Source organism: Embiotoca jacksoni, unplaced genomic scaffold (genome assembly GCF_022577435.1).
Source record: "Embiotoca jacksoni isolate LCO1_2020_lvr unplaced genomic scaffold, fEmbJac1.0.p SCAF_9, whole genome shotgun sequence".
Lineage (NCBI taxonomy): Eukaryota > Metazoa > Chordata > Actinopteri > Embiotocidae > Embiotoca > Embiotoca jacksoni.
The window spans coordinates 10370978-10427181 of NW_027185447.1; the positions used below are offsets into that span (position 1 = coordinate 10370978).

Sequence of the window (56204 nt, forward strand, 5' to 3'; positions counted from 1 at the left end):
AACATTTTTATTAATGCACAAATCTGGAATTTTGATTACGATGGACATATATAGTATGTACTCGCGTTTTGTTTATTCATGCATTTATTTACTATCGTTTATCTATCTAGGCTAATTAAAAAACAACAACAACAACAACAAAAAAACATGTTTACAAGAAATATGTTATCTGTGCAACTTTTACTGATTTATTTGGCTTCTTCACCTTTGTTGTTGCATTAACGCTCCGCTTTGTTTTTGTTTTTTTTTCTTTTTTTTTGTTTCTTTCATGCAACTCCACATTTGACTGGCTGCAACTTTATTGTCCCCTCAACGGCCGACAACGATGAACAACGGTCTGACGTTACTGTCTTTGAAATGGCGTTGATGCTGTTTAATACGCCGTTATTTGTAGTTCTTGAGCTCGTTTAGGTCGCTTCAGGTTTCAGTTGTCTCGTCCAGTGTGCACTCCTGGACCAGGCCTTTCCTTTTTGGGCTTAACAGAGTTGATAAACAAAAAAAATGTGGTAAAGCAAATTGTTTATTAATTGACGTTGCATAATAAGGCCTCAGCCGCCACCGGGCTCGCGTAGGGATTACAGCGGCTTTTCGATGCTTGGCCCTGCCGCGGCGACATTCCGGTGAGTTTGCTCGCGTGAAATGTCAGTTTGGGCGCGTCCTTTGGCTGAAATTATCCTGCTGTGTTAGATTTATTTAAACGTCTCGTTGAAGCTCGGAAACTGAAATAATTGCACGAACTGTTGTACGAGTTAACTTGCTTGCAAATATTTCGATTCTCCAGCTAGCACGTCGTCGGCTAACGCGGCTAACGCCCGCTCGCTAGCTAAACGCGTCTCCGCTAAACAACATCCAAAGCGTGTTTACAAACAAGAGTTACGACTGCAAGTTTGCAAACGTTACTGTTAATAGCAGAAGCAAAAAAAAATATTTACACTTTATCAAGTCTGCGAAGGGCGCGATATTGCTGTCCTTCTCTCAGAATTTATTTTTGAAATATATTAAATTAAACAAAAAGATTAAAAAAAAAAAAAAAAAAAATGTCTTGCCACCAAAACATTATGTTTACAAGTTTGGTTGTCAACAAGTTGACTGAACTTGCTTCTTGCAGGGATAGTTACTTTTAGGGTATAACGTGGTCAAGTTTTAAATCATTTAACTTATCAGCATGCAGTGCGGTCGCACTGTTGTCATCGTGTCTTATGGCCAGCGACTAAATCACGTTGTCTTCTGTGTTCTGCAGGTTCTCGAGTGAATCCCAGCGGACATGTGGGATCTGGAAGTGAAGTGACTGATTCAGAGTTTAGTGCCACAGTAACATTACCAATAATTAAATAAGCATTCAGTATATAGTCTCTCCCATCGGAATTAGATTTGTACTGATTTTACGGTGATAGCTTCTTGTTGTCCTCACACACACACACACACACACACACACTCTGAATATGGCATCAGTGCCGGTATACTGCTTGTGTCGCCTGCCATACGATGTGACACGCTTTATGATCGAGTGTGACATTTGTCAAGACTGGTTCCATGGAAGGTAGGATACTAGATTTCACATTTTGGTGATCATACTGTGCTGCGAGATTCACATATGTTGTGGCATTTATACATCTGCTATCTTTATTGTCTGATTCCTGTGTGTATAGTGACTGATCATACTCCATTCAACTCTCCACTTTGCACATTCTTTGTCTGATATAAGTACGTTTTTGTTTAGCTGTGTTGGAGTAGAAGAGGACAAAGCAGCTGAGATTGACCTGTATCACTGCCCTAACTGTCAGGTCACCCATGGGCCTTCTGTCAGTAAGTTACCATTTCTTATTGATACCTCTCTGAGGTGATTATCTTGTTATTGGTTTACTTTTTTCTAAGACTGCTGCAGTTGATAAAACATTTTCTGTCTCCTTGTTCTCAGTGCGCAAACGCCGTGGAGGCAATAAGCAGACAGATGGAGGTGCCGGTGGAGGAAGAGATCCAAGTCGGCCTGTTAAGACTGGCAGTTCACAGTTTGTTAGGGAGCTACGGAGCCGCACCTTCCCAAAGTTAGTCTCGCCAACAGTCCTGCAAAGGCAAAAGTTTATTATTCACAGGTTTTAAGATAGAAAGTTGATTTCTAGTCAAGGATGCAGTGGTTTTAGTGCACATCACACTCTGATTTAACAACTAAAAGTGAGGTACTTTCATACATAAGGTACTTTGTTGCACTGTTACTGCATCTGCGATTGAGTTGCATTCTACTTGTGTTGATCTTGTGTTGATATTGCTCTACTTAGCCCATGTGTAGTTTTTTTGCTCAGCATTCTGCAGCAGCTTTTGCTACTTGGTTGAGAATATGCCTTACTGTCATAAAATCATGAAGCATTCTCTTCATTATCATGATTTTCTTCTTCTGAGTCACAACATGTGCATATATCTGTCTGTCTTACTATGACAGTGCGGATGAAGTCTTGTTGAAGCCATCAGGCGCCCAGCTGACAGTTGAGTTTCTGGAGGAGCATTCATTCAGTGTTCCTGTCATGGTGCTGAGGCGGGATGGCCTAGGCATGACCCTTCCTCCATCATCATTCAGCGTCAGTGATGTAGAGCACTACATCGGTAAAGTTTTGATACATTTACCACTGAATTTTGATATATATCTCCGTAGTGTTCTCAAATATTTTTAGGGTAAATGTTATCGAAAAATTAAAATCAGTTTCCTTTGTTGTGTCGGACATAGTATCTAAATTATCTGCACTTTTCTAAACCCTTAATTTGGTTTCAATTGCAGGTGCAGATAAAGAGATTGACGTGATTGATGTGTCTCGCCAATGTGATCTGAAGATGCGTCTGGGAGACTTTGTTGAATACTACAACAGCCCCAACAGAGACAGAGTGCTCAATGTCATTAGCCTGGAGTTCTCTGAGACCAGGTATACTAAAAATGTAATTGGATAGAATAATGAAGTGAAACTGCGTCGTTATGGATGTAATGTGTAGAAGACTAAACTCAAGTGTTCAACCTGTCTCTCAAGGCTCTCGAACTTGGTGGAGACTCCCAAGATTGTGAGAAAACTGTCATGGGTGGAAAACCTGTGGCCTGAAGAGTCTGTTTTTGAACGGCCCAATGTGCAGAAGTACTGCCTAATGGGCGTGAAGGATAGCTACACAGACTTCCACATCGACTTTGGAGGCACTTCGGTGTGGTACCATGTGCTGAGGGTGAGAGGAACGATATTTTCAGTCATGTTTAGCAAGTTTGAATTCAGTGTCAGTTTTCCTGTTTTTCTAAATGAAATGGTTTTTATTCTAAAAGCTTCTCTCTCTGTTTATTTAGGGTGAGAAAATCTTCTACCTAATATCCCCCACCACCGCCAACCTGGCACTTTTTGAGCGGTGGAGTTCCTCGTCGAGCCAGAATGAGATGTTCTTCGGGGACCAGGTTGATATGTGTTACAAGTGTTCTGTCAAACAAGGAAACACCCTGTTCATACCAACAGGTAAACTGTACTTTGATTTTGATACTTTTGTCAAAAAAAAAAAAAAAAAAAAAAAAAAAAAACGGTTTTAGAAAAGATGTGACAGTCAAACAGTCTGGGAATACAACAACATCGAACCAGTTAAGTTTTGAAAATGCAAAACTGATGTATTCACACCAGGAGTTTTAGTTTCTCCACATAAAAAAAAATGGGCAACTCTCTCCTTCTACTGGACATGCACAAGAACACACAAGCAAGCCAACCATAGAAAGCCACTGAAGAAGAAACACTATACTACTTTTGTTTCTGTGGTGGATTTATCACATTTCGAACACATTGTTAATTGCAAATATATTACAACCATGTCAGTGAGGGACATTTTTTAGTTATGGCTCCATCACAGAACAAGCAGAAGGTTATTCTGTTTCCTCTTCATGTTTAATTTAAGAAAACAGTGAGAGGCTACAATATGTTTTGTCAGCAATTACAACAGTATTTCTCCACACATTTTCCGTATACACACTGCAATGCCGTGCCATTTTCAGATTAAATCTCTCCCAAGCCCGTTTTGGAATAGCTACGTTTTAGTTTGGACAGATGGCCCAATTGGAGGGGAAAAGACCTGTTTACAAATTTACCCGGCTCAATGCTGACATGGTCTGAAACAAACGATGTTTACACTTTTATTGTTTGTTTGTCTTCCAGGGTGGATTCATGCTGTGCTGACTCCAGTTGACTGCCTGGCCTTTGGAGGAAACTTCTTGCATAGTCTCAACATTGACATGCAGCTGCGGTTAGTTTTCTCAGGACTGTTTATGTGATCTTAATTGGATATTATTGTATCCCTTTTTGACTGAAATGTTCTCGTAAGGTGATTGATATTAAAACGGCACATGACTTTCACACCAGCCAATAAAAACAAGACAAAGTGACAATGAAATGAATATAAACAGTTTTTATTGAATGCTTACAGGCGCTGACATACTACCAGGTGCATTTTACAAGCAAACTATTATTATATAATTAATTTATGTTTTACATATTAAAGTAGTATATTTGTTCTCTCGATGTTGGTGGCGCTCCGTATTAATATATGGCCACTGGTTGAAACTCAACCATGAATGTTTTAAAGAAACTTAGAGTCGCTGCAGTTCCTTTCTTTTTGTTCCCAGGGCCTCCAGTTCTTTGGAAGCTGTTCACCTCCACAGAGGTAATCCTTTGTGATGATAACCAATTCATGTCTGACTTTTCTTGTGTTTTGGTATCATTTTAGGGCATATGAAATAGAGAAGAGATTAAGCACTGCAGACTTGTTTAGATTTCCCAACTTTGAGACTGTGTGCTGGTATGTTGGGAAGCACCTTCTTGATACCTTCAGAGGTGAGGGATTTCAATGAATTTTATATTGTTCATATTGGGTTTTCATGGAACCTTTTTTAGTCACCTGTGTTTACTGTAAATTGTGCTATTCTTTATCCTTGTGTTATGCTGTCTAACAGGTTTAAGAGAAAACCGCAGACACCCTGCCACTTATCTGGTTCATGGAGCAAAGGCCCTGAACAATGCCTTCCGCAGCTGGACCCGTAAAGAGGTCAAATCTTACTCCTTTACTTTGTCTTGGGATAAAATTGTTGTCCTCTCTTCACTCTCTATTTCATGACTTGGTTTATTTCCTTTTCTAGCCAGCTGTGACAATAATGTGCAGGAGTTAGTTTGAGTTTAAACCAGGCACTATTCAAACCTACAATTACCATTTTGAGAAAACATTTGATTTGCTAATACTGCTCGTGTCTGTCAATCAAATATGAATCTACTGCCAACCATTAGTAAGCTTAACCTAGTGCAGAGTATGAAAACCGGGAGGAACAACTAGCCTGACTGTCACATAGCATTTAAAAACTGCCTACCAGCACCTCTGATGACAACTATTTAGTTTGTTTATTCATTATACAAATGACATGCTATGGTTTCACAGGGTATTTGTGTCTTGGCTCTGAGCAGTTGCCAGGTAACCAACAGAGACTTCAGGAAGTTCCTGGTTACTACCAGGAAATAGTGCAGCATGTGTACCTCCGTGTCAAAAAGAATTGTCATGCACTGCAGTTTTTGTACCAATATAACAATTGTAGTAGTAGGTAGGGTACGAGTAGTTTAGTAGAGGTGCTGGTAGGTGGACTTTTTTTTACCATGGTAGCTGTTGCCCCGTTTCCAGTCTCTATGCTAAGCTAAGCTAACCAGCTGCTGGCTGTAGCTTCATAAATGACAGAGCGTATTTATCAATATGTTAAATTATTCCGTTAAATGTGTTGTATTATGTATGTCATAATATTAGTAGTAATAATAATAATAATAATAGTAACTTAATAATGACATAGTATGAGTTGTAACTTTGCGAAATATTTGTCAGACAATTAATAGTTATCTCTCTACACTCAGGCTTTAGCAGACCATGAGGCAGAGATACCAGAAACCATCAATACTCAGACACTAGTGAAGGACCTGGCCAAGGAAATTCGTCTGGTTGAGGTAAAGACTTGAATCACAAAAGAAAAAATGGTTTTAGGCTTGAATTTTAGTCTTTGTTGTAATTATTCAAATGTTTATGTAAAAATATTTACTTTTCCAACTTATTTTCTGTTTAACTGACTAAATGATGCTCTCTTTTGTCAGGACATCTTTCAGCAAAACATTGGCCGCTCTGGACCTCAGTTTCCTGGTTCACCACTGTCCAAAGCTCCCCTGACCACCTCTCAGAATTCAGGACGCCCCCCTGGAAAAAAGAAAGCACCTAAGCCCAAGGAGGTGATAGGGGGTCTTGGGCCCCCAGGAACCAAAAAGAAGAATCAGAAGGGGCTGCTGAAGGCAGAAGCAGGAGAACTTGACCTCATTGAGATCCATACCAAACATACACTCAAGAAATTTCAACCTGGCAAGTCCAAACACAAGAACAAGGTACAAGGTTGCAGACATTTGTGTTGAAAATGGGAACGTTAGTCACCACTTTCTGTGTCTAAATGTTTCATCCTCCTTTCTGTCCTCACAGTTGGAGTTGCCATTAGAGGAGTTTGAAGGGAAGCTAAATAAAAGCAAACTGAAACTTGTGCTGACTAATGGAAAAATCCAAGGGTAAGCTTTGCATCCATTTGGACTGTTCATGTTACTTTTTTGATCTGATGGTCCTGCCAAAGGTTGGTTGTCTTTTTTTACCTGCTGTTTCTCTGGCTTTAGTAAGAAGCACGGCAGCAGTAATGGTGCAGGACGAGCTGGAAACTACAAACATCTTGTCACGGAGGGATCCAGTCTGTCTGACTTGGAATCAGAAGATGAGTTGCAGATTGACGAGACTCCTCCTCCACGACGTAAGCCTGCTGGACCGGGCAAGAAAAAGAAACTAAGCGGTAAGAATTCTACATTTTACAAGAGTATTATGAATGCTTGGATGAATGTAGTAGCCCTTGTCTGGACATCAATTTATTTACCCTCCCAGCAAAGTCTGGTATACATCAGTATAGCTGCTTGAACACCTTGAGTGACCGCTAAATGTAGTAACTAATATAGTTCAGTATTGTGGTTTTAAGTCCACTTTGCTACTGTAAACTAACACTGTTATGCTTTCAGGTCTTCCCAGGAAGCTGCCCAGAGCCAAGCCCTGTTCTGACCCTAATCGCATCAGGGAGCCAGGAGAGGTAGACTTTGACATTGAGGTGAGATTATTATGGATATACCAATGGCTTCCAGTTTAGCTTTATTATTATTATTTATATTATTACTACGGCATTTCTCCAACAGTAACAATGGTGTGTTTGTGCTTGTGACTTCAGGAGGACTACACCACTGATGAAGAGGCACTGGCCGCCCACGGAGTGAAGGGTGGTGCGGGGGGCATTCTGGATTTATTGAAGGCCAGCAAGCAAGTGGCAGGCTTGGACTCTGCAACACTCAGGTCAGATTGCCTTAATCACCAGTGATGCTTATACCTGGTGCTATTGTAAATTATATATATTTAAATAGGTATGTTTAATTGGATTTTTATGGTGTTTGAAGTGATGTATCTGAAACACACTTCCTGATCTTTGGATACCAGTGATGAGAAGGAAAGTTTAGAGTTGGGAGAAAATGGCTCACTGTGTTGGTGCAAGAATCTCATAACCTTTGAAACCTTCATATTTCACATATTTCCAGCGGCTCTCACTCTCTGCTGTGTTTAAGTCTGTTTATTTTTGAGATGATAATTGACTGCTAAACTCTGTCATTTTCTCAGTGAGGAAGCTCCAGCCTCTCCCAGTACTCGTGATGCCATCCAGGGTATGCTCTCCATGGCCAACCCCCCTTCATCGTCCTCCTCCTCCTCCTCCTCCTCATCACCCCTGTCTATCTCTGGAGGCCTGACAGAAGGATTAGGAGTTGTCAAAGAGAAGGGTGGCAGGGCTGTGTGGGTGACTGGAGGGGTCAAAAAGACCGCACATCCCGAGAAGAAACCTGTCATCCAGCGGCCAGGAAAACGGCCAATTAAACGGCCGGCTCGTCACCTTAGTGACGAGGAAAGTCCAGATGAGCAAGAGACGCTGGGAACTTGTTTTAAAGATTCAGACTATGGTGAGCAGTAAAAGATCTGTCATCCGTCATCATGTTAGTCAAAGCATGAAAGTTTATTGCTTTTATTGTTCAAGGCAAAGCATAAGTATGATAATCATTTTTTTTTAGTTTACCCATCCTTGGAGTCTGATGAAGAAGATCATGCAAACAAGACTAAAATGAAGCGGAAGAAAAACTGGGATGATACACCTTGGAGCCCAAAAGGTACCTGGCTTAAACATATCAGCAAGACAGATAAGTCTGTGTTTAACTTTTTGATGGTTGATTTTTCAATAAGTTATTTTCTTTTACAGCCAGGGTGATGCCCACCCTTCCCAAACAGGAGCGACCTGCCAGGGAAGGGGCCAGAGTCGCCTCTGTCGAAACTGGCCTTGCAGCAGCTGCTGCCAAGCTGGCACAACAAGTGAGTTGGGAAACAAAGCATGTTGGTCTTAAAGGTATGTGCACATTAATCATGTGGAGTAAAAAAAAGATAAAGATTCCTGTTTCTTTTTTTGGGTTCTGATTCAGGAGCAGCAAAAGCCAGCTAAAAGGAAGTACACCAAAAAGCAGCGTCCACCTGTTCCTGTAGTCAGTCCTCCCCCCGTTCAGACTGAGCCAGCCCCTCCCTCCCCAACACCTGCTCCAGAGTCTGTAGCAGACTCCAGCCCAGACAGGAGGATGGATTATTACTCTGCCAGTCTGTTGGACCATGAATACACGGCAGGACCAGGACCTTTTGGCCCTGGAGGCCCGAGAGGCAGCGGAGCCATGGCTCCTGGTGTATTTCTCACTTCTCGAAGACCTTCCCTGTCTCCGCAGAATAGCAGTTCTCATCCTGGTACATCCCCTGCAGGTTTAGCCAGCCAAGGCACAACAGGAGTTGGTCAAGGTAAGCATAAAGTTGAATATACTTAAATATTGACAGTATAATATTGTCTGTCTGTGACAGTGTAATTCTCATTCTTCCTTTTTATTTTATTTTAGGGAAACGTCCAAAGAAAGGACTTGCAACTGCAAAACAGAGACTTGGGAAAATTCTGAAAATTCACCGCAATGGCAAACTTCTCTTGTGAAAGATTTTGGGAACGTCGCTGAAGACTTGGTTAGAATGAAGCAAAGACCTTTGTGAAGTAGGTCTGAAGGAAATAGACATAGTGATCTATATTTTGTACTCTAGATAAATTTGTTTACTGTTTTCACTTGTTATCGAACCTCACTCTTGTCCTCCACCAATCACTCTGCCCAGTTCCAGTTACCCATATCTGCATGATGGAATTTTCAGAGACATATCTGTGACTAAAATGTGTTATGTGATTGATTCCCACTGAATGTGTCAAATGACTCTTTAATTATCACATATTTTGGCAATACAAAATTGTGCAACAATTTCCAAAATTACAGGTAGACCTTTATTTAACATGATAAATTGACAAATGGGCTATTACAAGCTATTCTTGGGGGTTGTATTTCTGCAAAGACATCGTACATGCCCATCATACATTTCTAAAAGGGAAAGAAAACAAAAAAAATGTTTGGTCAGGTAAAATGTTGTTTGTAATAACCCCTATTCCCACAAAGACACACATGTGCAAACACTGACACACAAACACACACACGCAGTCTTGCAGTTGTAGTATTGTATTTAGCTGTCTTTTTACCTCATTTTTACCTCATAAAACACATTATTGTGTGGTATGATGATTACAGGACACCAATCTTTACCACAAAAAGCAGTTGTGCAAAAATCCAGACTATGCACAGTCAAATGTTGAAATTTGTCCCTGTTGTTCCTCCATATACTGTAGCTCTATATGGAAAGTGCTTAACTAATGCCAAGACTACCACCATACAATTCTATTTATTCTTTTCATACTTATTTAACAAGGAAGCTTATGCCATCTCTTAGCCTACTTTAATATAGTATGTTTTTACCACCTCATTTTCTTATTAATTATTTTCAACCACTTAACATCTGTACAAAAATACTATCCATTACTTTGTTAAAATATTTTACAGTTTTAAATTGTCATTGTAAATATTTGTAATATTTGTAAGTTATATAGCTACGTTGGAAAAGCAGAAAAATATTATGGGATAAAGAGACTAGTTTCCTGCATGTTGCCATAGTTTGCACCCCAAGTGTTGGCAGCGTTCTTGGGTCAGATGTAGAGATGTGCTTTCTTTCTACAGAATGTACAAGTAACAAAATGTTGGCAGAGGTGTAGATTCAACTGTGTGAAAACATTGTGAAGGTGCAGGATGTGAACTGATATGTACATATGTGTTGTAATTTAAGTTCTTTTATAGTTCAAAAACTTTCAAATCTTTCGTAACATACCTTGTACATGATACGTTGCTGTATTTGGAAAATATCTGAAATAGTTCTTTTTTATATTTGTATGCATTAACTGTCATGCTAAGTTCATGTTGTCTTGTTAGTGTAATATTGGAAGTGTGCTGGAAAATGCCCTCGTTAAATTTCATCCATTTAGTTTTATATTAATTATTGTTGATATTCACTCTTGTGTTGGTGTGTACTGTGTGTTTTAAACATGATGTGTTTAAATACGACCTGGAAAAGATAAAATATACCTTGGGCAAAATTTCTTTTTTCATTGAATTTATTTGAGGACCACCGAATCACCAAGTTTGATTTGCGAGCAAGATAAATGGTTTTCTGTTTAATACAGTCTACTAGAAAACTCAGTTTGTATAACATTCACAAAGGTGGGATTTTGGCAATTTTCTGGATTTCACAAACAAGGAATATTGTGTTGTATTTAACACATCTACACTAGAATTGCATTGCTTGTATTAGAAACGAGACGGTAATAGATATTACTTTTGAATGACAAGTCGTGACTGCAGATTTTCTCAGGGTCTTTTTTGTTGTACGAATTTCTGTATTATTTTTACATCTAAACATTATTCCATTGCTCAATTTTAAAAGCGACTTCCCCGTTCAAGTAGGGGTTAGATGCATTTGTTATATAAATGCCCAGTCTTCATTTCCTAATTGTCAGTGAGTTTGAATACGCTTTCATATTAAACTCTATTTTTCATAAAGCCTGGAGAATTCTGCTGTGCTTTCATGTGCACATTTAATTACAACGTTGAGACTGTAAATACCAATTAGGAAGTGTGTAAATATGTGTCACCAGAAACTGAATTTGATTGATTTATATTTGAATGTGAATTGTCCAACTTGAAAAATTGCAGTAAGAAACTTAATCTGAGGAGAAAAAAACTGAAATTAGATTAATCAGTTTTAAACAGAATTTCAGTAAACTTGAAACTTCATGGAAAGTTCAACTCTTCCACATTCTGTTCTCACAATTGAAATTCCAAAAATTCAATTTCAGTTTGTGCCTCATACATCCTGTCTTTGAGGAATTCTTCAGCTAATCACCACCAAGTGTAGCCCTGAAGGAAAACTTCTCCCGTGTGCCCTACTGTTTGTGTTTTTGACCATTTCCTTCACTACCACTGATCCGCATCAGCGCTGACATCGAAAGTGGCTGATGGCACGCCACTAGTGGTGCAGCGGCATGTGCTGATCCCACAGTTCAATGCAAAATGCTTAATTATTTTTATGTTATGAACTGTCCTCTAGCATTCATGCACCTGATCCTTTTGATCTATTACAAAGACGTGAAAGCCATGTTGTATGTAAATGAGAAATTGTTTAACTAAAGGAATATTATTTTTTTAAAAAGAGGATACTCTCTATTCTTACTTAACGTTCTCATATGCACTTCCGGAGGCATAAAACACAAACAATTGTGAATGAACATTGGTTGAAGATGAATATTTAAGGTTATTGCAGTGATCATTATAAACGTACAACTTTACCGTGGTAAGAATATACAATTAATTGTTATTATGATCATTATTTTTATTTGATACAGTTGTTTTTGAGCACCAAAGAGTTAAGCATTTTGCAGTGAACAGTGAAAAGTAATACTGTAATACAAATAACAGCAGCACAAAAAAATGGCCACTGAAGGGATTGACATATACCACTTCAACCATTAGTGGCATAACATCAGAAACTTTTTGATCTCAATAGTGGTGTGGCTGTGGATCAAAAGGATCTAGCCTAGGATATGCAGTAAAAGTTTCCCTTTAGAGCTACACAAAGTTCTTTTTTTGGTCAAACTATGCTATTGCTCAAATACTGGAATATGTGAGAAACAAACAAATGGAATTTTACAAAGTGAATTTGAATTGAGAGAAATGAAGATGGAAGCAGGCCTATACAGAGAGTTGAACTGTCCGTGTGACTCATTCAGTTTCAGAGCAAATTAATTCAATTTCATAATATTACATTCACTTTCAAACTATATTCAGCTTGAAATGATTGTCTCTCGAGTCAGTTTTTCAATGCAACGACTCAGTTGAGCAATTAAAATAAAAAATAAAAAAATACATGATACAATCCGTCCCCTCTAAATATATAAACATAAATAATCCAATTTATATTTCTATTGCCACATATTTCTTCACATAGCCCTCTTCCAAACGAAAACACACTAACATTGCTCTTTTTTTTGTTTTTTTTTGTTGCAACAATTACAAGGGAGTGCCCCGGGTAAACGAAGGGAGCAGGTATTCTCGCGAGATCCGAACTGCCCTACGACTCGCTAGTGCAAGATGGAGAAGCGAATGTAACACGCATTCGAGGTAGGCAGAAACACTTCTTCCACACTATCGACATGGGGCTTTTAAGCGAACCGGCGGCAGAGGTTTCTCTTCCCTAACAAACTATTATCGACGACTCGCCCCCCTCGCCTCCCCTCCCCACCCCCTCGTCGCGGGATCCGAGACCGCAACACGTTTGTGTTTTTAAGGGTAACGTACAGGTCTTCTGCAGTGTAAAACCGCCATTTTTAATTTAGCCATGATCCCACGGATGGAGCATTGTGCGGAGCTCGCGATGCTAGCTAGGTTAGCTCGCGCGAAACCCCCCCCCCCCCCCTCTCCTCCTCCCCAACACACACACACACACACACACACGCTCATGTTCACTTGTGTATGGGTATGTGTGCGGATCTCTAATACCAAGGACCTGTCCTCGTTGACTGGTTCCTTCCTCTCCCCGGAGATCTCGTATGCGGTGAGAGTAGAAACGTGTCCGGTCTCGGACGTTGACTTCCCGCTCCGCTGATCCGCTTCAAACGTTTTAACCGTTAAAAACGGAATTCAAAGTCGCGTTAGCCTCGAGCTGCTAGCCAACCCGAAGCTAACGTCACCGCAACCGGCTACTAACTTTGCTAACGTTAGCACGGCCGCGCACGCTCAACTGCGTAGAGAGAGAGAGAGAAGAGAGAGAGAGGGGGGGTTTGTCTTAACTTCGACAACACTGGCAGATAATTACGAGCTAATTAAACCGGGGTTTTTTGTTGTTGTTGTTGTTGTTTTTGGTAACTAACCCCTAACCCCTAACCTTGGGGAGTGATACACGAGTATGGGAATGTAGCGGCGCGACTCCCAACCGAGCGGCGTCTTCCAGCCATTAGTGGAGGATGTTTGACGGTCTCGGTCCGTCACAGCTCATGTGGACGTGCAGCGGTGATATTCTCCGTCATATCTTGGATTTGTTTTTTGTACAATTAGTTGGCGTTTGCGAGTCTTTAAAAGCATTATAATGTTAAATTAAGCGGAGTGTTTTGTGTTATCTGTCAGCATCCCGTCGGCTCCTCGTCATCCTGTCAATCAGGGATGCGATGACATGATGGCGAACAGGGGAAGTGGACTTGTAGTCGAGAGTGATGATTACTTTTTTTATTTTTATTATTATTATTGTTTATGTATTCTTTGTTATTCTGTAACAAAACTACGGCTGGGAGTTTTATCAATTCAAGCCGGGACAATAAAGTAACAGCCATCAACAGTGGGCCACATTTAAAAACAGCTAAAAAAAAAAAGTGGACATATGTCTGGAAATGTTTTTGATTTAAGTTACTTGCAATCCCATAAATGTTGTGATATGTTAATTACAAGGATTTAAGTAGCGTCTATTTAAATAAGGATTGTCTTGACATCCGGAGCACGTTTTGAATTTGATGGGGTAGTTGACCTAACAAAAGCTTCGTGGTGGACAAATCACTTAAAGTTCTTATTTAAAATGTTTAATCGGGATGAGTTACTCGTCCCTGCCTTTTACAAAAGAATGAATTGCACCATAAGTATATACCTACCCATAATAAGTTAGCCTGATCTTTACCTTTTGTTAAATATAATAGATGTAACTCTGTCAGCGAGGGTGGTACCAGTAAACTAGCTGCTTGGATTTATGTTTGCTCTGCTATCCATAATGTTTGTTGTCTGTTCAATATTTTCAGACTGTTTACAGAAACTGCGTCGTGAACCAGGGATGAGAATGTTGGAGCTATTGAACCAAAGCAGTTTCTGGTAGGTAATGCTAAACTATTTTCTACATTGACTCAAACTGCTCTGGTGATACACATTAATAAAGGATACTCTTATTTGCCAGCTATATGCCGCTATTATGATCCGGAGTTCACCACTCCTTCGAGTTAAAATCATGAACCACAATTAATAAACCATACTGAGGAGAAGAATATATTTCTGTCGGTGAAATGATGTATATCGGAAATATCTTGTTTAGCAACTCCAAATAGCTTAAGTTATTCTTATTTCTTAATAACATGAACGTTTCACCTCAAACAGTGTCACCTTATTCTTCTCTTTGCTGTGGTTTATCTACCCAATCAGATGGTTTTGGTGAGATTTACAGTGATGTCCATTTATCAGCTGAAGTTGATTCGCCTCAGTAAAGGAATATTTAGCGGCACTGGGTTTCTTCCCTTTCATAGCTGCCACACATTACTTTGGGAAAAGTTGCAAACCCTCACAGGCGGTCCAGTATGATCTTTTTTTTAAGGTTTTGTTTGATAGCTTACAATGATACTATTTTCTCTTTTTTTTTTTTTCTTAAACATTCTAGCAGTTATCCATCCAATTTGCTTATGTTAAAGAGCTGTGACCAAATACAGTTTTATAATAATCTGCAAATATATAACACATTGTCTGTAAAATATCAGCTCATATTGCAGCATCTTTAAAAAAAAAAAATATAAATACAAAAACATGAATATCATTTGTTATGATTATCCAGAGATTTTGTTAAGAGTTTCATGAAGTGACTTCCCACTTGTCTTGGGAACACAAGAATCTGAATTTTCATACAAGTGAATGCAGGAATTAAATAAATGGCAAAACTTAAATATTGATCAAAGAAATACCTGTCGTTTAAAGTTAGGAGATCTGCTATAAGAGAGCTGTCGGACAGATAACCCTGTGCACAAAATGTTTGACAAAGGGAAACATCCTGTATTTTTTATTCCGCCTCTGAGTTTCATTGAATCAAGAAAATTCAGCAAATCTCACCAAAATTACCAAGTTTGGTACACACTGTAGTTTGGGGGTAATCAGGCACTTGCAGTGAGTTCTTGTCTCTGGGTGTGTTAGCGCTTAAGATTTCAATCAAGCACCTGCTCACTTATTGAGATAGGTGAAGTTGGCCTGGCACATATAATGTAAATGTGGCTAACCTAAAAATAAATAAATAAAATAACTTCTGAATATAAACAGCTCATCACCAGAGACATTTAGTCAGCTTGAATAACAGCCAGGATGCTGAATGCCTCTGAGCTTCTTTTTTTTTTTTTAATTATTATCTGTTTTAGCCTTAACATGCTCTCCAGTTCAGTAAATATGCTCTTATATTGCGGTGCTTACTTTTTATTCATCAAACAGCTGCAACTGTCTAAAAGCTGTGTTTCACTACAAAGTAATTTTTGTTCCACTGTTACATATTCAGTAGAATATCTGTGACGCACAGCTAAAATACATACAAATATTGTTACTGCCCACCCCTGGTAGGTTTTTTAAATGAAAAATAATGTGAAGGACTATTTAGTCTTGCTCATTATTATTATTTCAGTGCTTTTGATCGTTTACTGTGGGTGTTGCCACATTTTTATTATTATTTTTTTAGACCTCTGCTGATCCTAAATGTTAAGGACCTGTATAAAACGCGAGGGGTGATGAGTTTCACGGAGGGCCATTGCCCCGTATTAGTACGCACCGCATCGATACAAACAACAGTGGCTACTCATTCCCAGTCGTCGCGTTATTCACTTTTGTGCACACTACCCGGAGTCATAATGACTGTGCCAACAGCTAGTGCCTGTGTGCTATGGAAACAGGCGCGGATACAATAATACACCGGACGGATGAAACACACTTCTTCTTTTTTTTTTTTTTTTTTTTTTTTTTTTTTAAATATATATATATTTCGGACTCGGCCGCCGGTACTCGGTTTGCCAGAAAGAAAAGCAAAAAAACAAACAAACAAAAAATAAAAACTCGCAGTGTCACGTTAGAGCAGCACGAGAATGATTCAGCGGGTTATTACGCGTTTCTGCCCGCTGCTCAACTAACGGCTGCTAAGCGTGCTAGCTAGCGCGTGCCGCGGCTGTTTAGCTGTTTGAAGCGGTGATTCCGAGCCGCGTGAAAGTAACGTTAAACCTTCCCAGGTATGTCTCTCTCTCACACACACACACACACACACACACCTCACCGCCGCGGGGCACCGGGTGCTGTTTACGGTTTCGTTTTTACTCGGGAGAGGGGGACGGCGCAAGGAGTAGGGAGTGCGGGCTTCTTTTGCGGCCTGTGCAGCCCCGACCTAAATTAGTCAAAAGAGTCAGGTCAGGACAGGGTGGTGAATCCGCCGGAGCAGGTTTGACAGCTGTGGCGCAAATGGTCCGAACTTCTCGGGTTTTTTTTTTTGGTGGTTGATTGCATTTTAAACGCTCGTCCCCGGTAACACGGAGGATTTGTTTGTGACTTGGTTGACTTTTATGGGGTTAGGCGAGTTGGTATTTGATGGGAGATCGTTTGCTAACGTTACCGGTAGCTCGCTGTTAGCTGGTCAGGGGTTAACATCATAACCGCAGCAAACGATGCCGATCGATTTCGTCGGTGCGATGATCTTTCCATCGGATCTCGTTTTGTCAGGCTGGTTTCTTGCCCGTCACCGGGCGAACCGGTTTCGTTTTGGGCACGTAACCGGAATCCGGTTTGTGAATTGTGACTTGTTAACATTTGGTAAATAACGTTATGCTGTTAGCAAAGGTGACGTTAGCTTTTTTTTTTTTTTTTTTAGCTGTGTAGCTTTAACTTTAACCTGCCAGCATCAAGTCTCTTGAGTTGACGACGGGCAAACATATAGTTAGGTTATGTACTGTTTTATACTTGATTATTAAAACGTTAGAGAAATGTTTACGGCCAGTAAACGGGGCCTAACCTAATTTAATTAACTTTGTGTCGTATGTTGCTCGCTAGCCACCAGCTAATGCTTTGCCTTGGTCTGCTTTGTGATGATGAGACTTAAAGATAACCGAAGCAAATGTAGTGATTTAGTTATCACCGTCTAACCACTGGTTGTGCCAACTCTTGCATTAGCTACTGCTTTTTTTTATTTTTCTTGGGGAAGATACGGATATCAAATCCATTTGCATTTGCATTGATTGCTATTTACAAATCTTAAATTGTAAACTGTTTGTGTGTATTTTGTTATCTGTACTTAAAGTACATCATGTGCAGTTTTTTATGTCGTTGTGCTAGACTGTTATGAACTGGGTGTCATCCAAAGCATTTATGGCTTCACCTGCAACATTTTTGTACACCATCTGTATCTCATAACTGCATGTACACTGAAAAAGGGGAAGAATAAGTTTGTGTTGTGGCTTTTGTGGACCATCTTTCCTAGTCTGATTTATGCTCTATGTCTTTGCAGGTAACGTGACTGGAACATGCTGTTAAGCGGGATTTGCCAAAAAAAATTCTGTAAGTACATCTCATTCTTCAATCTTTGGAGTAGTCCAGTATCCTTAATTCTATATCTGCAGGACTCATTGGCTTAAAGTATTTGGATGTTTAAGTGCAATATTTGGTTTATTTGCACATTTGAGTGGTTAAGTGGTTCTGCGTCAAAGCACACTGAAATTCAGAAGCACATTGTTTCTTGATGTACATGATCATGTTTCAACAGGAACAGCAAATAGAGATTATCGACAATGAAGGTCGACAGAAGCAAGTTAAAGAAAACTCCTACGGAAGCTGTGAGTATGCATTATGCCTGATGTGTGGTTTTCCTTGTGTCTAGCTTCACTAGTGCCTATGTATGGAAGAAAATATTAATATACTGTCATGTGTCATGATATTAGGTTTTGTGATATTGTGTTGGTTTATAAAAACTTTTTTTTTTTTACTTGCAACGATTTGTGACAGATTTATGCGTGTGCTGTAATCTATCTTCTGAGACAGGAAATAGTGAATAATAAGAGAGTAAATAAAAGATTTGTAATTAGATTTTAGAATCTAAGTGTATTGTCTTGCTTACAGTATTAGTAGTATATTGAATTGTAACCCCTGTGATGTAACACATGTCGTATCCACAGATTCTCACCAATGCACAGACCCACTAGTGCCTAATATTCCTACAGCCAGGATATCCAGTTTACTATGACCAAATGTGGTAGGAGCTTATAGTCAGGACGCAGCCCTATTATTTTAAACAATGGGACAGCTTAGTAAAAGATGTTGCTTACTTTGATGTATTGCCTGAGGTTGCTTGTCACCTAAAGGTGCATAACTAGTTGACTATAGCTGCTTCTTTTACCACTTCTCCCTTACAAAATAATTAGCTGACTCAAAGGGCACAAAAAACAAGGAGAAGCCATCCAGTCGCTAACTTTGGTGGTAATGATTAGGCTGTACTCCCTTTTGGTGATTCACAATAAAAGTAATAGCAGGGGTGAGCAGCAGCGGCATGACAGATTTACTCTACATAGCAGTAAAAATGCAAGTACACCTGTGAGATTATATTGATGGAGAGAAGATCACAAACCTATAAGGCTGTTAAGACACCATTATGCTTCATCAGAGCTTCGTGTGGGATAGTCAACAGTGTTTTGTCATTTTAGTGCAGTGACGCATATCACTTTACAGCAGAGATTGTGATAATTTGGCCTGGCTCATAAGCAAGGTGAAGGTATTGCAGGTCATTGTCTTTACCCCCCTACTGTGATTTCATAGAAAATGCAGATTTGAGGATGTTGGTATGTCATAGTGTCACTACAAAGTGCTAAACTGTTATTTTTATAAAGATGCAAAGGAAGTCCATTAATTCTGTTCAACCAAACATTTTCTCATTCCTCTGAACCGACAGCCTGCTGACTGCAGGATACTTATAGAGAAGCTCAAGGCATGCAGTGATGAGCAACTACTGGTTGAACTGCAGCACATCAAGACCTGGAATATTGGCAAGGTAAGTCCCAAAGAACACGTTGAGGGAGAGTCACCTCCTTCATCCTTTTTTACCACGTATACTCATACTCATACTTATGACAGAATTCCTGCTGGCGAAGGATCTTGTGTAATATCATGGACATCAGAGGTGTATTGCAGGAATTTGACATTTCCTGGGCTGCGTCTACACTGAACTGTCGAATTTTTAAAAAGTGATTTCATAAAAACAACTTTTGTACACTAATATTTCCATATCGTGTTCATAAAAACATATGCCCACTGTGAAACACTCAAACTAAGAAAAACAGCTACATTTCTTACTCTTTTTAGTTGGCATCTAGCATCCGATAAGGAGTGAGACAGATGTAGCCAAGCTCACCAAATATGGATTGTTGGTCTCCTGACAAAGTCAATGTAAATACAGATTCTGAAATAGTGATTTAATTGCAATTTATCAATACTACATGTAAATTAGTAGTCTTTATCAATATACTGTGCTGCAAAGTGTCTTTTAATATAGTATTGTATAGTATATAATAAAATGCAATGTTTCACAAATTCAAATAAACATAGATTAATGTCAACAGCTGTGCTGTGTGATTGGCTAAATTGACATTTAAAAATAGGATCACAGGAAAGGATGCAAGCAACACAAAATCCCCAGTTTTGGAAAAGATGTGTTTGCAGCTGAAAAAACTGTAGATAAAGGGTTGAAAGGTGGATTTTCTTTAAAATGAACTGGATTAACGCAGATGTAGTCTTGGACTTGTTTTCCAACAGGATGCCTTTATTGTTCTATAAACATTTACTATTCCCATATTTTTGTGAGCTTTTTGAATTGGCATAAAGTGCCTCTGCTCCACCAGTAGGGATAAAACGGGCAGCTGACAAGAAAAGGTATACAGTGAGTACAGAGAGGAGGAAACCGAATGTTGATACTACCCTGAATATGATTTATTTGTTTTCTGCTGATGCATGTCTCCTATCTATAAAACTGAACAATCATTTAACTGTCGCCTTTTTATGCCACGTATTGTTGTCATGGCAAACGCATTCTAAAATCCTTCTTTTCAGAAGGCACTACACGCATGTTTTTGAGTAAAATGTAAATGCCTTGGATACTTAACCTTTGATTGATCAGTGATGGTGAATCTATTTCTTCAACAGTGTGAGCTCTACCATTGGGTAGATCTGCTGGACCGCTTTGATGGCATTCTGTGTGATGCAGGCCAGACAGTGGAGACCATGTCATGGCTGCTGGTCTGCGACCGTCCAGACAACGGACAGCTCAAAGCCCTGCTTTTGGCAGTGCTCAACTTCACAGCCTTGCTCATTGAGTATAGCTTCTCTCGGCACCTCTACAGTTCCATAGAGGTAGGTTTGACTCTTTTGCACTCTCAACCACTACTCTGCTTTTCTAGATTTGTGGCAATGTCACGGAGGAAAGTAAAACAACTTAAACCCTCTTTTATCTCCCACCCTCACCCCATTTACAGCACTTAACCACCTTGCTAGCGTCATGTGACATGCAGGTGGTCCTGTCTGTGCTGAATCTACTTTATGTGTTCAGCAAGCGCTCCAACTACATCACAAGATTGGGATCTGACAAAAGGACACCTCTTCTGGCACGTCTGCAACATCTGGCTGAGGTCTCGTGAATGCTATTGTTTTCCCATCGCCATGATTCCAGCTCTCCTTCAAGAGAAAGAACTGTATTGTTTAGTCTCTTTGTTCCCTTCTGCAGAGCTGGGGTGGGAAGGAGAATGGTTTTGGTCTGGCTGAGTGCTGCAGGGATCTGCCTATGACGGTAAGAATTTTACAGGGTGATGTTTAGTAATGGTCAACAGACTACTGCTATTGAACTATAAGTTTTACGTTTTTGAATAAAGGCTGTCAAATGAGATTAATTAACCATTATTTATAAACTATCTTCTGTACTGCCCCCTGTTGGTTGCTGAGCAGAAGTATCCTCCCAGTGCCACCACACTGCACTTTGAGTTTTACGCTGAACCAGGCCCTGAAGTCAAAGTAGAGAGGAAGGTAAAGGCCACGACATTAATTTATGCAATCATAATGTAATAATACAAAAAAAAGAAGACATTTTTGGAATTTGTTGATGGCTCAGCTTCTTCCTGATTCTTTCCAAAATCTAATTTCCCCAGCAGACGAGTAGTAACACACTACACTATATTCACATCGAGCAGCTTGACAAGGTACAGTGAGATTAGAATTGTGTCATTAACAGCTTAGTTATAATAACTGGGGTTTTTGACCTCACACATGGTGTTCTGTGTCTCTTAGATTTCAGAGAGCCCATCTGAGATCATGGAATCTCTGACAGTGATGTACAACATCCCTAAAGACAAGCAAACCCTACTGTTCACACACATTCGACTGGCCCATGGTTTCTCAAATCACAAGAAGAGGTTGCAGGCTGTGCAGGCCCGACTGCATGCTATCTCTATATTGGGTGGGTGGAACTCTTCTTCCTAAGAACGTGGCATAGTTTTGCACAAAGTTTCAGCTGCTGACTTTTTCTGTTTCTTTGCAGTGTATTCAAATGCACTCCAAGAGTCAGCAAACAGTATTCTGTATAATGGCTTGATAGAGGAGCTGGTGGATGTCTTACAGATTACAGACAAACAGCTTGTGGTAAGAAAGGGTTGTTTTTTTTCTGCTTTTTGGCTATGCCATTATACTACCAATCATTTGGTGTTTGTAAAATATGAATAGATATATGTTTGGGGCTTCGTTATATGAAGATTATTTTCAGATTATGTGTACTCATTCCAGTCCAGTCTCATTGCAGCAGTATAATCAAGTCCCTTTTCATTGTCTGTTTTCTGAAACTCTGTACTGGATTTTGTTCTTCAGGATATCAAGGCAGCGTCTTTGCGCACTTTAACTTCGATTGTCCACCTGGAGAGGACGCCCAAGCTTTCCAACATCATCGACTGCACTGGCACTGCCTCCTACCACGGCTTCTTGCCTGTGTTGGTGCGCAACTGTATACAAGCAATGATCGGTGAGAATGTGGTCAAAACTTAGTGTAAAAGTGTAGTGAGTGATGTGCAGGAAAATGGGACAATGACAGTTTGAAAGCTTCTTTGTTAACTTTTCATTTTTATTTCCTAGATCCTCTGATGGAACCTTACCCACATCAGTTTGCCACTGCACTCTTCTCATTCCTCTATCACTTGGCTAGCTATGACGCTGGAGGGGAAGCCCTTGTCTCCTGTGGCATGATGGAAGCCCTCCTGAAGGTACATCTGGACCCTTACCAATATGTCTTTATCAATCATAGTTTTCATTTTAAGAAAAGTATTCATTTATATCTAATTCTACTTTTGAAGGTGATCAAGTTCTTGGGTGATGAGCAGGACCAGATCACCTTTGTGACACGAGCAGTGCGAGTTGTGGACCTCATTACCAACCTTGACATGGCTGCCTTTCAGTCTCACAGCGGCCTTTCCATTTTCATCTGCAGGCTAGAGGTTGGTTATGCACTCCATTTCTCAATTCCTGACACAGCAGTTTGCAGCTATAGTCACTGAAGCTTCTGCATTAACTCATTCGTCTCTCAATCACTTTCTATAGCATGAGGTGGACCTGTCGAGGAAAGAGTGCCCTTTTGTCATCAAGCCAAAGATCCAGAGGCCTAGTGCAAATGTGGAGTCTGAGGACATGGACACAGACATGGAAAGTAAGTTAAAACATGGAATATTCTCATCTTCAAAAATGTATATACCAAGCACTTTATTAGGAACACTTTCATACCAGCTTATTCATGCAATATTCCAAGCAGCTAACCATGTAGCAATGCAGTGCAGAAAACCATGCAGATACATTTTCTTCAGAAAAGTGGAAAAGATTGATCTCACTGACTTTTACCGTGGCATAATTTGTGCCATGCAAGCTGTTTTGAATGTTTATGAAACCGCTGTACTCCTGAGATTTTCATGCACAACTGTCTCTAGACTTTAGTCAGAATGGCGTGTAAAACACAAAACAACCATCAGTTCTGCAGATGGAAACTGCTTGTTAATGAGAGATGTCAGAGGAGAAAAGCCAGATTGAGACCAGCTGAATTAAAGGCGCGCTAACTTGGATAACCACTTTATACTGTGCAACCGTTATGGTCAGTGGGTTCCATCCAGAAACTGAGCTACCGAGAGCAAACAGGGAATATTGATGCCTTTTGCTCAAATTGCCCACCGATGCCAACACAATCATTCTGCTGCAATGAATGTCAACGCGGGTAGTTTTATACGATGCTATTGCTGATGCCAACAGAGAAAGCCCATCTGTGCGTTACTACAGTGGTGTGAAAAAGTGTTTGCTCCCTTCCTGATTTCTTATTTTTTTTGCATGTCTGTCACACTTAAATGTTTCAGATCATCAAACAAATTTAAATATTAGTCAAAGATAACACAAATAAACACAAAATGCAGTTTTTAAATGAAGGTTTTTATTATTAAGGGAGAAAAAAAAAATCCAAACCCACATGGCCCTGTGTGAAAAAGTGTTTTCCCCCTCCTGTTAAAACATAACTTAACTGTGGTTTATCACACCTGAGTTCAATTTCTCTAGCCACACCCAGGCCTGATTACTGACACACCTGTTCTCAATCAAGAAATCACTTAAATAGGACCTGCCTGACAAAGTGAAGTCGACCAAAAGATCCTCAAAAGCTAGACATCATGCCGAGATCCAAAGAAATTCAGGAACAAATGAGAAAGAAAGTAATTGAGATCTATCAGTCTAGAAAAGGTTCTAAAGCCATTTCTAAAGCTTTGGGACTCCAGCGAACCACAGTGAGAGCCATTATCCACAAATGGAGAAAACATGGAACAGTGGTGAACCTTCCCAGGAGCGGCCGGCTGACCAAAATTACCTCAAGAGCGCAGCGACGACTCATCCGAGAGGTCACAAAAGACCCCACGACAACATCCAAAGAACTGCAGGCCTCACTTGCCTCAGTTAAATTCAGTGTTCATGACTCCACCATAAGAAAGAGACTGGGCAAAAATGGCCTGCATGGCAGAGTTCCAAGACCAAAACCACCGCTGAGCAAAAAGAACATTAAGGCTCGTCTCATTTTTGCCAGAAAACATCTTGATGATCCCCGAGACTTTTGGGAAAATCCTCTGTGGACTGACGAGACAAAAGTTGAACTTTTTGGAAGGTGTGTGTCCCGTTACATCTGGCGTAAAAGTAACACCGCATTTCAGAAAAAGAACATCATACCAACAGTAAAATAAGGTGGTGGTAGTGTGACGGTCTGGGGCTGTTTTGCTGCTTCAGGACCTGGAAGACTTGCTGTGATAAATGGAACCATGAATTCTAATGTCTACCAAAAAAAAATATTGAAGGAGAATGTCCGGCCATTTGTTGTGACCTCAAGCTGAAGCCAACTTGGGTTCTGCAGCGGGACAATGACCCAAAACACACCAGCAAGTCCACCTCTGAATGGCTGAAGAAAAACAAAATGAAGACTTTTGAGTGGCCTAGTCAAAGTCCTGACCTGAATCCTATTGAGATGCTGTGGCATGACCTTAAAAAGGCGGTTGGTGCTGGAAAACCCTCCAATGTGGCTGAATTACAACAACTCTGCAAAGATGAGTCGGCCAAAATTCCTCCACAGCTGTAAAAGACTCATTGCAAGTTATCGCCAATGCTTGATTGCAGTTGTTGCTGCTAAGGGTGGCCCAACCAGTTATTGGGTTTAGGGGCCAAACACTTTTTCACACAGGGCCATGTGGGTTTGGATTGTTTTTCTCCCTTAATAATAAAAACCTTCGTTTAAAAACTGCATTTTGTGTTTACTTGTGTTATCTTTGACTAATATTTAAATTTGTTTGATGATCTGAAACATTTAAGTGTGACAAACATGCAAAAAAAATAAGAAATCAGGAAAGGGACACGCTTTTTCACACCACTGTATTTGTGAAAGTTTGCATGCAAGGTATCGTGGCACATGTAGGCAGTGCTGATATCTGAAAAACTCAACTATAATTTTCTCATATAGTATAGAGCAACACTGAGGAATTAATTGCCTCAGCTTTACCAATACTGAGTGATCAAATAAAATGTGGGGAATTTTACCTTTGCGTTTTAGGCTATTCGTCTTTGTTGCTGAGTTATAAAGACTCCACTGGCTGTTGTGTTGATTTGACCAACCTTTTTGATTCTCAGTGTCAGAAGTTGCAATGGAAAGCAGCCCTGGACCATCAACATCTTCTGGTTCCAGACCAGAGGGAGACCACCGAGCACAGAGCAGCACTGCTAACACACCTCGTGCAGGTACACACACTTACAACACGCACACACACGCACACACACTCTCACTAAAACCAAAACTAAAAAAATCACCTACTCTGTACTCTGACATCACTATGACACCCCGTCTCTCCAGGTATGCAGTGTATCCCCCAGCGGGCAGCTCTGTTAAAGTCAATGCTAAATTTCTTGAAGAAAGCCATCCAGGACCCTGCCTTCTCTGATGGCATCCGCCACGGTGAGTCATTGGCATAATGTCGCTTGTTATTTAGATGAACTCAATATCCAAGGCCTTTTACTGATCTTGTTTATGTTGAACAGATTCAGAAAATTCTTCCCTCAACTTCCCCTATCTGTTGTTAACGTGTGTATTGTGCATTCTTTTTTCTTTTTTTTTCTCTAGTAATGGATGGGTCCTTGCCTACCTCACTCAAGCACATAATCAGTAATGCAGAATATTACGGCCCTTCACTGTTCCTCTTAGGTGAGTTCACAGCAATGCTTCAGAAAAGTCTCTCGCATTACAGTGCTAAGTGCTCTCATTTGAGATTTTAATTTCAACATTAATGTTGTTTTGTAATAATTTGATCAGTGCTTTGGACTCTGATTTCTTTTTTTTTCCTCCCCTCTGCTCTCGTCTCGTTTTGTCTTTTGGGGTTGCAGCGACAGAGGTGGTGACGGTGTTTGTGTTCCAGGAGCCATCCCTGCTCTCTTCCCTGCAGGATAATGGTCTCACTGATGTCATGCTGCATGCCCTTCTCATCAAAGACGTGAGTTCAATAATATCAGTCTCATTTTCTTTTATTGTCTCAGCCCAAGTACAGACATTGTTAGTGTTCCAGATGTCTCTCTGTACAGTCATTAGATGACCTTAGTGCTGCCCTGCGGATTCAGACCATATATTCTTCGAATTGATCACACTAAATAATCCAGTCCCCTCCAGTTAAATTAAAATATATTTTGAAAACAGGAGCATGCGTTTAAATGACCAACCACCGAGTTGTGGTCAAATGGCTGATCTAGCTGAGGTTCCGGCATCCTGTGTAAACAACTTGACGGATTCTAGTGTTGATGAGCATTGTGTTAAAAAAAAAACAAACAGGTGGATAATGGGTCTTTGATCCAAGAAAGGATAATTGTTACTCCCTTTTCTAGGTTCCTGCTACCCGTGAGGTGTTGGGTTCTTTACCCAATGTGTTCAGTGCCCTCTGCCTGAATGCGAGAGGCCTGCACTCGTTCGTTCAGTGCCAGCCCTTTGAGCGCCTCTTCAAAGTGCTTTTGTCCCCGGACTATCTGCCTGCTATGCGACGGCGCCGTAGCTCAGACCCTTTGGGTGAGTTGGTGTTTTTGTGCTGTGTCATTCAGATGTTCCCCTCTGAGAAATACTTGTATGGATGACATGCTCTTGTGTTTGACTTCAGGTGACACTGCATCCAACTTGGGCAGTGCTGTGGACGAGCTCATGAGGCACCAGCCCACTTTGAAGACAGATGCTACTACTGCCATTATTAAGGTAGAATTTTATTTCCAAGCTTTCTTTCAAGTGTCACCCAAAATATTTGGAAGAATAATTAAGGCTAAAGTGTTTTTACAGTTGCTGGAGGAGATCTGCAACTTGGGTCGCGCTCCTGAATACATCTGTCAGAAACCATCTATCCAGAAAGCTGATAGCACTGTAGCGGTACCACCAGCACGCTCCAGCCACGCTGCTGAAGAAGCTTCAAGTGAGGATGAAGAGGAAGAGGAGGCCCTCCACACATTCAGCCAGCAGCAGGGGGAACCAGAGAGCAACAGACAGTCAGTGCCACTTGAACTGTATGACGCTGAGTTCATAACACAATAGAACAGAACAACAACTCTTTATAGACTTTAATTTTTCTTTTTTAAGTCAATTGACAAAATTTTAAATGTTTTAGTTGGTAGTTGACATTCTCATGATTTGTGGATTCTTGCAGGGTGGTAGGCACTGAAGAACGGATACCCATTCCTCTAATGGATTACATTCTGAACGTGGTAAGTGTTGATTCTTTGACAGTGTCCCTACTAATTTGGTTATGTTGTGAAATATTTCAAGCTAAAAAGCCACGTTCACCTCTTCTCTGTTATTAATTTGCAATGCCCGTTTTCCAGATGAAGTTTGTTGAATCCATACTGAGCAACAACACCACAGACGACCACTGTCAGGAGTTTGTCAACCAGAAGGGACTGCTACCTCTGGTCTCTATTCTGGGCTTGCCCAACTTGCCCATAGACTTCCCCACCTCAGCTGCCTGCCAAGCTGTGGCTGGTGTCTGCAAGTCTATACTGGTGAGCACAATCACAAAGATCGCTGTTAGAAATTCTTCCTTGCGATTTATTTTTTGGGAATGGTACACATCAATGTGACTATGATGTTGAACTGCCTATTTATCTAAAAGAATGTTTCCCCATAGACTCTTTCACATGAACCTAAGGTACTCCAGGAGGGCCTGTGCCAACTGGACAGTATTCTGACCTCTCTGGAGCCACTTCATCGACCAATTGAGGTTCCTGGTGGGTCTGTGCTTCTCAGAGAACTGGCTAATGCGGGCCACGTCACCGACGCCACGTTGTCCGCCCGTGCTACACCACTGCTACATGCTCTTACTGCAGCACATGCCTACATCCTCATGTTTGTCCATACCTGCAGAGTGGGACAGGTAAATATGGATGCATTTTCTTGATAAACAAAACTATCATGCTTTGACTCTATTTTAATAACCTCAAATTATTTATTTCGGAGAAGTCGATCTCTGTACATATTATTGTGTAATGTCTCGAAACAATTGGCTACATCAGTAATATGCCAAGATGTGCATTGCCTTGGTGCAGCACTGTCCTAGTTTGGTTGAGTTCTGCTTTTTTTGTTTCAATATAATATTATGAACTAATTATTATATAATTCACTTCATATCACTGCAAAGATAATGAATTAAGAAAACCTGTTTACAAGGCTAGAGAATTGCCAATCTTTGTATCTGTATGTTTATGTACGTTTACATATGGGGGTTTACAGAGTTTTTCAAAAACGATCAGCAGCTCTTAATGTTTCTGTTCACTTTCTAAACAGAGTGAGATCAGGGCTATCTCTGTCAACCAGTGGGGCTCCCAGCTGGGCCTGAGTGTTCTCAACAAGCTCAGTCAGCTCTATTGCTCTCTGGTATGGGAGAGCACCGTGCTGCTGTCCCTTTGCACCCCTAACAGGTAAGTCTCATCCTTAATTCCCTTTATTTTAACTCTGCACTCAACTGTATCCCTCTTTAACAACTCTCGGCCATGCCCAACAGCCTGCCTCAAGGATGTGAGTTTGGCCAGGCTGACATGCAGAAACTGGTGCCCAAAGAGGAGAAGCCATCTGGCAGTACTGCAGCAACCGCAGCCTCTGGCTCAAGGAGAACTGGTAATATAACCTTTCAACTTTGTTCACTTAAAGCTCCCATGTCCCTGGAACACTCTCCAACATTCAGGCTTGTTTACCTGTATCCAGCAGAGTCTGAGGCAGTGTCTGTGGAGTCATCGGCTGGTGGTCTGTTGGAAGGCATGGGTCTAGATGGGGACACCTTGGCTCCCATGGAGACGGACGAACCCTCTGCAACAGATCCTAAGGCCAAGTCCAAACTTACCCCAGCAATGGCCACCCGCATCAAACAAATTAAACCCCTACTATCTGGTGAGATCATTTCTATGACACAAACATCAGGTTTTTCTGTTAAAATATTAACAGACACTTTTTTGAAAACAAAATGGGTTAAAACCTTTTTAACACCTCCTTTTCTCTTCAGCTTCATCTCGATTAGGTAGGGCTCTGGCTGAGCTCTTTGGCCTGTTAGTGAAGCTGTGCGTGGGCTCTCCAGTCCGCCAACGCCGCTCCCACCATGCCACAAGCACAGGCACTACCCCCACGCCTGCAGCCCGGGCCACTGCTTCTGCCCTCACCAAGCTTCTCACCAAGGGTCTAAGTTGGCAGCCCCCACCCTACACACCTACCCCTCGCTTTAGGTAAGAACAGACTACTGCTACCACTGCCACTTGTTAATATGTAATGGGCACACGGATTGACTTTGACCTTTTTTTCCTGGCAGGCTGACTTTCTTCATCTGCTCAGTGGGCTTCACATCTCCCATGCTGTTTGATGAAAGAAAGTACCCCTACCACCTCATGCTGCAGAAGTTCTTTTGCTCTGGGGGACATGATGCCTTATTTGAGTAAGTCCTACATATTCTGTGACATAAGATCCACAAGAGTTATTTAATCTTAAAGGTTTGCTTGGTCATATTGGGGACAGACAAAATGGCCAAAAATATTGACAACGTAGTTTTTCATGTTGATCAATAAATAATTGATCAATTGATGATTATCACCTAATACATTTAATGCCATTAATGAGGCAGGACATGCTTTCAGTATGTTTTTTTTAGACGTCAAATGTACACGCAATGTTATTTGCTGAGTAACGGTGAGTATAAACATAACTTGTTTGCTTGCAAAATAACGTCATCTTTGATTGCGTAGATCAAGTAAAAGTTTGTTTCATTTATTTTGGACTCAATAACCTTGGGTATTAATGCACAACTGTCAACTAAGCAATACAAGTTCTTTTTAAATTCAATAAAAGAACATCATGTTGGGACATTTTCACGAGTACTGGCTTTCATTTACTTGATTAGAATGAAAAATAAATAAATTACAAAATGTGCCTTGTAAATTTGAAACCTGTTCCAGTCACAGAAAATACTCCGTAATGACTGAAAAGACAGACACGAACATTAGAAGCTGGCTAGTGAACTTGGGTGCTCATGCTAGCAGTTTGGGAAGGCAGACTTTAGCTCCCTGTAGCCCTGGTTGGATGGTAATCCAATGCTACATTTTGAAAAGTCGCAAAAGGTTTGTTGTGTTTCCTGTCGTCGTGGGCACAGGTTGTCTTGGATAGCTGATAATTTCCTATTTATTATGCATTTATTATTACTCATCAGTTCATCTTCAATAATAATCTTTAATAAGGGATTAAAAAAAATTGCTATCGACATCATTTTGTTGCCGAGCACTAAGAATAATAATGTAATTTCTATGTTTTGACAGGAATTTTATTGGTTGTGATTCTTTTGTTCAGGACATTTAACTGGGCCCTGTCGATGGGTGGGAAGGTGCCGGTGTCTGAAGGCCTGGAGCATACTGATCTACCAGATGGGACAGGAGAGTTCCTGGATGCCTGGTTAATGCTGGTGGAGAAGATGGTTAATCCAAGCACTGTGCTGGACTCACCCCACTCTTTGCCGGCTAAAATGCCTGGGGTCACACCAACCATGCCCCAGTTCAGTGCGCTTCGGTTCCTCATAGTCACCCAGAAGGTCAGTACTCACCAGAGATGCAAATAGCAGTTTTCCATGAGTGATATGAAGACACGTTAACAATCAATAGTCTATTAATCATTCAAAATGAATGAAATACAGTGGACTAGTATGTACAGTTTAAAAAAAAAAATTGTATAACCACTGACACTAAGTTTTCTGCCATATCAAAATGTGTTAGGAATTTAAAGAACTGACAGCAAACACCAAGTTACACAAAATGATGACATTTTAAAATTGCAGGGCTCTCGAACACATCCCAGGATACACAAATACTCTCGCACCAACTGTATCAGTCCAGAAATTCTTTTAATAATTACAGATATAATGTATTCACACTCAAAGCAGGAGAGGGCAGATGACAGTTAATCACTTAGATATGTGTGGATGTGTAATTACACTCTTGCTTGTCCTGAACATTAGAACTTCAGCAATCCACTCTGCTGTCTGACACTTATTGAAGATGCTAGGTTTGCATTAGCTTTGCATCGCTAGCTAAACCGGAATGCCTCCAGAGAGTAGGTCAAAAGATTTTCTCAACCTAATGATGCTGTGTTCATCGATAGGACTGCCTCGGTTAGCTGAGCAAAAACACCCATGACTCCATCTCATTAAACGGCAAATGGCTCCAGTTAGTGGTGCAACCAGATATTACAGTAATACAATACATTTTCTAAGTTCTACTACACACCCCTCATATGTTGTATATTTTGAATTGGTTAACCTATTGTTGGCAAATAATCAGTAACATCTCCCTTATCTATAGACTTCAATCAGTTTGCTGCTGCCTTTATGCAGAAATTGCAAATTTGGGTTTTCAGCATGGGAAGTCAGTCTAACATGATACGTGGCATTTATGTGGTTAAACTGAGAACACAGATGAAATGAGCAAACACAGATACTCTAACATGTCTTTCTAAAATTGTTGCTCTGTTGCATTTCTGTCGTTTAATACCATGTTGAGAAACAAGAAAAAGTTTGGGCAACAAACTTCCATGAACTCTTGAATGTACGTTGGTGTTTTATTACTATAACACCGTCTTTCCTCTTTCAAGGCTGCATTCACCTGCATCCGCAGTCTGTGGAATAGGAAGCCGCTGAAGGTGTACGGCGGCAGGATGGCTGAATCCATGCTGGCCATCCTCTGCCACATTCTCAGAGGGGAGCCGGTTATCCAGGAGCGCCTGGCTAAGGAGAGAGAAGGGACGGTGCGACCGGATGAAGAGGGAGCCTCCACTGGTTCTTTGGGACCCAGCGTGGCCCCAGGAGCATCTTCAACAGTTGGAGAAGCACCAGCAGTGACTGGAACAACTCCTGGAGGGCCAGCAGGAGGATCAACTGAGGAGTCTACAAATTCTACCCCACGCCGCGAGCCCCAGGTCAACCAGGCTCAGCTCACACAAGTATGTGCGAGAGCTGTCTTGACACACTGGCTTTTTTTTTCTGAGAATTTTTGATACGAGTTCTGTCTTTGAATCAGTTAGATATCTTATAGCATATGCTATAGCATGCTATAGTATAGATATGGTACTGTTTTTACAGTTAGTCTTGATACTGGTCTTTCATCTTGGGGTTAACAGTTGAGGGACATGGTGTATGTTTTGTTTTGTTTTTTGAAAATCGGCCACTATTTTGTTGTAGTTTGACAGCTTTTTCTGCTGACTAGCTGTGATGTGTCCCTACAGCCTTGTCAGTATTTTCAGCTTACTATGCCACTACTGCAGGCAGTTTTGACAGCTTGATTGTGGTCTAGGTGGCCATGTAAGCAAGAAACCAAAACAGAGGTGCTGTATTTACCAACCTTCCACCTCCATATTCTGCATGCACTGAATCCTTGGCCACCGTTTGTTTTATAACAGGGAAGATGCAGAGGGAGAGAGAGGCACGCACAGGTCCGCCAGCAGCATCTGCAGCAGGTATTAAGAGCCGTCATAGAGAGAGGGAGAAATTGAGAGGAGGTGAAGAGAGGTAGGGAATAAGGGTAGGGCCAGGAGAGGGAGCACTGATTGAACAAGGATGGTGAGAGAGGAATTTGGACCAGGTTGTTGGATTATTCAGACCTTTTGAGGCAGAATATAATGAGTGTTTTTAAAGGAAAGGTTTTTTTTTTTTTTTTTAATTGGGTGTGTCAGAGTGATAAGGGAGGCCGTGTGCAGAAGCCCCTCAGTCATGATTTCAAAAAGGAAGACAAGTATGTGATCAAATGTTTCCTCGCCGTGATAGCCGGGATCACTGTGGAAGTGTCTTTGACTTCTCCTTACCCTATGAGGCCTTTTTTTTTTTCTCTCTCTTTGTCATTTAAGCCTCATAATCCCCAATCCCCACTTCTTTTTTTCTTTCCCCTTCGCTCATGATCGATATACTGTTCTCTTTTGTGTGGTGTTTAGCTCATGGATATGGGCTTCTCCAGAGAACATGCTATGGAGGCCCTACTGAACACCAGCACCATGGAGCAGGCCACAGAGTACCTTCTTACACACCCTCCTCCACTCCTAGGTGGAGCAGTGAGAGTAAGGCTTCATAATGACTAACAGACAAATAATTAAGTGCTTTATAAGGTCCATGAGTCAAACTAAGGAAACTGATGTTGTTGCTTTTGTTCCATCTAGGACCTGACTATGTCTGAAGAGGACCAGATGATGAGAGCGATAGCAATGTCACTCGGGCAAGAGGTCAGCATGGAGCAGCGCTCTGACTCTCCTGAGGTGTGTCATTGTGACTGCTTAAATTACATTAAAAAAATGTTGTGTAGCCTAGAGTGCTTGTTGCTAAGTGAAACCTGATGAATGAATAATTAGCAGTTTATGTTAGCAGCTGTTGACATTATTTTTGTGTCTGCTTCAGGAAGCAGCACGTCGGCGTGAGGAGGACGACAGGAGAGCGAGGGAGCGGGCAGAAGAGGAGGAGGCACGCTGCCTGGAGCGCTTCATGGAGGCTGAGCCACTGGATCCCCAGGAGTTACATACCTTCACTGACTCCATGTTGCCTGGCTGCTTCCATCTTTTGGATGAGCTGCCTGACACAGTCTACCGACTCTGCGACCTTTTGATGACTGCCATCAAGAGGAGTGGCTCAGAGTACAGGGACCTCATCCTTGGCCAAGTTGTCAACCAGGTCAGTGGATACATGCTTGTTAATATTGAAGTCTGCTGTACACTATTTTATGCTTCTTATTTCCAAAAATTGAGGCTGGGAAATTACAACCTTTGTAGAACACACTGTCATGTTTTTCTCAAGTTAAAAAAAAAAATCCAATTGAAAGTTGTTGAATGCAGATTTGCAGTGAGACGGATACAATTTGTTCTAGTGTTTGGAATCAATCAAAAGATTTAACGCTATTAGCAAGTACATAACATCTCTTTAATGCAAATACAGTTCTGCAAACAATTTTGTGTGTTTTATGATTTAATACCAATGACAATAGAAGGTGATGAGCCTGTACCAGCCTGATTGTATACATGTTGTGTGTAGGTGTGGGAGGCAGCAGACGTGCTGATCAAAGCAGCTGAGCCCCTGACTACCAGTGACACAAAGACGGTGTCTGAGTGGACCAGACAGATGGCGACGCTGCCCCAGGCCTCAAAGCTGGCAACTCGAATTCTGCTGCTCACGTTGCTCTTTGAGGTAACATAAATGAAGGTTCTAGCCATAAAAGTTTCTGTTGTAGAGGGTCAAATTATTTTTTTGTTATTGGTTACCTATGCATTCCTTACAATCATATGTATTCTGTTTTCGGTAGGAGCTGAAGCTGTTGGGTGCCAGAGTGGTGGAGAACAGTGGGATTCTCGATTTGCTGATTAAGCTGCTTGAGGTCGTGCAGCCATGTCTGCAGGCAGCTAAGGAGCACAAAGACATCCAGACACCAAAGTGAGTTTTGCACAGCCCTACATACCTTTTTTTCACTTGCAAGTGTTACACCAGATGTTCATCATGAAAGCTGTAGTATGTGTTATTAATTTATATTTATTATAAAATATGTGCTTGCTTTTTTCTACAGATGGATCACACCAGTTCTGTTGATCATTGACTTCTACGAGAAGATGGCAGTCTCATCAAAGCGCAGGGAACAAATGAACAAGGTAGAAAACGAAGCCAGAGATACAGATTACAGGGAAAAAAAGCATTATCCCTAAATAGGTGCGTCTAGACATAGAGGTAAAGACACGCATACAGGACGGGTCAATGAGTCGAAAGAGTAAGAGTAGGAAGAGAGCAAATACAAAAACATATACTTTTTGTGCGGATGATAGATGGCACATCATCTTGCTTTACAAATAGGTAATCCTTCAGGGTACAGAGTATACAGGTGCTGGACAAAACACATGCAATCCCATACAACACTGCATCCATTAATACAATCTTAAATTCCTAATCAATTTTTTGTTGCATCAGGAGTTCTTGTATAGTTTGTCTTCATTATGTTGTTAGGTATTGATGTTGTGCTGATGCACCTCTTTTGTACAATTAATGAATTCTCTTTGTTTGCCTTCAGTACCTGCAGCCCAATGGGAATAACTGGCGATGGTTTGATGACCGCTCAGGACGTTGGTGCAGTTACAGTGCATCTAACAACAGTACCATTGACTCAGCATGGAGAGCTGGGGAGAGCAGTGTCCGATTCACAGCTGGACGGCGGAGATACACTGTGCAGTTTAACACCATGGTGCAGGTATATGCATTTTTTGTCCACCACTAGAGCATACCTTTTGTGGTTAATTGTCTTTGTAGGGCTTGTTGGCTCATTTTTTTATTATTTTTTTTTAACTACAACCAATTTATCATTTCAGGTAAATGAAGAGACTGGTAACCGTAGGCCGGTAATGTTGACCGTCCAGAGAGTGCCTCGTCTTCCCAAGCCCTCTAAGACCGGTAGTGTTCCTGACGCTGAGAGAGAGGAGGGAGACAGGGGAAAAGTGGAGGAAACCCAGACTGACCTTGACTCTGGGGCAGCAGTGGAGATGAGTGCTCCGAAGGAGGATTCCAGTCAGTTGAAGGAGACCACCACCACTGGCCCCTCATCTTCCGTGGAGTCTGACTACTCTCAGGCATCTGACATTGTTGTACAAGGCCTGACTGAGGACATGACCACCGTTCTTATCCGGGCCTGTGTCAGCATGATTAGTGTTCCCGTGGACCCAGACACCCTCCATGCCACACTGCGTCTCTGTTTACGCCTTACACGCAATCACCACTATGCAATGATGTTTGCTGAGCTGAAGAGCACACGAATGATTCTGGGGCTGACGCAGAGTTCTGGCTTCAATGGCTTCACCCCACTTGTTACTCTGCTGTTCAGACACATCATAGAAGATCCAGCCACCCTACGGCACACCATGGAGAAGGTTAGAGGCTGTTCTCATGCTCTATCAAAGAAACTCACGTTATATAAAAATACTGATTGTTGTGGGGGTTTTTTTTAGAACGGATATGACGATATCTGAATATTATAGTCAAGTTCTGCATTCTACATTAACTAATCCCTCAACAATCTGTTGCCGTAGGTGGTGAGGTCAGCCGTGACCAGCGGAGCAGGTAGTACCACCTCAGGAGTGGTGTCGGGCAGCCTTGGTTCCAGAGAAATCAATTATATCCTTCGTGTCCTGGGACCTGCAGCCTGCCGTAACCCTGAATGCTTTGCGGAAACTGCCAGCAATTGTGTCCGCATCGCTCTGCCTGCACCACGTGGAGCTGGCACAAGTGAGTGTTCAAACTTTTCCATTGTAATCTATAAATAGAAGTGCACATAAAGTAAGTGAACAACTTGATTAGATCTGAAGTTGCTAGTAATGTAAATCGGATTTATTTAGGTGTCCAGTCATGTCAAAATGTTTCAAACCTAATAAGCTCATGCATGTTTTTTTTTATTATTTATTTTTTTTAATTTTTATTTACAGCTTCTGATGATGAGTTTGAGAACCTTCGAATTAAGGGACCCAACGCTGTGCAGCTGGTGAAGACCACTCCTCTGAAACTGTCTCCCTTACCAGCCATCCCTGACACCATCAAAGAGGTCATCTATGACATGCTCAATGCTTTGGCTGCCTACCATGCTCCTGAAGAATGTAAGAACCAGACAGTCATCGATTCAAGGGGGTTAATATGTCATTTTAATGGAAGTAGTCATTTGAGCATTTTAGTTATGTGTGATTTTGTTTGTGTCACAGCTGAGCGTCCAGAAGAACGGGCTGCAGCTGTGCCTGGTGGTCAAGACCTGTGTCAGATCCTACAGGATGTTGGCGATGATGTTTACCAGCAGTACCGGCTCACCCGGCAGGGAAGCGACTTTGACTCCCAGTCTGCATTCCATATCAATGTGAGTTTGAGTGACAAGTAATCCTGTTTAGCTTGCGTATTGAAATATGACATTTATCATGTCTTTACTTAATAATAAAGCCCCCTCTCTTCTTGTCAGACTCAAGTGTTTTCTGCGGATGGAGGTGTGGCTGAGTCTTCCCAGTCTGGCACACCACAAGGAGAAGGTGAGACGACGAGGTTTTTTAACACTTGGGGGAAAAAAATCTGCGCAATAACTGTTCATATCAGATAGTCTGTTGTTATTGTTTTTTTTTTGTTGTTGTTGTTTTTTGGGGTTTTTTTTTTTGCAAAGCTGGCAAAAGTCAGCAGTTTCCAAAGTCAATGTATATTTTCTATTAAAAATTCAATTATTTTAGACCATCAATAATTTAATGCTCATGATTTAATTTTGCTACAAGATTGTCTTATTTTCAGTGCAAAATAAAAACTAAAAAATGCTGAAAATATGCTCCAGATCAGCTGTATATTTCATTTTGAATAATTGACTTTGACTTCATGCGAGTTCACCTTTAATTTATGCAAGAAATGTCCTATCTTTCTGTTGTGCCAACATCCTCAGCCTCCACACCTGAAGAGATGCGGGAGGAGAAGAAAGAACAAGAGGGAGAGAAGGGTACCAGCACAGATGAGAGTAAAGCAGCTAAGGTGAAGGCCAGCAAGCCTTTAATGCCCACCTCTACCATCCTGAGACTGCTGGCTGAACTGGTACGCTCCTACGTGGGTATCGCCACGCTAATCGCCTCTTACTGCTACACCGCTGGACAGTCCGAACTCATTAAGGAGGCAAGTAATTCGACAAAATCTCATCAGCTTTTCAAATTTCTGTGCCGTCATGCCTTAAATGTTATAGTTATTTTCCCCTCAACCCATTTTGACATGCCTGTTTCCTAACAGGATTGCAGTGTTCTAGCCTTTGTGCTCGACCACTTACTGCCTCACACCCAGAATTCAGAGGACAAGGACACTCCAGCCTTGGCACGTCTCTTCCTAGCCAGCCTGGCAGCTGCCGGCACAGGCACTGACGCCCAGGTGGCCCTGGTGAATGAGGTTAAAGCTGCCCTTAGTCGAGCACTAGCAATGGCAGAGGGTGCCGAAAAACATGCCAGGTAAACAGAATCGAAATAAGTAATACATTGATTCTGTAACCATTGATTCATAGTTTATTTGGATATGTACAAAACAAATTCTCACTCTTTTCCTGGAACATTTATTTTTACAGGCTTCAGGCAGTGATGTGCATCATTAGCACCATCATGGAGTCATGTCCCTCCACATCCAGCTTCTACAGTACAGCAGCAGCAAAGACACAACACAATGGCATGAACAATATCATCAGGCTCTTTCTGAAGAAAGGATTGGTCAACGACTTGGCCCGCGTGCCTCACAGCTTGGATTTGTCCAGGTATACACATACTCTATATTAATTACATGTGGAAATTTTAATTATTTGTGGATAACTCCGGCAAAGGCACCTTGTGTGGTTTATACAAATAAACAGACAGTTACATTTACCTTCAGTGTTACTAAGCAAAATGCTGTGTGTATCCCCGAGGTTCTATCTGCCTTTCCTTACAAAATATGCAAAGTCTGTTTTAAATTGTGCATTGTTTACATCAGTGTTTACTTGTAATAACATTTCTTCCTTGTCTTTGTTGGTGCCTTGTGTAAAATCAATGTATATTTCTCCTTATTCTTTCTTTAAATCATTTGCTTTAGTCCCAACATGGCCAACACAGTGAATGCTGCTCTGAAGCCTCTGGAGACTCTGTCACGCATTGTTAACCAGCCCAGCAGTCTTTTTGGGGGCAAAGGAGGCTCCAGCAAGAACAAGACAGAACATGACACTGTGGGCACTGTCAGGGACAGCAACAGCAACCCTCAGGACCAAGGTATCCACACTGAACAGATGATCTACTTCAACACTCAACCTATGGTTCCAAATATTCTGTTGCTGACATGTGGCATTTACTTCAGGAGAGTCTGGTGAGGCCGAGCCAGTGGATGGCAGCCACAGGGTGCAGGGAACAGACAGTGACCTGATGGATGGAGAGACAGAGGGAGACACAGTGGTCATTGCTGGTCAGCCAGAGGTTCTCAGCACACAAGCTATGCAGGCGAGTAACCCTTTATTACACTCAACCATGAAACATTTCCCCTTTTTTCCTGATCTGTGACTACCATTGTTCGTGGTCATAACATAAAAGTGGATAAACCAATTGTAGCTTGTTGAGCTCTAAGGCTAAACCCATTTCTTCACTTTGTTCACCACTTGAGTGCTGAAATTGCATTTGTATATCATCTCCTGTTCATGTAGGTAGAGAATGAGTTGGTGGATCTAATTGATGAGCTGTTGGAGAGAGATGCTGGCACTGTCAACAGCACAATTATAGGTAAGACACGGGATTAATATGGGTGGGGACAGCGAGGGCACATAGGCAAGGAAACGTGTAGAGCAGTTGTGTGCACTAAACCTCAGTGGCATAAGTGTAGGATAGAACATACATTTGTAAATTTGCAACACGAGTGTAATATATATATTTTTTTTTATTAATGTTGTGATTTCACTACTTTACTGCAAACAAACAAATAGCATGTGTATAACTTAACGTCTATTGTCAATCAGTGGGACGCAGCGGTGAAGATGAATCACAAGAGGATGTGTTGATGGATGAGGCGCCCTCCAATATTAGCCAGGCATCCACTCTTCAGGCCAATCGCGAAGGTAAGACATTGGCATCAGAATGGTGTGTGTGTGTGTGTTTTGAAGATCAATGACTGGATACTGGTCTCACTGATGGCTTTGATATTTAGATTTTCTCATAAGTGACTGTGAGTGTGTGTATGTGTTCCTCTCTTCCATCAGACTCTATGAACATCCTGGAACCAGAGGATGAGGAACACACGCAGGAGGAAGATTCTAGTGGCAGCAATGATGACGAAGACAGCCAGGATGAAGAGGAGGAGGAGGAAGAAGAGGAGGAGGAGGATCAGGTATGGATAAATCCAGTGATGTTCATTGAAGAAGTGTTGATTGTTGCATATCCTTAAGACTCATGTCTGCTACTGCTCCTCAAGGATGATGAAGAAGGAGATGAGGATGATGATGATGAAGGTTCAGAGATGGAATTGGATGAAGACTTCCCTGACATCAATGCTGCACCACACATCCGCTTTGAAAGGTTTGACAGGGATGACGACCTCATCATAGAGTTTGACAACATGTTCTCCAACAACGGTAAGCAGGATAATTTATCTATAACGTTTACGACAGTCAAATCTATTGTTTGTTTGGAAGTTCAGTTATTTACCTGAAATATCAAATGACTCCTTTTTGAAGCATTGGTTTTAAATCAGGTCCATCTTAATTTTATAATTACGCAAAATTTTCTCCCTTTGATACTGATCTTGTTCCTTCCAAAATGACATGTGCGGCTGGATTTCCTAAAGAAAGGTCCCAGCTACACATGAATAGATGAATTTACACATTTTGGCTTGTCATAGTACAAACACAGGTGGGACAAATGTTGTCTTAAATGATAGCTCATTTCCATCAAGTGTCCCAGTAAGCAGCATTCACAATATTAATAATTATGCCTGTTTTGCTGTTGTGCCAACCCAGACATCTTAGCTGTGAAAAGCGTCCCTCAGACAATAGCCACTTTCTGAAGGCCTTGGTTGCTTAATTTGCTAAAGCTCGTGTTAGTCACTGTACAACAACACAAAGCCGATGATGCAGAAAATACATTTTCATTAGTTTTATTTTTTTTTTAAACGTTACTTGGGGTTGTGCCAGAGCTGTCCCCCTAATGTTTGCCTACTGTTTTCTGTTATTTTCCATCAGCTGACATCCCTCCCTCCCCAGGCAACATCCCTAGCTCTCACCCACTGATGGTGCGCCATGCTGACCACGGTTCCCTCACCCTAGGTGTGGCGGGCACTAGCAGCCGCCTGGCACAGGGCATGGGTCGCAGCCAGCGAACACTGCGCCAGCTCACTGCCAACAGTGGACACACTATCCATGTCCACTACCCTGGCAACCGCCAGCCCAACCCTCCACTCATCTTGCAAAGGTGAAACCATGTGGCTTTTTTGGATGTTGTTGTTTTTTCACCTGTTGCACCAGCTGTGTTCGTTTGAGTGGTAATTAAAATGCCTTTTCCTTCTTGGTTCCCTTTAGATTGTTGGGCCCCAGCGCAGCAGCGGACATTTTACAGCTGTCCAGTTCTCTGCCTCTGCAGTCTCGTGGTCGTGCCCGCCTTTTGGTCGGAAATGAGGATGTGCACATCATCGCTCGTTCTGATGATGAGTTGTTGGATGACTTCTTCCATGAGCAGAGCAGCACTGGGGGACAAGCAGGTAAGCATTACTCTGGGCTGCTGTCCATGTAACAACTTTTTGGTGAATTACTTTCTTTAATTCCTAACATGTTTGTTCTTTCTCTCTTCTTAGGCACCCTCTCCAGTATTCCCACTGCCTTAACTAGATGGACAGATGAGTGTAAAGTGCTCGATGCTGAGAGTATGCACGACTGTGTAGCAGGTAGATTGATATTAAATTACAGACTTGTGTCAATGGCGATGAGTTAATCATTTTAGCATGAAAAACGTGTACCTCCCAGATTCATAATGTAATTGGTTGATTGCTATTGATGCTTTCAGAAAATATTTACACTAAGAATTGGATCATTCATAATTTGGATATGATGCACAACGAGTTAGAAGTATTCCCTTTTCATTTCAACCATTTACAGACATTAATTTGATCAGACTCCTGTTTGGAGTCTCATCTGTAATGACCTACAGAAGGATGATTAAGAGAAGCATGGCTCTGTTATTAAGAAGATATCATTGAGTTCAGCATGCAGAGGGAGTGGAACATGGGAACCTTCAATTGGGTGACAGTGCTGACAGAAGCATTCAGACAGGAGGATTCAGAAAGACAAAATAATATGGGGGGGAACGATGTAATTTAATCCTGCATTAGATTGTAATTTCTTCTTAATTCATAACCATTGAAGACGATTCTCACTTATTATATTATCACAACCAAGGAGGAATTCTGACATCTGAGTCTACTTTCAGTGGTGAAAGTGCCCATCCTGCAGCATCTGGAGAGTCTGCGAGATGAAGAACTAGAAGAGCGTCGAGAGAAGAGGAGGAGGCAGCTGGCTGAGGAGGAGGAGTCTAAGCAGAATGAGAGGAGGGCCTCTGGAGCTGAACAGGCCAGAGAGCAGAGCCTGCAGGTTGGCAAATAATACAAGTTTTTTGGTTAGGAATTAAAAGGCATTTTCAAACATAAAGGTTAATGCTGCTTTTGGCAGATGTATTAAATTTCGCTCATGTCAACTGTTTTCTGTCCATAGGGTTCTGGATTGGGGACAGTTAATGGTGCAGAGAACACTGCAGGTACTGATATTTGTCTAGATTTTGTTTGTTTTTGTCTTAATGTTAAAATTCCTTGACCTGTCAGGATTGGACAACGCAGTGACGGCCACCCAGAGGCAAATAGCCAGCCAGCTGTGCGTGCTGTGGGATGAGGTAGTAGTTTGTATAGTTTTAGGATCACACCAGATCTGGGAGATAACTATACAGTCTACTGTCTTTCTTATAGCAACGCCATACCAGCTCGACGTCTTCATATCTCACAAAGGAGATCATTTCTCATTTTGTAAATGGTTCATATGATTCTCCAACTGCTAATATCGGAATTGCATTGCTGTGTTAAGCACCTTACTCTGCATATTTACATCACATCTCTGTTGTGCAATGTTGCTTCGTTTGTATGTTGTATTTACTGTGTTTTTCTGCAGCTGCCTGTGCTGTGGTGAGGTAGTAAGTTGTGTTGTTGTTGGGGATCAGGATTGTGCACCCCGTTCAGGAGATAACTATACAACTTACTGCCTTCCTCAGCGGAGGCCTTTGGCGTCTATGGAGAAAATGATCTCTTAGCTAATCATGATATTGCTACTTGTGTGTTCTTGATGTATTCTTGCTCTCTTTTAACATTAGTAATTAACCCATTGAAAAAAGGTTTGAAAACACTTTTGGCTGTTTTTTTTCTTCTATTTTTGGGGGGGGGGGGAATGTTTTGTGAAATTGTTTATTATTGTAAGGTCCAGTATGGTTTTTAAATCTTGTGATCTATATCTATATAGAACAAAACCTATATCCCTGTCTTTACAATGGTGTTCTCTATCTGGATGTTGCAGAGGGTGAGCAGGCTCAGGGTGGTACGGTGTCATGTCTGGACCCACCCAGGGTCTCGGAAGGTTTCCTCACTGCTCCACCGTCTGGAGAGGTCACCCCCACCACACCTGCTCCACATGAACAGGCCCTAGTCTCTCTGGAGACTGCGATTAGTCAGCAGGTCCACCAGCCAATTGCTGACCTACTACTGGCCGAGTCGCATGCCAGCTCACTGGCTGCTCTGGCAGGGGCTGGCCTTCCACCCTTGTCGGCAGCTGACAGGCCTAACAGTGAAGCAGAGGCATCTCAGATGGAAATGTCCCCGGCACCCACAATCGGTGAGAGAGTCGGAGGAGGAGGAGGAGGAGGAGGAGGAGGAGAAGGTGGTGGTGGAGGAGGAGCGTTGGATGAAGGCAGGGAAGGTAGACTAACTTTGAAAACTCTATTCATACAGACTAGGCAACAGGAAGGACACACATTTGTGAAATGTAAATGATGTCAATTGAGGTCAAAGCTTGAATCAATCATAACATTTTCTGAACCCAGTGACATACATATCATTGACCTAAGAAAGTTTGCTCCAGTGCAGCAAATGACCAAATTTCCCAACACTTATCATAGCCTCTTTTTTTTCTTTTTTTTTTTCTCTCTCTCAGCTTCCCTAAGTCCAGACCTGGTAGAGAACTCGGAGCCTGCAGTAGTTGGTGTGTCACAACTGGAAGGGTCACCCATGGATACCAGCAGCCCTGCCTCTGCCACTCAGGAAGAAGCTGCTCCCAACCCTGCCCAGACCACCCAGCTGTCTCAGGAGCTGTCAGGCAGCGGAGAGACTGGGCTGACTGACGGGCAGACGGAGGCAGAGACTGGGTGAGTCACTTTAAATATCGTTGCTGACCCAATGTTTGTTCAAAAGCACTATAATCTCCCCTTTCAATCTTTTATAGAGAAAAGTTAAAGACCGTGTAAATGACTACTCCTTTTTCGTTGGTGGTTTTAGTTTCTGCTGTTTGTTCATTAATCTGCTTAAGATATTTTGTAAAGAACAAACAAGCAAAACCATTTCATGGTTCATTTAAATCTCAAAGCACAACGCATCCAATTTTGACACTTTAAATTAGTTAAGAAAATAATCCAAAAACATTTTGAGTGACAATATTTTTTCTTTCTTCAATGTTTACAGCTCTACTTCTGTTTCGTCCCCTGTGGAAACGATGCCCAGAAGTGATAGTGCTGACAGCCAGTCTCAGGCCATTCAGGAAGAGCCACTCCCATCCACCAGCAATGAGGAGGAGGACCCACTTGCAGGTAAAATAAATTGATACCCCACTTTTTCCTGCAGTTTGTCTTTATTTTTAATGGAATATTACAGCTCATAATGTTCGTGGTGTTTTTGTCTGGGCAGGCATCAGTCTGCCAGAGGGTGTAGATCCCTCCTTCCTGGCAGCTCTTCCTGAGGACATCCGTAGAGAAGTGCTGCAAAATCAGCTTGGTATCAGACCACCCTCCCGTCCTCCTGCTGCCACCACCCTGCCCTCATCCACTGCACCTGTACTCGGAGGACCAGGGGTGACAGAGGTCAGCCCTGAGTTCTTGGCAGCCTTGCCACCTGCCATCCAGGAGGAGGTGAGAGACGCTGAAATAATACAAGATTACAGTAGATGAAATGTTTACCTTTTTTAGATGTATGATTTCCTAGAAAATTGCTAAAGAAGTCATTTGTAAACGTTTTTTTTTTTTTTTTTTTAATTTTATTTTTTACACCAACCGTGCCATTTGTCAACTTAGGTTCTTGCCCAACAACGAGCAGAGCAGCAGCGTAGGGAGTTAGCCCAGCAGCCTACACAGGGAGACACCCCTCTCGATCCAGTCACATTCATCCAGACGCTGCCTTCAGAGCTCCGTCGTAGTGTCCTGGAGGACATGGAGGACAGCGTTTTGGCTGTCATGCCCCCAGATATTGCTGCAGAAGCAGCTGCACTGCGTAGAGAGCAAGAGGCACGTCAGAGGCAACTGATGCATGAGAGGCTGTTTGGTCATAGCTCATCTTCAGCACTATCAGCCATCTTGCGCTCGCCAGCCTTCACCAGTCGGTTAGGGAGCAATCGTGGAGTCCAATACACCAGACTGGCTGTGCAGAGAGGAGGCACATTTCAGATGGGGGGAGGAACAAACCACAGGTGAGCGGAGACAGTGATTTATTTGCCAGTTTTGGGAGAAAAAAAAAAAATATATATATATATATATATACTATACAGTAATTTCAATAGTTGACAAACTGATCGTATGTCGTTTATCTTCTTAGACCATCCAGTTCAAGTGTGGACTCTTTACTGCGCCTGCGTGGAAGACTGCTGCTGGACCACGAGGCCTTGTCCTGCCTCCTGGTTCTGCTGTTTGTGGATGAACCGAAGCTTAACACCAGCCGTCTGCACCGCGTGCTCAGGAACCTCTGCTACCACTCTCAGACACGTGGGTGGGTCATTCGCAGCCTGTTATCCATCCTCCAACGCAGCAGCGAGAGTGAAGTATGCGTGGAGACCTCCCGGCTAGAAGACTCCCGTGGCAAGAGGAGCACCCAGGGAGGCTGCGGAGGAAAAGGATCCGCCACCTCCTCCCTCTCCTCTTCATCCTCATCTTCTTCATCCTCTTCTTCCTCCTTAGAGCTACTTAACAGAGTGGAGTCTCGCAGCTCCAGCCAGCTTTCCTGGCTCTCTGTTTCTATGGATGCAGCCTTGGGCTGCCGGACAAATATTTTCCAGATTCAGCGAGCATCAGGAAGGAAGCACGCTGACCGGCACTCAGCTGGGAGCTCTACAGGATCTGGAACACTTGGAGGAGGAATGTCAAGCGTTGCTGCAGGTGTCACATGTGCTGGTGGCGGAGGCTCCACTGTTCACATCCACCCACAAGCTGCTCCTGTGGTCTGTCGTCATGTGTTGGACACGCTTATCCAGCTAGCTAAGGTGCGGGTCCACCTGTCTCAATTTGCGTCTCTTAAATTATATCTGGTCTATTCTTAACTGTAAGAAAGTGAACAATTTGAAGTAATTAAAGTCCTTGTTGTTTCATGTCTGTTCCTGCAGGTTTTCCCGAGCCATTTCACCCAGCAGCGCTGTAAGGATTTGTTAGCCGTGTCTTCTGACCTAGATTCCCGTCTTTGTTCAGTCTCCTCTGGGGGTGGAGGTGGGGGCTCTCGATCAGGGTCGCAGTCTCAGAGCAACCCAAATTCCTCCAACACCCAGAATTCCTTGGGATCTTCTGCCGCTACTCCCCAGTCTCTGGGAATCTCCACCGATTTTTGGGACCTGCTGGTAAAGCTCGACAACATGAATGTGAGCCGCAAGGGCAAAGCATCAATGAAGACGGTGCCTCTGGGTGGCAGTGCGGAGGCAGAGGGAGCCCAGTTCAGCCTAGAGACCTCTCCCCTCGGCCAGCTGATGAACATGCTGTCCCACCCCGTAATCAGACGGAGCTCCTTGCTCACTGAAAAGCTGCTGCGCTTGCTCTCCCTCATATCCATTGCCCTGCCTGACAACAAGGCCACTGAGGTGCCTGCTGGACACCCCACACCACAGGCTGCCAACCCAAACACAGCAGCCAGCTCAGGAGCTATAGCCTCAGTCACAACACAGGGTGCAACGTCAGTGGGCTCTATCCAGCCTACTGTGTCAGGTCCAGTGGCCTCTGTAGGAGCTGCAGCCCAGGCTACATCCTCAGGGACAAGTATAGCAACCTCCCAGACATCCTTGACAACAATCTCTATAACCACGTCCACTGGAACAACCTCTACAGGTAGTCTTCATTTATTCCAAAATATAATATCTGCAGTTAGTTTAGGCCTCATAATGTCACAGATTTCATTAAAAGAATAATAATGTGTATTTTGGGGGATGTTTGCCAAAACAGGAAAACAGAGGATCACTACTAGCAATACAGAGAGTGACAAGATGGCCTCCTCTGGACTCACAGAAAAACAACTTCAACTCTCTGTGGAGGTATGGAGAAAGAATTTAAAAGTGTCGGTCATGTTGTATGTTAACCTCATCGCCGCCCGGGGAAAAATTAAGCCTTACGTAAAAGTATATTTTTCAAAGTATGAGTCTGGATGATGTTTACTCAGGATTTGTTCGTAAACTCAGGGGAGTACTTTTGGAGTTGATGAAAAGCAGAGCTGTATTTTAAGTGTCGAGTCATATTTGGTTTCTGGCTTAACACTAAACCAAATTAGGGGCTCCAGCTAATCAGTAGCATGAGCTTCAAAGCCGTGTTTGCTTAAAATTCAGTTACATGAGGAATTGTCTGAGATGTCTGTGCCACAAAGTGGGCCTTCTATTCTATTAGTGGTGGGGTTTTTTTTGCTCCTCTTGCAGCAGACACATGAAATGTTACAATGCATGGGGACTGTACAATATTGGCAAAATTATATTGAAACCAATCTACTACCTTAAAAAAAAAAATATATATATATATATATATATATACACATATATATATATAAAATCTGCATTTGGTTGTGATTTTTACATTAGTAACAAAAGGTCTTTGGTACATCCATCTCAGTATTCCCTGACTGCTTCAAGACACTTGATCCACCTCTTTTACATCTCTACTGGGACTCAATTGAATGGACTAAATTAATAGGTACCTGGATTGCGACATCAATCAAAGATCTCTTTCAGCCGGTCTTTCCAGCTAGCTATATTGAGTCTCAGTAGGATTAGTAAGAAAATAAGTAAACATTATTCATGTAATAGTTTTCAGAATAAGGAGAATGAATTGTTTTGCTCAAAAGGACACAATGAAGAGAAAGCCATAGAGAGCAAATGGGTTTTAAGATGCTGTTTGAAGATGACATGGCTTGTCTAAGACTTTGCGTGTGGCTGTTTAGAGTCAAGGAGCATTAACAGACTTGATTTAGGACAACCGCAAGTCTTGCAACTTGTTTGTTTGCACATCTGTTAGCCAAGTGGATCAGCTGTTGATCCGGCTTTCAGTATGTTGACCGTGTTCAGAGAATTGTATGTATTTGTATGAAGTACTTGTGTGAATAATGATCCCTGATATGTTTTAACTAATACCTATTTACCTCCTCCTTACACAAGGTGTTGACATCTCACTCGTGTTCAGAGGAGGGTCTGGAAGATGCAGCTAACATTCTGCTGCAGCTATCCAGAGGTGATGGAGCCACCAGAGACACCGTGCTCAGACTCCTGCTCAGTGGAGCTAGGCACCTCGGATACACTCTTTGCAAACAGATTGGTCAGTTTTGGGCAACTACACGGACACCAGTTCTCATACCCCTTCTTAAACAACTGCAGTTTTCTCATTACACATTTTGTGAACATGTTTTCTCTCTCAGGCACCTTACTGGCTGAACTTAGAGAGTACAACTTGGAGCAGCAGAGACGGGCACAAGGTGAATCACATTCCCCAGATGCCCCTCCTGAGGATACTTCCCTATCAGCCAGACTGAAGGGCAAAATGACCAGCAGGTTAGCAACTGTGGACTCTTGGCTGCTCAATGAGACATTAGGTTCTCGTCACAGACGAGAGTATCTCGAGGGCTGACTGTTTCTAGTTAAATCAGCCCGAGTAACATTACAGCGTGCACTGGTCGTTAGTATCTTGTAAGCACAATTTCTTTTTTGTTTGCATTTGTTGGATGGGGCACAGGTTCGACGGGTCGGAGAGTGTGGTGATCGTGGCTGCACAGAAGCGCACGCTGGGGGGACGTGAATTACAACTTCCCTGTATGAGCTCCCTAACATCCAAGACATCGACGCAGAAGTTTTTCTTGCGAGTGCTGCAGGTTATTATCCAGCTCCGTGAGGACACTCGACGCGCCAACAAGAAAGCCAAACAGACCGGGCGGCTAGGTAAGAAGGTGCTACACGTGTGCAGTATTCTTGATGCATACAATATCCTCATGACATCAAATGATGACACACACCCCACCCCGCACCCCTCTTTCGCCCCTTCGCCCCTTTTCGATGGCCAGGCTCCACCAGTTTGGGCTCGGCCAGCAGCATCCAGGCTGCGGTGCGACAGCTCGAGGCCGAGGCCGACGCCATCATCCAGATGGTGAGAGAGGGGCAGCGGGCACGCCGGCTGCAACAGGCCCCCCCACCCACCGCCCCTTCTGCCTCTGCCGCCGTCGCTGCTGGATCTTCAGTGGCTGCCCCTCATGCTCCCACTGGTGCTGCTCCCCCTGCTGGCACGGCTGCTGCTGCCACGGTTAGCATGGGCTGCACTGACAGCAGGCATACGTTTTACTCACACACTGCACACTCTTACAGTAGAAGACCATTTAAAAGCTCTAAAAACAACATTGCCGTCACATTATGACCACCACAGTAAAGTTACTATGCTGGTCGTCAGGATTAAATGTCACATTTCTAATTCATTTTTGCCCGTATTGGCTTTGTGCATTTTGGAAAATCACATCACCTTTTAATTGCAATGCATAACAGTTGGGTTTTTTTGGTGGGGGAAATTCTGCCGTTAACCTTTTAAATGTTATTGCACTTAAATATCTGTAATCAACATGTTGCTCTGTGCAGTCACCCTACAGTCTGCTAACAAGTGGTTTATGCATTGAGACATGTTCTCGCTGCCGTGATGAACAATGACGGGCCCAACAGAAAGACAGATGTGTGAAAAGTGATTCTCTGTGTCTGTATCAATGCAGTGACATTATATCTAAATGTGAATGTACTGCCTGCCCCAAAATGTTTGATTCCCCTGATGATGTCTGTTTGCTGGCTGATGTGGCTTCATGCTTTTGGCCCTTCCTTTTTCTTTTTTTTTCTTTTTTTTTTTTTTTACCCTTCTTACGTCCTGTCGTCTCTGTGGATGATGGGATTGTCATTTTGCATGGCAATCTCAGTCCAGATGAATAACTATGAAAAGAACTGTCACGTTAATCATTCTTTTTTTTTTTCCTATACGTTTTTTTCCCTTTGTCTCTACTACTCGGTCCTTCCTGGTTTTTCTGTAGTCTGAAGTGCAGTCAGTGTCTGAAGCCCAGGCAGCACAGAGAGACGACTCTCCAATGGATGTGGACCAGCCGTCTCCTTTAGAGCAGGATCCTGCACCTCTGGGTATGACTCACTCGCTGCCTGCTAATAACAGTTTAAAATACCTACTGATTCACTGTTTTTCTCAGTAAATGATCCCCACATCCAATTAGCACAGTGTGTCTACCCTTGATATGGCAGTGCTGCTTAATACTTACCTGGAATAGCTTTCCATTTTGTTGAAATACTCAAACGGTTGCATAAGAAATTTAAGCTGACCAATCCGACATGACATTTAATGTATTGATTTACAGAATAGAGTTGACAAGAGACGGAAGTTATGAAGTGCACAATACAATACTTTGTCATTTAAGTCGATTGATGTCAACTTGTTAGCTCTGCTGAAGTTTTCAAGTGTACAGTATAGTGCTTCTATGGCATACACTGAGATATATCATGATCATGATTAAAAATAAATAAATAGATGGAGCAACTGTAATAACACATGCAGCTGTAATATCAATAGACGGACATGAACTTGTTCACAAACTCTGGAACCGTCCTTTTAAAAGCTAAAAAAAATACTTTGTCCTTTGTAATGTTGGATACCATAATTGCTGAAAAGGTTCAGTCTATATCGCTATTTTCTTTTTTTTTTAGATGAAGAAGGAAATGGTCAGTCAGAGGCTGAGGAGAGACTTCCAGACCTTCCTCTGCTCAGCGAGCAGCTGCTGTTGGATGAACTGTGGGACATGCTCGGGGAGTGCCTGAAAGAGCTGGAGGAGTCCCATGACCAGCATGCCGTACTGGGTAGGTGGAATCCTCCAGAAATGCATTTATTGATACGACACGGTATGGGATTTATATTGTATTCATGTCAGTTGAAGGGGCATAGTTGAGCGACGTGATATTCTGTTTCCTCAGTTCTCCAGCCTGCTGTCGAGGCCTTCTTTCTCGTCCATGCCACGGAGCGAGAGAGCAAACCTCCTGTGAGGGACACGCGGGAGAGCCAGCTTTCGCACATCAAAGATGAACCTCCACCACTGTCCCCGGCTCCCCTCACACCAGCCACACCTTCATCCCTCGACCCATTCTTTTCCAGGGAACCATCTTCCATGCACATCTCTTCAAATCTGCCACCAGACACCCAGAAGTTCCTCCGGTTTGCTGGTGAGCCTGACATTTTTTTTTTTTTTTTTTTTTTTTTTTAGAAGGATAAAGCTGTGTTCTTATATGCAGTATATTTTCTAATTGGACTCCTTTTTCTTCCTTTTAGAAACTCACCGCACAGTGCTTAATCAGATCCTGCGCCAGTCCACCACTCACTTGGCTGACGGGCCTTTTGCAGTGCTGGTTGATTACATCCGCATCCTTGACTTTGACGTTAAGAGGAAGTAAGGAGAATTATCTTACACTTCTGCCTTGTGCTGTGTTATCCACAGTTAGTGTTGATTTTTCACCACTGACATGCTGGTCTTTCTGTCCATCTCTGCAGGTACTTCCGCCAGGAATTGGAGCGACTTGATGAAGGCCTTCGGAAGGAGGACATGGCTGTGCACGTGAGGAGAGATCATGTGTTTGAGGACTCCTACAGAGAGCTGCATCGCAAGAGCCCAGAGGATATGAAGAATAGGCTGTAAGGCTCCATTGCGCTTCTGTTTATCTGCATTTCCTCTCAATTCAGAACCACTCAACCAGTGTTGTACTCTGCTGCTTTTCCATTACAGGTACATTGTATTTGAAGGGGAGGAGGGCCAGGATGCTGGTGGCCTGCTGAGGGAATGGTACATGATCATCTCCCGGGAGATGTTCAACCCCATGTACGCCCTGTTCCGCACGTCACCGGGCGACCGTGTCACCTACACCATCAACCCCTCGTCTCACTGCAACCCCAACCACCTCAGCTACTTTAAGTTTGTGGGGCGCGTTGTGGCCAAGGCAGTGTACGATAACCGGTTATTGGAGTGCTACTTCACCCGCAGCTTCTACAAGCACATCCTGGGCAAGAGTGTCAGGTATTTGAGCCACTAGCAGTTACAGCCAAAAAATACATGAAATTGTTCAATACATCTTTCAACTACACTTTTATCCCAACAAACCCATGCCTTGTCGATGACACAAAACGTGGCAACCAGAGAGCCGAGTAGCTGCATTGCTGCCTTTTGAATATATGAACAATATGCATGCATTTCTGTGGAATTACCAGGTACACAGACATGGAAAGCGAGGACTACCCATTCTTCCAGGGCTTGGTGTACTTGTTGGAGAACGACGTTTCAACACTGGGCTATGAGCTGACATTCAGCACAGAGGTTAGTAAAAAAAATTCTAAATTATTGTTTTGTTGTTACGTCTGTTGAAATTGAGAGTGGACTTCAAAGCTTTGAATCCCACATTTTTCTAAAAAAAAAAAAAATTAAAAAAAAAAATGCTGCAAATGTGTAATTTTCTGATGTCCTCAAAAATACTGTTACCATCTGTGACTAATATTTTTGACTGACACTGTGTGTGTGTGTGTGTGTGTTTTTTTTAGGTCCAGGAGTTTGGGGTGTGTGAAGTGAGAGACCTCAAGCCAAATGGAGCCAATATTCTTGTCACAGAGGAAAACAAAAAAGAGTATGTGCACCTGGTGTGCCAGATGAAGATGACAGGTGAGGTTGTGGTTATTTCACCAAAGATTTAATTCTTATGAGCAAGTAAGGCTTTTTTCACAATACTCGGCAAAAACAGTGTCAATGGAAATGGGAGATTTTGTTCTGGTTGTTGTCACAAGATGGCAGCACTCAAATGTTTAAATTGATGAACGTTCAACAGAGAGTTGAAGGTGTTTGTCTTTAGGAAAGAAGCATCAGCTGCTGCTCAATGACATTATTCAGTGAAGCTTTGAATTTTCAGCTGCATGATTTAAACCAATACATTTTATCGAATCATGTCAGTGGCACGTCAAATATGGGAATTCTCGAAAGAAGCCCCGAGTGAATACTTTGACTTGTTTTCTAGGTGCAATCCGCAAACAACTGGCAGCCTTCCTTGAGGGATTCTATGAGATCATCCCCAAGAGGCTGATCTCCATCTTCACTGAGCAGGAGCTCGAGCTCCTCATCTCTGGCCTGCCTACTATCGACATTGATGACCTAAAGGCCAACACTGAATATCACAAGTACCAGTCCAGCTCCATCCAGGTGTGGATAAGTAAACATACACAGCAGTATTATTTATAGAACTTAGCCTCTGTGTGAGGGAACTGATTTATGTATGTTAAGAGATTCCAACACCAACTTACCCAGTGTTTTACTTGCATGTGTAGCAAGGCGAGTTTACTTGTATAGCACCGTTCAGACATTAGGCCGTTCAAAGGGCTTTACAGAGGCTTAAAAATCCATTCAAATAGCACATTAGAAGACATGAAAGTAGCATTTAAAAGGCAATTAAAGCAAAGCAATTCGAGAGCTTTAGAGTAAGAATACGACACTAAGAAAACATTAACATTGCATTTATAAGCGAATAAAAGCAGAAGGAAGCATATAAATATTAAGAAGAGGTTACATATTGTTTCCACACTATTTGTGGAACTATTTCAGGTGAACTAGCACATACAGTAATGCAGTACTGAATGTGACTTTAAAAAGATGAACATGCTGTCTAATTGAACTGAAGCGTGTCTCAAACCAAAACACTTTGGTTGCATATTGTTTAAAGTCACACAAAGCTGCTGCCATTGTGGTCAATTTTCCTCCATCTTGTAGCTGTAGACAGAAAAACCCCAAAATACGTCGCAACGTAAAACGTCGCTGCCTTTGTCACACGCTTCTATTTTTGAATATAGATCCAGTGGTTCTGGAGGGCCTTGAGGTCCTTTGATCAGGCAGACCGGGCCAAGTTCCTGCAGTTCGTCACCGGCACGTCCAAGGTTCCCCTCCAGGGTTTCGCTGCTCTGGAGGGCATGAACGGCATCCAAAAGTTCCAGATCCACCGCGATGATCGGTCCACCGACCGCCTGCCATCTGCTCATACCTGGTAAACACACAGCAAGTTCATAAGGCATAAATAATGATTTTGCAAAGAACAAACTAGTAAAGGTTTAACTGTCATGTTCTCTGTCTTTGTCCACCCTCAGCTTTAACCAGCTGGACCTTCCGGCCTATGAGAGCTACGAGAAGCTGAGACATATGCTGCTGTTGGCCATTCAGGAATGCTCCGAGGGATTCGGACTGGCTTAATCTACGAGACTCTTAACACACAGACATGCATACACGTAATTTAGATTTGCCTACTCTTGACACATTCACACTGATAACCTTTGAACGCACGCACACACTATCATAGACATTACTGGATTACTTGTTGAATGGCCTAGACTTGCTGGTTTCTATTCCATATAAAACAGATAAAACCAGCAAGTGAAATAGACTGACAACACAGAGAGCCTCATTTTGACACAGTTGTGTCTCCCTTCCCAATTAAATGGCAAATGCAAGAGGGGATTCAGAGGATAAAACATGGACTAATATAAGAGATGTTTTCTTCATTTAGTTTGATTTCTCTGTACAAAAGGTTTGGGAGTTTATTATGTTCAATCTTTTTTGTTCTCTGGCTGTGTAAAAAGAAAAAAGAGAATGTTGTTTGAACAGGATGGTTATAAAACCTTTGGGGAAAAAAATGTTGGTGGTTTCCTGTTGCAAATTTGTGACCTCAAGCCTTGATGATGGGGAACATTTTTATGGGGGGGGGTATATGAACAACTTGAAAAGTTTTGGAGATATTCACAAAAATGCACTTTTCAAAGTTTTGTGGCATTTTTAAGGAAGGATGGTACAAAAAAATGGAGAAAAATTGAAGGAGATAAAAAAAACAAAAACATTAACCATAAATTCTAGAGTATTTTTGGCTATTAAACCGCTGACCCAGCCTTGAGCCTTTGAATCAGAGTGGAATAACTACATGAATAAATGCATAAAATTGCGTTCATTGTCTCTTTTAACAGTGTTTCAACCATTATTTGCAGTGAATTCATTTCATCAAAATCAAAACGTGTCGATTCAAAAATTACTCGTTCGCAGTGTGAAAGTTCTCAAAAGAAATATTTTCCATTATCGGTTCGTCAGTTGAGTCCCCAGTGATTCCGTGATATCAAGCTTAACATTGCGCGCTCGCGTTGTTTCCAGCAGTGAACCACACAAACTGTCTCTGGTGACTAAATCAATTAAAACACGAGGTGGACTGACTGATTCCGTCCGAGAGCGGCGTTCTCGTCACAGGAGCTCGTGGCAGCAGTGCCGACGCCGACCCAGTACGCCCTCCAAACTGTTGCCCCGCACCCTTCATTACATCCCACAGTGTCTGCCTCCCCCCTCCCCCTCTCCTTTCATGCTGTCTTATCATCACTGATGGAATGAAGATGACGGAGCACTGACTTCGATGTCGTGTGACGGTGTTGTCATAAGTTTCATCTGCTCATGTTCATCAACACATCATGGATGGGAATTGAGCCTCGTCACGGCAGACATTTTAGTCATAACAAACGAAGCACGGGTTTCTCTGATGACATGGGGGGGAACGCCACAGGAAACAAAATGTTTCCCCGTTCGCTTCTCCTGCTTTGATGTGCCGAGATATCTGCCGTGAAGATCTTACTTAACCCGGTTTTGACAGAAGACTGAAATA

At 42.2% G+C, this 56204-nt stretch overlaps 2 protein-coding genes across 2 annotated transcripts; both read left to right on the forward strand.

The window, feature by feature from the left end:
- Positions 1 to 323: 323 nt before the first annotated feature.
- Positions 324 to 11102, forward strand: phf8 (PHD finger protein 8). Its single transcript, XM_069140490.1, has 22 exons — positions 324 to 620; positions 1241 to 1540; positions 1721 to 1806; positions 1919 to 2045; positions 2438 to 2598; positions 2771 to 2912; positions 3015 to 3201; positions 3317 to 3479; positions 4164 to 4251; positions 4732 to 4838; positions 4958 to 5049; positions 5895 to 5984; positions 6129 to 6410; positions 6502 to 6584; positions 6687 to 6856; positions 7077 to 7162; positions 7280 to 7401; positions 7720 to 8054; positions 8163 to 8258; positions 8348 to 8457; positions 8565 to 8925; positions 9021 to 11102. Exons 2-22 carry the CDS (start codon positions 1443 to 1445, stop codon positions 9107 to 9109), a joined length of 3075 nt encoding a protein of 1024 aa, XP_068996591.1. The 5' UTR covers positions 324 to 620; positions 1241 to 1442; the 3' UTR covers positions 9110 to 11102.
- Positions 11103 to 12646: 1544 nt separating this feature from the next.
- On the forward strand, positions 12647 to 55503 carry huwe1 (HECT, UBA and WWE domain containing E3 ubiquitin protein ligase 1). Its single transcript, XM_069140935.1, has 82 exons — positions 12647 to 12719; positions 14381 to 14450; positions 17866 to 17915; positions 18121 to 18190; positions 19300 to 19398; positions 20547 to 20753; positions 20876 to 21028; positions 21124 to 21186; positions 21342 to 21419; positions 21545 to 21592; positions 21681 to 21849; positions 21931 to 22031; positions 22254 to 22404; positions 22515 to 22642; positions 22733 to 22873; positions 22977 to 23082; positions 25575 to 25682; positions 25795 to 25896; positions 26062 to 26142; positions 26322 to 26428; positions 26814 to 26991; positions 27080 to 27171; positions 27253 to 27455; positions 27614 to 27671; positions 27789 to 27965; positions 28091 to 28336; positions 28747 to 28880; positions 28964 to 29076; positions 29164 to 29346; positions 29459 to 29675; positions 29759 to 29881; positions 30787 to 31024; positions 32080 to 32427; positions 33412 to 33534; positions 33634 to 33729; positions 33869 to 34138; positions 34496 to 34648; positions 34764 to 34891; positions 35022 to 35103; positions 35517 to 35693; positions 35812 to 36366; positions 36526 to 36721; positions 36919 to 37086; positions 37189 to 37337; positions 37437 to 37503; positions 37899 to 38122; positions 38234 to 38445; positions 38559 to 38741; positions 39056 to 39228; positions 39314 to 39453; positions 39654 to 39729; positions 39963 to 40061; positions 40203 to 40330; positions 40415 to 40574; positions 41181 to 41409; positions 41517 to 41695; positions 41789 to 41878; positions 42421 to 42581; positions 42702 to 42744; positions 43548 to 43946; positions 44181 to 44391; positions 44705 to 44829; positions 44927 to 45147; positions 45310 to 45701; positions 45827 to 46487; positions 46608 to 47316; positions 47431 to 47519; positions 48627 to 48783; positions 48884 to 49016; positions 49198 to 49400; positions 49523 to 49758; positions 50522 to 50624; positions 51201 to 51350; positions 51465 to 51710; positions 51817 to 51934; positions 52036 to 52176; positions 52268 to 52555; positions 52747 to 52852; positions 53074 to 53191; positions 53541 to 53722; positions 54367 to 54557; positions 54658 to 55503. The coding sequence occupies exons 4-82, from the start codon at positions 18146 to 18148 to the stop codon at positions 54758 to 54760; spliced, it is 13740 nt and encodes a 4579-aa protein (XP_068997036.1). The 5' UTR covers positions 12647 to 12719; positions 14381 to 14450; positions 17866 to 17915; positions 18121 to 18145; the 3' UTR covers positions 54761 to 55503.
- Positions 55504 to 56204: the final 701 nt, after the last annotated feature.

What these genes read in the sequence shown, in the direction of transcription:
- huwe1 (XM_069140935.1), top strand. Translation starts at nt 18,146, where the DNA reads ATGAAGGTCGACAGAAGCAAGTTAAAGAAAACTCCTACGGAAGCT. An exon ending in TTGGCCAAGTTGTCAACCAG is followed by an intron (nt 34,139 to 34,495) that starts GTCAGTGGATAC and finishes TGTTGTGTGTAG; the next exon opens with GTGTGGGAGGCAGCAGACGT. An exon ending in CCTCCACTCATCTTGCAAAG is followed by an intron (nt 41,410 to 41,516) that starts GTGAAACCATGT and finishes GGTTCCCTTTAG; the next exon opens with ATTGTTGGGCCCCAGCGCAG.
- phf8 (XM_069140490.1), top strand. Translation starts at nt 1,443, where the DNA reads ATGGCATCAGTGCCGGTATACTGCTTGTGTCGCCTGCCATACGATGTG. An exon ending in AGTCCAAACACAAGAACAAG is followed by an intron (nt 6,411 to 6,501) that starts GTACAAGGTTGC and finishes CTGTCCTCACAG; the next exon opens with TTGGAGTTGCCATTAGAGGA. An exon ending in TTGGACTCTGCAACACTCAG is followed by an intron (nt 7,402 to 7,719) that starts GTCAGATTGCCT and finishes TCATTTTCTCAG; the next exon opens with TGAGGAAGCTCCAGCCTCTC.